The sequence below is a fragment of the Oryctolagus cuniculus genome, chromosome 21 (genome assembly GCF_964237555.1).
Source record: "Oryctolagus cuniculus chromosome 21, mOryCun1.1, whole genome shotgun sequence".
Classification (NCBI taxonomy): Eukaryota; Metazoa; Chordata; class Mammalia; order Lagomorpha; family Leporidae; genus Oryctolagus; species Oryctolagus cuniculus.
The window spans coordinates 3695975-3767525 of record NC_091452.1 but is presented as its reverse complement, the minus strand read 5'-3'; positions in this window follow the sequence as shown (position 1 = coordinate 3767525).

Here is a 71551-nt window from a genome sequence, read left to right as displayed (position 1 = left end):
CCAATGATAAAACAAAGGAGACAGCACCTGTCCTGTTGGATCCTGATGGTCAGAGCAAACGAGGTGAGCAGTGAGCACCTGTTGGAGCGAGTCGGCATCTCCAACGTGGACACAGCCTCCCCTTGGGCTGTGGTCCCTGCGGTTCTGAGGTCCACCGTGAATCCCGTGCCTTGTCTCAGCCCTGCTGCAGCCTCCCTGGCACAGGGACACCTGCCAGCAGGACGGGACAGAGAAGAAAGTGCTCACAATGATTTCACAACTGCGATGGTGTCCACAGCGCAGTGTCCTCCCCAGTCTTCCAATTCTGCACGAGTCTGAGATGTAGAACGTGCAGCATCTTCCTGAGCTCTCCCAGAACTCTCTGGCCTAGCTGCTTTCGTCCAGACCTTATCTCGGGTGTGTGTTTTTCCGTGAGCAACCTGGCAGGCTGAGGTAAGAAAGCAGCCTTGCTCTCCTTAAAAGTGACAGATCCCTGGGGCCAGCGCTGTGGCACACTAGGTTAATCCTCTGCCTGGGCGCTGGCACCCTATAAGGGTGCTGGTTCTAGTCCCGGCTGCCCCTCTTCCCATCCAGCTCTCTGCTATGGCCTGGGAAAGCAGTGGAAGATGGCCCAAGTGCGTGGGCCCCTGCACCCATGGAGGAGACCCGGAAGAAGCCTTCTAGCTTTGGATCTGCGGAGCTCCAGCCATTATGGCCATTTGGGGAGTGAACCAACGGAAGGAAGACCTTTGTCTCTCCCTCTCACTGTCTGTAACTTGACCTCTCAAATCAATAAAATCTTTAAAAAAATGATAGGTCCCTCAAGTTCCACAGGAACCTCACGTGTGACACAGACCGCAGCATGTGCACCACCCACCTGGGAGTCTAATTCTGTTACACCTGTTGGACTTGGGGTCACTGGGAGCCAACATGAACCAACACGAAGCCCGTGCTGTGGCTGAACGTCAGTAACAAGGTTCTTCATTTCTGACCCTGGAGTCTTGTGTCTTCTCTCGGAATCCATGAAGCAAGAGCTGCCTGCCTGCTTTATGAGCTCACAAGTGGGTAAAATGCCAGACCCTTCATGGTTCTTGGCAGTTAGCATGTAATGAAAACACAACTTGACTCTGGCTCCCTGTAGTCCCGACACGTCATTAGCTGTTGGTGATTTGTCCACAGCCTTGGATAAGAGCGCCAGCAGATCCTGGACTTTTTCCTGCTCATGACGTGGTCATTTGGGACCAGGAACTCGGTCTCTCAGCAGCACCATGACATGCAGCCTGGGATTCTGCACCTCTGCACTCGATTTAGCTGCGGCCCTTAGGGCTGCTTCAGGCTTCCCTGTGCCCCTCAAATGCACTGGACCCATCCCCCCTCAGCACCCGGGCCCTTCGCTGGACCCCTCTGTTGGGAGACCACCCAAGAGGATCTCTAGACCGAAGCCCCATCTCCCTCAATTGCACTCTCCCTGGAGTCCTGTTTCAGTTTACTCCTAGCAGCATTGGCATTTTAAGTCCTATTATGCACAATGTTCACGACCTCTCTCTCCTCCCATAGGCTCTAGGTCATAGGGACAGGATGGATGCTTCTCTGTTTACCTGTTTTTCCCTGTTGCCTAAAACAGTCCCTGGCTCAAAGCAGGTGCTCAATAAAAAAAAAAAAAAAACCGTTAGATGAATAAAGGCCTTGACGTAAAAGCTTCCCACACCAAACTCCATCTTTTCCAAATACAAATCACTGATGGGTCCCTTGGAGAGAGCGAGAGAACACTGTAGCTGCAGCGACCTATGTATGCACAACATACAAGCACACAACACTGTGTCAAATGAGAGGGAACTCGATGGTGGCTCGTCTGTTGCCATGCCCAGGAACATTGTGCAGGTCTAGTTCAGAGTTCTGTGACCCGCATCCACGGGTCAGCCTTCGAGGTGACGGAGAGCGAAGCAGAACCAACAGGAAGTTCCATGAAAAGTTCAGGAGCCTCACGCGTTCCCTTACAGGTGCAAAGCCTTGCGGCAGCTCTCAAACAAAAACTGTCCTTCAGTAATGTATTCGATGTCCTAATATCACCGTCTACCCCAGTCCACGTCAGCGGCAACTGCACGGCCAAGATAACAGCCCGTCCCCCCAAAGAGTGAACACGGCTTGTGCAAACTCACAGGTGTGAAGACCTGTTGGGGTGGAGCACTCCTCCATGAGGACGGAGCAAGGAGGGGGAGGTTGAGAGGAGGGGAATATCATCATGTTCTCAGAATTGCGTCTGCAAACTATGTTGATTCTGTTAAAATTTAAAGTGGAGAAAAAGACGTCAGAACTGCCCACCTGGAGCCGACACTCAGATGAGCAGCACACCCGGGAGCCAGCATGTGCTGGGTCAGGTAGTGGAGCCCACCTGGGCAATGGAAAGTTAGGGAAACACTGGGCATTCTCCGTGGAAGAGTGGAAATCCAGATCCTGTGGCCAGAGCAGGACTCACAGAGGCTGTCACGCACGACCACAGCAAGGCAGAGCGAGGGCAGGGTGTGAGCCCACAGACTTCTGGGAAAAGACACTGGGCAGGAGGAGGAGCTCATCAAACTCCCTGGAGGGGTTGCTGTAGGGCAAGTGCAAGGAAGAGTCACGAAAACCGCGTCCCACCCCGTCCTGCGCCGCCTGTCTTTCCTTCTCCCATCCCACCTTCCCCAGTCCTTAGCAATCCCAGTTCCGCTCCCCCTCTGTGAGGGTGACTTTTAGTCTCCGCAGAGGAGAACAACGCTGTTTGTCCTTGATTTCACTTAATGAGCTCCAGTTCCATTCATGAATGTTGATGACAATCACAGGGCCCCATTCTTGTTCTGGATGAATAATATTCCATCGTGGTCACTTAACACATCCCCTTCATCCATGCATTTGTTGAGGGCTGTTCAGCCTAACAGAGTAACTCATCTACAACAACGATGCGTTTCACAATAACCAGGAAAGTGCAGTTTGAAGACTCCTAACACATACAAATGATTAATGTTTGAGATGAAAATGCTGATTCCTCCCGTTGATCAGCACAACCTATCACACCACACCCCCGTGATAATAGTGTGTGGTCATAAAAATAAAAGCATCGCTGGGGAGCCAACAGTGGAGAGACAGAGAGGAGGGAAGAAGCAGGCGGGAAACGGAGAGCCGACGGTGGAGAGACAGAGAGGAGGGAAGAAGCAGGCGGGAAATGGAGAGCCGACGGTGGAGAGGCTTTGCTCATTATTCCGAAGGAGGTGAAAATGAAACACAGAGCTTTGAAGAAAGCGATCTTGTCTAAGTTGTGATCTGAAACCATCAGTCCAGCACCTCAGGCAGGAGGGGGGCAACGATGCCAGCTGGGAAGCTGAGCCGATGAACTCGGAGAGACGACGGGGGCCCGAGTCGGGGCAGTGGCAGTGTCCAGCCAAGAGTGGGCGGTGTAGACGGGGTCACAGCACGGCCTCCCACGTTGCTCTACGTGTTGGAACAGGGGAGCCAGCGAGCCCAGCAAGGATGACCTCAGATCAGGTCACGAAGGAGGAGAAAGCTGCCTGTGGACCAGACCTGAGCGGTGGGGGACTGGGAACCCTAACTACAAGAAGAGGAGGCCAAGCGTGGGACAACTGAAAGGCGCCCGCGTGGGATGTGTCTGGAGCCCAGGATGGAGGACCCGGCTGGGTGTGCATGTGCAGGAGTCACGGAAGGTTACAAGATGCACATTCATGGAACTCAGAAGACACCGAAAGCGAATGTGAGAGGAAAAGGGAACCCTGTGGACTGAGCCTGGGAACAGCGGGCGCATCACCCACAGCCTGAAGGGGAAAGAGCGTCAAGGAGGCAGCTGTCCAGAGATGAGGAGGCTGTGGAAGCCAAGTTGTGCGAGCGTTTAAAGGGCACAGGGGGTTCCATCACGTGAAACACACCCTCCACCAGGAAGCCAACCTTAGGGCTAGGATGACTTCACACACACGGCTGGCGGCAAGACATCAGCACCCGCACACCAGAGCTCAGACAGCGACGGCAACTGCCTGGGCTCACGCAGCAAGTGAGCTGCACAGCTGAGCCCCTGCTGCGTGGTTTCCTCCCTCCACAGGAAAAGAGGTCACCATTAAGATTCCTAGAGGAGAGCCGGCACCGCAGTTCAATAGGCTAATCCTCCACCTGCGGCCCGGCACACGGGGTTCTAGTCCCGGTCAGGGCGCCGGATTCTGTCCCGGTTGCCCCTCTTCCAGGCCAGCTCTCTGCTGTGGCCCGGGAGTGCAGTGGAGGATGGCCCAAGTGCTTGGGCCCTGCACCCCGTGGGAGACCAGGAGGAAGCACCTGGCTCCTGGCTTCAGATCAGCGCGATGCACTGGCTGTGGCGGCCATTGGAGGGTGAACCAATGGCAAAAGGAAGACCTTTCTCTCTCTCTCTCTCTCTCTCTCTCTCTCTCTCTCTCCCTCTCACTGTCTACTCTGCCTGTCAAAAAAAAAAAAAAAAGATTCCTAGAGGATAAAGCAAAGCACACGTTCAAGCTGGAGTTGGCGCAGAGACTTGCTGAAATAAACGATCATGACTCCGTTTCTGGCAGGATTGGAAGCCATGCCAGTTGGGGAAAAATACTGAAATTACCATTGTGTTTATCATGAAATGTCTCATTACGGAAAAATGCTCCCAAATGTCGTGGCGATATTAGTAGCGCAGCACACAGCATTCAGTTCCATGAGCTACAACTGGGTGGGTGAAACAAGAATTGAGTAATTGGCCGCGAGTTTTTATCATGGCCAGACTGCATTTTCAAGGGCATTGGGGAGAATGGCCCCAACCCAGATGTCAGATGCGCACGTTCCCTTCTTAGCAACATGCTGGTCACATTAGTCACCAAGTGCGATTTGTCTGACACATGGCAGGAAATTGCACTCGGCAGCAGGGAGTGCTACCATCACCATCATCACCATCATTATCACCACCAACACGGATGTGCAGTGTCCATGGCTCATTAAGGTTCTCCTGGGAACCCTAAGTTGCAGTCCCTTGGCCAAGGTCGCAGCTGGACTCGTCATCTCACCCCTCCCCTCCCGCTGCCTCCTGGGCAAGGGGAAGCCTGGAAGAGGGGGGAGATGCATAGGGTGTCCGTTCTTGAGAGAGCCCCTGCTGTTCTGAACAGACAGGACAAAGATGCGTGCAGAGGAACCGTGCTCTTCCTGGGAGGTGAGAAACCATGAAAGTGAGCCCCAGGGGCAGCGTGCTACAGAGGAGGAATTCAGCCGACGGTGTGACGGACACCGCCGTGTCCACATCTGTGGGCAGCACCTGGAGCTGAGCCCGTCAGGGACTGCCTCACCACAGCCCTGCCTGTCGCCTGTCACCTGTCTGGAAGAAGCCTGCTTGCGCAGAAAACGGCATGCACTCATAGGTTGCGCTGCTCCAGAAGAACTCATGGTCAGATTTCTATATTCAGGAAGGAGCCTCCATTTGGGAAGAAACATCTAAAAGGAGCGTCTCCCACTGGCAGAGGTGGCACTCAGAGCCAGCACACCCAGGGAGTGCAGTTCACAAACACACAGGTCAGAGGATGTCTTGTCCAAGAAGGAGCAAGCAGAGGGAGTGGATAAGGAAGTGCACAGCCCAACGCATTTTAAGTAGCTTGCGGAGGGCGTTCGGCATTATGCACGCCTGTGTGTGATGAGGGCGTGCACGTCTTTCTCAGAAGCCGACAACCACACGGGTGTTTATTCTGCAAATGAGCAAAACACCAATCTGGGCGGCATCCTGGATGCATCTCACAACACAGGCTGGGCGGCAGAAACCCAGACAAGACTGCGCTCCATGGCTGCATGCGTGTGAAGTTCTAAAACAGCCAGAACGATTCCATGCTCTCGGACGCCCCGTTAGCAGTGACGTGTGGAGGGAGTCAGTGTTGTGGGGGCCACGAGGGAGGCTGTGGTCTCTGTTTCCTGACTTTGGTGCTAAGGGGTTGGAAGTTCCCCTTGTTGGAAATTCACCGTGTCCTGCATGTGCACTTTTCTGTATTTCTATTATTCTTCAATAAAAGAATAAGAAGGAAAAGGAAAGGTAGGGAGCTCCTTCTGCTCCAGGAGCAGCCGTCCTCCCGGGAGTGTGCTCCGTGAAGCACTCACAGCTCGGTTCCCCAGTGTGGCTTGGATGTTCCAGGAGCAGCTTGGGCACTGGGAAGATGGCACCATGTCTAGGAAACAGACAATCTCTAGAGAAACAGCACCCGCCCAGGGAGAAATCGACAGCACAGGTGTTCTCAGAAGAAATCCACACCCACCGCGCCGTGCTGTGAGTTACAAGAAGTCAAAGTTTTAAGCCACCAGGTTTCGAGCAGGGTTTTAGCTGATGCTAAGTGAAGCTCTCTTGACCAAACGGATGGATTGTTGAAATGACAGTGTGTGGAGCGCTAATGACAGCTGTCATGCTGCTTGGAGAAGTGGCCGTTGGACCTAGGTCCTGAGAAAAGTGCAGACAGTCAACCGTGCTGGCCGCGGTGACACCCGCTTCCCCCGTCACGATGGTTTCCCCCGCCGCCGAGTCCCCTCGCTCACATCCCTGGGTTCCTGCGGCCCGATCTGTCTCCCTACAGCATTGCGGTGCCAGAACCTCTTCATTTGAACCACCCAGAGTGACCCCTGCTCCAGCTGGGATTTGGCTGCTCCAGGATAAATGTCTTTCTCGTCCTGCCCACAGAACGTGAATGTCCGCAGAGTCATGGCTTCCCCGGGAACTGGCGCACACGATGTCCCGTGTCACTGTAGCCCAGCATCTCCAGGGAACCAGAGACTGCCGCTGATGGCTGCAAGGGCGGCGTTCCCCTAGACGGCGCTGGCTTCTCTCTTCCCCGCCAGTTAACACATCAGTGAACAATGAGCACAATGTGAATAACTGTCCCACGCTGGGAACATCGGCTGTGACCCTGTCATCCCATCATCTCCGAGCTCCAAATCCACCCCCAGGAAGAAGGGAGGCACCTGCCAGTTAGAGCCCACACAAGGGGCACCCACACAAGGGGTGCTGCGAAGGTGAATGGGGCGGGATTAGGGACCTGATTAATCCCAAGGTCTGAGCCAGGGCTCCGCAGGTTCAATGCCCCGTGCCACCGGGGCACAGTCAGCAGGAGCTGTGTGTGTCATGCAGGTGCTGAATCGGCCTCCTTGCCTGCACACGGCCCCTCCCAGACCTGACCACAGAGTTTCCCGACTGGGCACAGAGACACAGAGTGGAAGACTGCGTGGGCCGGCCCCCGGGGACCTCAGCTCCCTCTCCTTGCTCTGCACGGTGAGCATCAACTGGAACAGCTCACAGAAGGCAGTTGCCGGGATATCTTCCCAGGACTCCTTGCGAGAGGAAGCGTGCATGCTGGAGTGATGCCCATGGATCGTGGCTCTTAGAAGGCCCAGTGCTGGTGTGGCCGTTTCCACAGGGAACCTGACAGACGTGGGCTCAGCCCTCGGGGCGTGGCAGCCTGCAGGGTGGAGAGACGTCAACAGGCATCATCACGCTAAGGAAAGGAGACAGGAAGCACAAGACAGGTTCCTCTCGACCCTGCTGGTTCTGCGTGCAGGCTCGCCCCTGCCGACAGGCGTGCTGCCTCCAGGCGTCTCCTTGCCTACCTGTGGCTCTGTTTTTGCTGCGAAATGAGATGTGTGATGCTGTCTACTTTAAGGAGTTGGCAAAGAAACCAAGCACACCAATTTCTAGGAACTTGCACGAGGCAGCGGCAGCAATGGTTTACCGGTCAGGGAATCTACACGCCGCCGCACACAAGCCCAAGCTGACAATGGCAAACACGTTCACCTCTGAGTCCGCTGTGACCACTCCCAGGCTTCTTCCTGATTCCCGACGGCCGTTCTGGTCACCAGCGGGTGGTGTGGGGTGTGGGCAGAGGCGAGGAGCACGGAGAGGGGCAGGGGCTCCCTGAGGGAGGGGCGGAAGGCCCAGCTCTGGAAATGGCCCACAGCCCTCACACCACACCCTACTGGCCAGCATGAGTCACATGACCACTTCTAACTGCAGAGGAGGCTGGGAAATGAAGTCCACCTTTGTGGGCAGCAGAAGGAAATGAATGGGTCTGTAGCCACTTACTGTCTGTGCTACAGTGTCCACAGAGCCAGCTGTTCATGCTTTCTATCCATTGCACACCTGTGCTGGTGCCGTGGCTGTCCCTGTTCTGTGTGATGTCTCGTACATCCACAGCTGATCCCCGACTTACTGTTTGACTTTTAGACAACACGGTGGTGGGAGCCTGAAACATGAATCTCTATCTCTGGGCTAGCGCCCTGCCATGAGCCCTCTCACAAGACGTCTGGCAGCGGCCACGAGCACATTCCCAGATGGCCCCATGAGGAAGCGGCAGGTGCTCCCAGGGAGCTGCTGGCTAAGCTACCAGCTCAGGATGTCAGCTGTGCCGAGTGCATCTTTGATTCAAGCTGGTCTCTGGGACTTACCGTCTGCATCCCGCCTGTGTCCCGCCCGGCCCAGCTGTGAGCAGCAGGAAGGTTCTCCAGCACAGACAGCCTTGTCCAGGGTGAGACACAAATGATGAAAAGCGCTAGCCAATGGCCGGCGCCGCGGCTCACTAGGCTAATCCTCCACCTTGCGGCGCCAGCACACCGGGTTCTAGTCCCGGTTGGGGCCCCGGATTCTGTCCCGGTTGCCCCTCTTACAGGCCAGCTCTCTGCTGTGGCCCGGGAGTGCAGTGGAGGATGGCCCAAGTGCTTGGGCCCTGCACCCCATGGGAGACCAGGAGAAGCACCTGGCTCCTGCCATCGGATCAGCACGGTGCGCTGGCCGTGGCGGCCATGGGAGGGTGAACCAATGGCAAAGGAAGACCTTTCTCTCTGTCTCTCTGTCTCTCTCACTGTCCACTCTGCCTGTAAAAAAAATAAAAAAAAGAAAAGCGCGAGCCAGGGGTGGGCATGGGGACAGGGTGTGGTCCTGTGAAAGGATGCTGGCCAGGACACCTGAGCGGGAGGTCAGGTGAGAGGACAGCCAGGGAGCGAGTTAGAGTCTCTGGGGACCATCCCAAGGGAGTTTCACTATAACTCCTGAGGGGGGGGGGGGCAGCCAGAAGGCCCATCTGGCTCTGGGTGGGGGTGGTGCGACAGAGGACAGCCAGGAATCGGGGCTCCAGAGAGCAGGCTGCCCACGGAGACGCTGGTCTGAGCACACAGGAGTGGCAGACGTGAGATACGGAGTCTGAGGGGGCTGAGTGGGCAGGGAGTGAGGAAGTGCAGGTGTGGACAAGAAGGCCATAGTGTCTCTGCCTCCGATGGCAGGACAGGCAGGGGAAGAGAGAGGCGCCAGGTGCTGGCCCTGGGGCCTTGGCTGCAGCTTGGGGCGTGTGGGATGGGTTGGCGACTGTGGGGTGGAAGCCTGGGAGCCCATGGTGGCTTCCTCAGCGGAGGCCGCTCCAGGCTCTGCTGTAGGGAACTTCTCGAATTCACTGGCTGGCTCCATGGCCAGCGCTATACAGCTCTGTGACCAGCGCTATACAGCTCCGTGACCATGTCCAGACACGGCCAGTGCCAGACGGCACCGTGACCACGTCCTAACATGGCCAGCACTATACAGCACCATGACCATGTCCAGACACGGCCAGCGCCAGATGACACCGTGACCATGTCCTGACACGGCCAGCGCTATACAGCACTGTGACCATGTCCTGACATGGCCAGCACCAGACGGCACCGTGACCACGTCCTGACACAGTCAGCACCAGATGGCACCATGACCACGTCCTGACATGGCCAGTGCCAGATGGCACCGTGACCACGTCCTGACATGGCCAGTGCCAGGCGGCACCATGGAGGAGTGATGCAGAACTCTGGCTGAGTGTCACGCCCTGGGTGGCACAGGGGGAGAGTGTGGGAGAAGAGGGACCCCCACGGGAGCCCCAGGGAACCCAGTGGCCTGTGTCCTATGAGAAGGTGGGGATGAGACCACTGGGGAGTGCAGGGAGCCACAGCAAGGGAGGCTGCCCGGGGTGGTGGCCGTGTGCACTGTTACTGAGGGGGGTCCAGGTGAGACGCGTGTAGGATCCGGGCACACCAAGGCCTCTGCGGGCTGGGAGATCCCAGAGAAGGCAGCGGGGCGAGGACGCGGCCGGGCAGTTGCAAAGGCTGTCACGGGAGGCTGGGCCACCCTGGCGTCTACCACTCCTGGTCAGGCTGGACCTGCTGCAGATGCGACCCAGCAGAGGCTGGCACTGCCCAGGCCAGGGGCCCTGACCTTCTCCATGACCACCAGCAAGGAAAGGTGGGTGGAGCCAGCAGGGCCGGGAGGAGGAGCCGAGACTGCAGCGTGGTGCTTGCCGCATGCGGCGCGAAGCCAAGGGGCCGCCTCTGTCCCGGCTGAGGATACGGGTCCTGACAAACCCAGCCGAGCACGGTGGAAACCGAGCAAGCACCCTCCGTCCCTGCTGCTCCCCGGACTCCTGAGGAGCCCCCGATCCTCGTGCCTGACAGACTGAGAGGGAGTGCGAAGGAAGGGAATAGGGAATCGGCCCAGAGCAACGGGCCGGGTCGCAGCAGCCGCACAGGGAAGCAGCTGGCTCACTCCTCCCCTGCCCCTCCACGTCCACGTTAGCGCATAATTTATGGTGAAGCCGGTCTAGCAAGGCTAGGCACACGGAGCTATGTTCAGCAGCAGGTCTTTCCAGTGGCGATTAGGTTAGAAGAAGAGCAACACAGGAAAACGCCCGGTCCTCAGGACTGTGCCCAGGAAAGCCCGCAGCAGGCTCAGGGAGATGCGCTCAGTGGCTGGGCTGTGGCCTCCCTGTGACCTGCACTGTAGCTGGTGCCCGAGACACTGGCATCTCGGAGGGCACTGTTCTGGGGGAGGCAGCCGTATTTTCAGACCACTGTAGTAGCCAGCAGGTTCCTCCAGCCAGAAGGAACCTGTCCCTGGGCTGCCTCTCAGATGCTTGGACACTGCATTCCTATTCCCCGGGGTTACCCCTGGGTGAGAGGTGGGGTCAGGGCACCCACCACCGCCTTGCATCGGGCTACTGTGCACCCATCTGTGCCTCCCGGTCCCTTGACACCTCCACCAAAGGCTGCGGCGAGTTACAGGGCAGCGCACCCGGCCCAGGGCAGTTGGCTGCCATGAGCATGTGACCCTGGACCTGGCCACGCCTCTCCCCTGATTGCTGGGCTCAGGCCTCACATGCAGGGAAGGCCTTGGCAAACCCTTCAGCTGTTGTCTGCATGGGGGACAGACCCAGCTTCAGCCACACAGAGATAACAGCTGGGAGACCCTCCCTCCCACCACTTACTCCCTGGCCCGCCCACAACCTGAGGCCCCATGAAACCCACATTCCCAACGCATGTCCTTGGGGCGACATCCACTGTAAAGGCAGACACACGGTCACTGTGAAGGGTTCAAACACGGCGCCTACTTGGAAACTGGATTTTGAAAATTCTTCACTTATTTACTGCAGCGGGACCCAGAATACAAAATACAAAGCCAAGCAGCCCACGACTCTGCAGATGCCTGTCCCAGGGGCTTGGCCTGGGCGAGGGTCTGCGGGGAGGAGGGGCGCGGGAATCCAGAAACCCCCGGGCTCCTTTCTACAAGGTTAGGAGCAGCCTCCCGGGGAGCGCCGCGGGGGTTTAGTTAAGGAATCGCGGTGGAGAGAAGGAAAGGGAACAGGAAAAATGAGGAGGGAATGGGCGCGAACACAGATGGCAAAGGCCAGTGCAACTGCAACGGCTTTGGAGGAATGGGGCTGTAGTCGCATCACCGACGCTGTACCCTTACGTGTGCCACCTGCACCTGCAGCCGCGAGAGGGCGCCACTAACGCGCGGTGCTGGTCTCCATCCTCCGAGGGTGGCTGGCAGGGCACGCTCCATACAGGGATGACCCAGCAGATGGCGTAGGGAGGCACCTGGTGGGTGTGGAGACCTGGGCGGGGGTCTTCCCTGCTCGGGTGGAAGAGACGGCACCAGGTCATCTCCCAGCGCGGGTAAAGATTCCCCTCTGAGCTCGCTCTCGGGGAGGTTGACGGCCTCTCTGGGTGCCTCAGAATTTGAATCTCAGCTCTGCCCTTGAGCGCGTGACCTTGGTTGAGGGAACTCACCTCGCTGCTGCTCATTCCTTCCACCTTAGAATGGGGGCAATGAGTCACGGGGGCTGGGTGGCCCTCAGGGCAGTGCGGCCGGCCCCTGGGGTCCTCTCACGCCTCGGCGACAGTGGTTGCACGGTTACTATGAGTGACTGCGCCACACTGAAGCTGACGCGCGGAGCTGCCAGCTGCCCGTTCTGCAGGCCTCTCCTACGCGGAGGGCCTGGGGCGCCTGCACGCGCTTCGACACCACCCGGGAGCCCAAAGTGCCCGTTACTGTGGGGTTCACTCCCCTCGCCATTAAATTCAACCCCTGCAAACCCATCGAGCTGAGAACATGCAGAAAAAATAAGATTCCTGGCTGCTTCTGTTTCCTACACAGAAGACAAGCCAACCTCCTCATAGGATACCCTCAAAAGGTCAAGCTGGGGTCCCCATGGCCCTGCACTGGGAGTCGGAGGTCCTGCATCGTCAAGCTGCTGTGTGACCTTAACCAAGCTGTTGCGTCTCTGCTCCGCTTGGCAGGTGCACCTTGGGAGAACCAGCGCCACCTGCCGGCTGCTGGGGTGATCCAGGTGCCGGGCCCTCCGGGTCCCTTAGGAACCTGGCACCTACGCTGCCTGTGCCTGCTTGCTTGCGGGGCTGGAGGGGAGACCTGACGGTGAGCTTCGTCACATGGGGTGGTCGGTGCTTCCACAGGTGCAGGAGCTGAGGCCCAGAGAGGTTAGCCCACCCACCTGGAGACACACAGGACGGAAGTGGGAGGCCAGGTCCCACACCCCAACCCCAACCCGAGGACCTGAAAGCCCACGCTGCGCCCCTGGAGAGGTCCTGGCCCTTGGTCCCGGCAGGAAATGCCTGCGGGCCGCTGGCAGCCTGCTGACCCTGACACAGGGCCGGGATGCAGATGGCACTCAAGACTAGCTCTTGGATCACATAGCCACGTTGTGCGTTTTCCTGACTTGCTTATTATCTCAAAGGTGGAGAGAGAGAGAGAGAGAGAGCGAGCGAGGACAAGAGAGCGAGGGGTTTGAACCCTGACACGGATGGCGGCTCCCGAGCGTCCTCACCGCTGCGCCGGGCGATTTCCAGCCGTGAGGCGCTTGCTCGGTTTGCCGACTGTCATTTCAGACTCTCAGCAGTTGGCCCACTTGGTGTTTTCAGAAGCTCTCCCTGCCCCTCCCAACGCCTTCCTGGGTTTTGAAGTCTGAGCTACGGCCGCCATCGCCTGAGCATCCGGGATCTCAGCGTGCTCCCACGGGGTCGCAGTCACCGGCTGTGTCACCATGGGCTGTGTGTGTGTCACCCTCTGCCAGCTGCCGGCTGCCCCGGGCTTCTCCCAGTTCACCAGGACCCGCCCCCTGGTCCCTGGGGTCAGGAGCTGGCCAGGAAGCACCACAGACTGTCCCGGAGCCGGGCGTCTCCGTCCGTCCCTCCTTTAAGGAACTCCGTCTCTTGCCCGTGCGACTGTGGGACAGGACTCCGCTCCTTTCCGACCCTGGCCAGGGGCACACCCCGAGTGCAGGTCGCGGGGTTCTCTGCCCGGCTGTTTTGGAGTCGGTCTGTTTTACTTTTCCTCGAGGAAAGCAACAGAAGCATGGTTTATTGTTTGTGCCACACTTGGCGTCCCCGCCTCGTTCAGAGGAGCTGCAGTGACCCCAGGCCTCTGTGGACCTCTGCAACCTCCACAGCACTGGGTCACCTCCACGCCCCTGCGTCACCTCCAAGCCCCTGCGTCACCTCCATGCCCCTGCATCACCTCCATGCCCCTGCGTCACCTCCACGGCCCTGCGTCTCCTCCACTCCCCTGCGTCACCTCCATGCCCCTGCATCTCCTCCACACCCCTCATCACCTCCATGCCCCTGGGTCACCTCCACGGCACTGCGTCTCCTCCACGCGCCTGCGTCACCTCCTTACAGCTAGGTCTCCTGCGTGCCCATGGGTCACCTCCACGCCCCTGGGTCACCTCCATGCCCCTCTGTCTCCTCCACTCCCCTGCGTCACCTCCATTCCTGCATCACCTCCACAGCCCTGCATCTCCTCCACTCCCCTGTGTCACCTCCACGCCCCTGTGTCTCCTGCGTGCCCATGGGTCACCTCCACGCCCCTGGGTCACCTCCACACCCCTGAGTCACCTCCACGCCCCTGGGTCACCTCCACGCCCCTGGGTCTCACCCAGTAGAAGATGAGCCCTTGGGCCCTGCTGAGTTAAGCCAGATGAGGCCAGGGTGGGCGTACGGGGCAGGGCCCGTGTCCCTGCGGAGGCAGGGTGCGAGGCTGGCTCCACTTCCCATTCCAGCTCCCTGCTAACGAGAACCTGAAGCCATGGCTCAAGTGCTCGGGTCCCTGCCTCCCACGTGGGAGACACAGATGGGGCCCCCGGCCCAGCCTCAGTGGCGTGAACAGTGGACGGAGGAGTCGTAGCTTGTGAGTCTATAAGCCCTGCAAGAACAGCATATTCCTTGCCTGCTTTCAAGGAGTCTAGAAAACACGCCTTGGCCATTTTCACAGGACATGACACGTGTTAATCCCAACACGCGATTCTGAGCACTCCAAGGTGTCACTGTCATGTGTTCTCTGCCACGTGCCCCTGGCCTGGGGCTCTGGGTCTGAGTGTGGCAGGTCTAACACGGTGCTCAGGCCAGGCCGGGGCAGCCGAGCACACGGCACCAGGATGCTGGGCTCTGGGCCTCTCCTGCAGTGCACTGGCCGCACGTTGTCCCATGACTTCTGCCTGCGCGTCTGGTCTGAGCCATTGTTGCTCTCTGTGCCCCCCGTATCTGCACTGCAGAAAGCATTCCTAACACAGTGGGCGGGGGCTGCTGGACCCCAGGGCTGTCACCGAGGACGAGGTCATCCGGTTCTGACCCGTATGTGTTGTGATGGATTTGGGGAGAGAGGACGGAGGGACTTACACGGGAAGATGAACGTGCCTGTGGCCAGAGACCTGAGGTCACAGGAGACGCCCCAAGTCAGCTGGATTCCCCCTCCCTGGGGAGCTCGACCCTGACCCTTCGCAGACCCTGTGCTTTTACTGGAACTGGTCCTACCCTCAGCATCTGGGGATCCCGGCTGATGACCAATCAGCATCTGGCATTCCCCTGGCCCCAGTGATTGGCTCAAGGTCTGGCAGGTGACCCTAGCTGGTCCAGTCAGATCAGGCTTTCTGCATTCAGACCCAGAGCCCCTACACACAGGGCCTCTGCCCTAGGACCCTCTCCCTCGGTTTGTGGTTAAGAAGCTGAGCTAACAGCATGGCTGCAATTCGAAAACAGGGCTGTGAACGACGAGTCATTTCCAAGGGCTGCTCCCACAGGCGCCCACACCTTCCTGTCTCTTATCTAATATGCAGACCTCCAGGACGGGGCCAAGCCCAGCCACCGCCCAGCTTAGAGCGGAGCCGTCACTGAGGGCGCCACTCTCAGAGGCAAAACCACCATTTCCATGCAGACCCAGCCCGGGAGCCACCACGTCTGCTCCCATCACTAAACCCGGCAGCTCATCCCCAGTCTACACCTGCCACTGTCACCAGCACGGCTCCTCCCCGTGCCACTCACGCCAGCTGCACGTCGAGGCACAGGTCCCAGGAGGGACACCCTCCAGCCAGCCTTTCCCGCTGTGTGGAGGACAGGGCTGCGGCTCAGGAAGGCACCCGGCTGCTGTGGGCTCACCAAGCCTTCCCAAGGCAAGCCCCACGTCGTCTGTCCTCTGGGTAAGATTTCTTCCGGTGGATTCTTACGTCTCTCCTTATCTCCAGACACCGCGGTACTGTGGCAAGGGGGTGGACTGAGAGGTCATGGTTGGCACAGGACTCTGGAGTGTCCACCGGCCACGTGATCCTGGGCAAGACACCGTGTGACCATTGGAGACCAGTCTCATTCCGCTCACAGTCCAGCAGTGCTGTGCAAGTTAGGTGCCGATATCCGTGTGCGTCCCTCGCTCACACCGTCCTGCCCCTCCTCTGAGCCGTCTGCCTGCCTGGCGCTCTCCCCCCAGACCTCGGCACACCTGACCCCTCTCGGGGCCCCTCCACCACCACGCCCAGCCCTCTCTCCCTCCATGGACCCGCTGGTCTTCGCTCCGTGACATCCGTCCCCGCTCCAACTCACCACGTGGGTTTCCCTCCCCGATCACCTGTCTTCCCCACTGGAGCTCAGGGCCAGGCCCACTTTGCCTCTCATCGCATTCCTGAGCATAGCAGGTGCACAGACCAGTGGAAGAGGATGGATTTGGGAAGTCACGTGGGCCAGCCCAATTCCTGCCCAGACTTGGTGTTGCACAGGGTGGACACTTGTGGCTATAAGTAATGTTACTTACCGTCCCATCCCCACGGGCCCCACCACAGTGAACCAGTTCTTTTTTGTTGTTGTTGTTTTATTTTGTTTTTGACAAAGACAGAGTGAGTGAAAGAGAGAGAGAGACAGAGAGAAAGATCTTCCTTCCATTGGTTCACCCCTCAAATGGCCGCCACAGCCGGTGCACCGCGCTGATCCGAAGCCAGGAGCCAGGTGCTTCCTCCTGGTCTCCCATGGGGTGCAGGGCTCAAGCACTTGGGCCATCCTCCACTGCCTTCCCGGGCCACAGCAGAGAGCTGGACTGGAAGAGGAGCAACCGGGACAGAATCCAGCACCCCGACCGGGACTAGAACCCGGGGTGCTGGCCCAGCAGGTGGAGGATTAGCCTAGTGAGCCATGGCACCAGCCCAGTGAACCGGTTCTTATTTGCTATTGAACACAAGTTGCAGGAAGCGATGGGTGTGGACCTCACTCCCCTACCAGCCTCCACAGACCCAACCAATAGCGACTGTAGTGGAGCTTTAGTTAATCACAGGAGGCCTGGTAGCCACTTCAACAATTAAGCCGCATCTAATGAAGTGTGTCTGTACCGCACTTCCTTTCCCTACAGCTGCTGCCAGACCAGCGTTCATGGCTGGAGTTTTCTGAACCAGCTCTGGCCTGGAGGGCTGCCCGATTCACCAGTCGCCTTGTTTTGTTTTGCTTTACTTTTCTGCTTTGTTTCTAATCGCCCCAGTGGGCTCTGTGGAGCTCCGTTAGCCAGGGCTTCTCCTATTTGACGTCACCCACCCACCACGTCCCTGTGGCATGGGGAACGCTGGCCCGTGTGCAAGGAGCCAGCTGGACTCTGAGCCGACCTCCGGCTCACGTGCGACCCTCACTCCCTGAGACTCAGCTTTGGAGGGGGGCAGCCTTGGCTGTCCACAGCTGGACCCTCAGGCCACAGAGAGTCTCGAGGTCCTCAGGGGTCCCTGGTCTTGCAGGTGCCGTTCCTCCCACACCACAGCTCCGCCTGGAGCCCGGATCCAGGGCAGCCGCCGGCGTGGGAAGGCCTGGGCAGGTGCTCCGGGCTCCTCACCGACATGGAAGTGAAGTCGAGGGCTTCCCTCTGCGAGCCGCGACCCCCGATGCCGTGCTCAGGGCCGGGGATTTCAGGGCCAGCACCAATGCAGGCTGCTTTATCACAGGACTCTTCCAGGCCCCGAGCCATTTCTGGTCCCAAGAAGCCACACAGCAGTGACAAGTCCATGTCCTCTGCTCAGACAGGACTGCACTGTTGGGATTTGGACACAGCAAGTGTGTGGGACAATTGGCTGGAAGGGTTCGGCACAGTTCCCTAATGCCGGCTGGAGCACAAACAGCTGCCCTCCCCTCCCGCCCCATGGCAGGGCCAGCCAGAGGGAAAGCAAGGCTGCTTGTTTGCATGGTGCTGGCCGGTGGTTTACACCGTGTGTGCCTGGGAGTGCAGGGAACAGCGCCGTAGCCACCCAGAGCCACTGTCACCCACCTGCTCACTCAGGACACCAGGAGCCTGCCTGGTCTCCCGCAAGCCCTGTTCCACAAGAGTGGCTTGTTTCTTCTTGTTCTCTGTGGGTGCTACCACTAGCATCACTGGACTCCAGGCAGGGGAGAGCTGTCTCTGTGTGTGTCTCTCTCTCTCCTCCCAGAAGCCAACTGTTTCTTTCTTAAAATGAGAGACTAAACAATGTTATTAAATACATCAAGAACCCACCTGAGACTCCATTCTTGACCTAATCAGGGACGTTGACGGAGAATTTAAAGGAAACACTTTTCTCTAAACTTGATCCAGTTTCATTTCCCACAGGCACCACGTACTCTGCAAACCCATGGTAGCCCCAGGTGCACCTCCCCAGCTGGGCTTCCCCACCTTGCTCCTGCAGACCCCACCCCACCGGGCATCTCCAACGTCCACCACACCTTGGTCCTGGGCAGCCTTGCTCTCAGAACCTCGGCCTCGCTGGGCAGGCACCTGCTGCAGCTGTGACGGCACAGTCACCTGCGCCCCTGGCTGCTCCCGTCGCCCCCTCATCAGCGCCGGCTCCGTGCTCTCTGCCTTGGCTCCTCGTGGCCGCCTGCAGCCCTTGGCCCGAGCCTGGCTCCGGCAGGTGCTCGCTCAGTCGCTGTGGAGCACCGTCGGCGAATTCCGGCTCTGGCACCCTGGGGGCAGCGAGGGCAGAAAGCACTCCTGAGTCGGCAAAGACCCCAGTGCAAGTCAGAGCATGCGGCTCTCCCGTCCCTTGGGACATGGCCAGGATGCACTGGCCACCTGCTGTGCCCTGTCCCGCCATGTTCCCGCATCCACAGTGCAGACAAGGCCACGGACGACCTTCCTCAACAGCGCCGAGTGTGCTCAGACAAGCGAGGCTGGGCAGCCAGCCGGTGCCAACAGAGCCTGATCCCACCTCGCCAGCCTGGACCACCCAGGCCAACCTCCTGACCACTCACACGGGCCCTGCCCAGCCTCATCCACGGATGCCCACAACCTCAGAGAGGGACTTCTGTAAAGTCGGGCAGTGGGGCCACGGAGGGAGCAGCTCACCCACATCACCAGGCTCAACCGCGCTTCCAAACAGACACGAGAACCCCAGAGGGACAAAATGGCGGCGTTCCGGGGACGGCGAGCTGAGCAAGGGGGCAGCCCCTCTGCCGGGCAGGGGGGATGGGGAGGGCTGGGGAGGCAACAAGGCGGGGTCTGGAGGGGGACTCTCCCTCCTCCCATGGGGCTGTGTCCTGCAGCTGCTCCAGGGCCAGCGGCAGCTCCACCATGTCCTCTCCAGCCTCAGACCACAGCCCCCCTCTCTCACGTCCAGTCACCCTCAGGACCGTGGCCTTCAGGCCCCAGGGGCCCGTGTGCGTTCCTTGGTTGGGTTTGGAGTCGCCCTCCTGCAGTTAGCGTCTAAGCTGCACAGAGCCAGGGCTGTAGGTTGTGCCTTTTCCTTTGCCACATCCCCAGGCTTAGACTAGAGTCTCTGGATACGTGCTGGATGAGTGAGTGAATGGAATGAGAATAAAAATGGCATGTCGTGTTTTAGCTATCAAGTCGATGACGAATTAGCAAGTTTATCTATTTTTATTTATTGGAGAGGGAGAGAGACAGATGGAGAGCTCCCATCTGCTGCTTCGCTTCTCAAATGCCCACAGCACCCAAGGCTGGGTCGGGATGAAGACAGGAGCCAGGAGCTCAGCCCAGGTCTCCCCCACGGTAGCAGGATCCAGGCGCTTGAGCCGTCGTCACTGCTTTCCAGGATCAACGTTAGCAAGGTACTGGAGTCGGGGCCGGGCCGGGAATCAGAAGCAGGCACTAAGAGGGGGCACGGGCATCCCAAGCAGCACCGCACCTGCCAGACCGTGCGCCAGCCCAGGACGCCTGTGGGGAGAGACGCGCCTGTCGGTGAGGCAGCAGAGAAATGTGTGTTCCCCACTGCGGCTTCAAAGCCTGCTCCGAGTCCTCTACGGAAGACTGTCAGCGTGTATCACACGACACTGTCTACGCAGAGTGACTCAGTAACTCACTTTAATAATCACCCCGAGGAAATCGCGAGGGACAGTTACAGAAGCATGGAAAACAATACCCACGAGGCATCGTTAGCAATGGGGAAAGGAAATCTCTCTCCTCCTCTCTCTCATGCTCTTCCTCTCTCTCTCTCTCTCTCTCTCTCACTCACACACACACACACACACACACACATGCATATTTAAATATTTATTTGGAAGTCAGAGTTAGAGGGAGGGACACACAGAGAGAGCTCCTCCATCCACTGGTTCACTCCTCAAACGGCTGCAATGGCCAGGGGTGGGCCAGATCAAAGCCAGGGCTTCACCTGGGTCTCCCACGCGGGTGCAGGGGCCCACGTGGGCCATCCTCCCCTGCTTTTCCAGGCCATAGCAGAGATCTGGATCCAAAGTGGAGCAGCTGGGATGCCGGCCCTGCAGGCTGCAGCTTAACCTGCTACATCACAATGCAGACCCCTCAAATAAACCTAAGTTTAATAAGCACCCTAAGAATGCGAGCAGAGAAGGATTCACCAGACAACGCGCGTCTGGGGAGAACGGGGCGCGGCACGCCATGAGGATCTCGTTGCGAAGGGCCTCGGCAGCCCCAGGAAACTCGCGCTGTGGGTCGTAGTGGACAGACTCCCACCCAGGTCCGCCACGCCTGCTCGCACCGTGGGGCTGAGAGGTATTTCCTGCTGCTCAGCCACGAGGTTTGCTTGGCCTGTGGCAGGTGCCCAGAACACACAGCGGCATGCCCGGCTGAGCCTGGACCACCGCCCTTATGTATGTTTGCTCTCCTGGACCCCCGCCATCACCCTGAGAGGACCCCTAGGGTGAGCCACTGTCCCCCACGGAGCAGGAGGGACACGTGGCACAGTGGTGCCCACCTGAGCCTACCCGGATCACCTGCCCGCGTCCAGGAGCCATGGTGTGGGTGACAAGCAGTGGGGATCACCTGCCCGCGTCCAGGAGCCATGGTGTGGGTGACAAGCAGTGGGGATCACCTGCCCGCGTCCAGGAGCCATGGTGTGGGTGACAAGCAGTGGGGATCACCTGCCCGCGTCCAGGAGCCATGGTGTGGGTGACAAGCAGTGGGGATCACCTGCCCGCGTCCAGGAGCCATGGTGTGGGTGACAAGCAGTGGGGATCACCTGCCCGCGTCCAGGAGCCATGGTGTGGGTGACAAGCAGTGGCTACTGTTGTGAACCGTGGGAGTGAAAGGTGCTTCGTTACACAGCAGGAACACCAGCGTCGGCGACCACACACTTTATCAGGGTTGCAGATGGTGACCGCGGTATCCTGTGCGTGGAGAAGACAGGTGCAGAGGAGGAACCAGAAGTGAGTTTGCCGAAGGCTAATTGTGAGGATCTCCGGGCAGCGGGAAGAGAGATGGCTTTCATTTCACTCTGCGGAATTTTCCATGCTTAACAAAACACTTGTTTTCACAAAGAGAGAGAGAGAGGAGAGAGAGAGAGAGGACAAAGGAAATGAGGAGAAGGGTAGGGATGGGGGGAAGGGAGGGGTGGGGAGGGGCGGGCAGGGGAGAATACTGGAATTGTTTCCCTGAGAGTGCCTAGCTTTCATCTACGTAGGGCAGACAGGAGCGCGTTCTCACCGTGTGCCTGCGAGGTTTGGTGTTTAGAGGAAAATAAATGTTCCTGGTGGCTTCCTGCCTGCACCCCCGCTTGCCCACGCCACACCCTCCTGAGTCCCCGAGTGGTGAACTGAGGGTCAGGTGCCTGAGGGTCAGCTGCAGGGGCTGAGTGGAGAAACAAACATCTATGCAGGCTCCAGGCATGGAAACCAAGACGTATAGAGTTGATCTTCTGTGTATTAAGATGATTAAAAATGAAGAATGCGATGGGAGAGGGAGTAGGAGATGGGATGGTTTGGGGGGTGGGAGGGCAGGTATGGGGGAGAAGAACTGCTATAACCTAAAAGTTGTACCTATGAAATTTATATTTATTAAGTAAAAGCTTTCTATAAAAATTTTAAAACATTTATGCAAGAGGTGCAGTAACTGTGTATCTCAGCATAAGGCCGGCGCACACCACGTCAGCATCACTTGAGATACTATTGAAACTGCTGGCTTCTGGTCCACCCCAGTCCCCCTGAATCAGTCTGGGAGGGGAGAGTTTGAGCCCCACCAAGGTACAAAGCCCCCCAGGCTGAAGCACTGCCTATTGATAAGAGGAATGGGGTTTATCCTGCTTGAGGCTGGCTTAAAGATCATTGTTTAGTTCTTTGAAAATAAAACTTACAAAAGTCCGGGGAAATGCGTTTAAATACAGCAGATAGTGAGACATAATAATGGGATCTTGTACTTATTAGGGGTTTTGGTTAATTTGTGATCAAAAGAAACAGGAGACAGAAACTGCACCACAGCTCTGAGCAGTAAGCACACAGACTAAAAAGTAACTAAGAAAGGGGTAAGAAGACCCTTAGAGAATGCAGGAGTAGTGGATGGAAGGGGCACTGTCCCCTCCCCAGACTGAGACTTGGCTCCCAGGGGAGGGAGCAGCCGCGGCCACTGCACCGTGAGGGTGCTGGGCGTTGTGGGCCGGGGTAGGGGTCACCTGCTGGCTGGGGGGCATCCCTGGACAGTGCAGACCACAGGGTCCCTGCCTGTGCTGGGAGCTGTGCCCCATGAATAGAACAAACTGAAATCAGGAGGAGAAGCCCCTCCCCTCCCCAGCCTTGCACTGCCCCCACCCCAGCAGTCCCCACTGGAAAAGCCCAACCCTGCCCCCGCTGACGGAGGAGCAGTGTCTACAGGGACCAGCTCCAGGACACAGAGCAGGGGAGGGTGGGCGGGGCTCTGCAGTGACTGACACGTGGCAGGCTCCACGCTGAGGCTCCAGGACAGAGCAGGGGAGGATGGGCGGGGCTCTGCAGTGACTGACACGTGGCAGGCTCCATGCTGAGGCTCCAGGACACAGAGCAGGGGAGGGTGGGCGGGGCTGATGCAGTGACTGACAGCTGACACAGTGCTTGCTCTGGAAGGTCCTGGAGCATCTGTAACTCAGAATTTCCCATCATGCCCTGCAACACCACCCACCAAGTTCTTTTCTCCTCTCTCTTCTGGCTGCTCAGAGTCTATTACCTGGGAGCTGTTGTTTGAGAAATCGTGGTTGGTTTCAACTGTTCACTTAGACTGCGAGCTTTGAGGGAGCCTGTGCGTGAGAGCTGTGTGCTTAGCATCACGCAGCAAGTAGCTGTCAAGTGCAAAACCATGTTTTATCTCCCAAGGAAATGCTTAGACTTCCACATCTGTGTTTCCCATGGGTCTTCACACCAAGATGCAGAGCGATACGACTCCCAGGGACTAGGACAGCTTTCCAGCAGCCGCTGCGGGCTTCCCCACCCTCGCCACAGTAAAGCCGGCACAGCACAGTCACTTGCTTCGACTCATCAACCAATCAGAAAATGTGCGAAAAGCTCCTCAATGCGCATGACAAGTTCGGAAAGGACACATGGCTTCTGTGGCTTTCTCAGGCGTCAGAGACGTGGGCTCACGAGCAGCCGCGTTCCCGATACGGCAGAGATGAGGCTTACAGACGCTTGGCAGCTGCCCCAGCACACTTAGTGTCATTGCAACAAGCGTGCTTTGGCAACGGCAAACAGCACGTCACAACAGCTGTCGCGTCTGTGTGAGGAGCTGACACTCAGGCTTCCTTCTCGGACACGTCCCTGGGGCTACATATCCTTATTGCCTAAAGGAATCTTAAAGGGGACCTTGAGTGGCAGTTCCCTTACCACTCATCCAAGCTTGACTTCTAGCTCCTAACACGTTCCAGAGAACAGAAGGCATGGTGCGTCAGAGACCAGAAACCGGAACGTACGGAGAAGCTAGAAATCCGGGGGAACCCAGAGAAAAGGAGGCGGGCACAGCACAGGTGAGCATCCACTGCACAGTCTGCCCCAGCCTGCGGGAAACTGACCTCACAGGCACAGGGAACCCCCAGCAGCCAGGCGGACACCGGGAGCGCCCCAAGGCATACGCAGTCATGTGTCGAGGCAGGTTATCCGCCAGCTACAACTCATGAGTCCAGGCAGGTTACCCGCCAGCTACAATACGGGCGTCCATGCAGGTTACTTGTCAACCACAACATGGAGTCCAGGCAGGTTACCTGTCAACTACAACACGGGTGACCAAGCAGGTTACCTGTCAACTACAACACGGAGTCCAGGCAGGTTACCTGTCAACTACAACACAGAGTCCAGGCAGGTTACCTGTCAACTACAACACGGAGTTCAGGCAGGTTACCTGTCAACTACAACACAGGTGACCAGGCAGGTTACCTGTCAACTACAACACGGAGTCCAGGCAGGTTACCTGTCAACTACAACACGGAGTCCAGGCAGGTTACCTGTCAACTACAACACAGGCGACCAGGCAGGCTACCTGTCAACTACAACACGGAGTCCAGGCAGGTTAGCCTCCAACTACAACACAAGTTCAAAAAGGAATCAGTGAAGTTGAGACTGAACGCTTTCCAGAGCCCACACACTTTTTCCCACAAAGTTCACGTCTCAATAAATGCAGGCGACATATGAAGAAAGAGGGAAGTGTTAGCCCTAATCCAGGAGAGGGGGTGGAATAAGAAAGACGGGATGATCCCGATGGCAGATCCACAGCCTGGATCCACAGAGCTGTCACAAATCATACCAAGATCTCAGCTAAAGGCATGTTTCAAGAAATGAAGGAATATTACACACACACACATCTATACACACACCTACATTCAGAAATCATTCACAAAGAAATGGAGACTACAAAAGTGGAAATTCTAGAGTTAAAAATTGAAGTCACTAACATGAAAATTTTGCTAATTGACTCACTAGCATATTGAGATGACAGAAGATTGTGTTAATGAACTTGATGTACATAAAAAGATCTACTCTGAAGAGTGACATTAAAGAAAATCAGTGGAACTTTTTAACCTATGGCACAATATTAAATGGTCTAACAGATTCATCCGAGACAGAATAAAGATGATAGAGAAATGAGGATAGGAAAAATAGATGTAGAAATAATGGTCGAAATTCACGTTTGGAGAAAAATATTTAGGCAATAAATGTCAAGAAATTCAAGGAATTTAAGCACAGGCAAATCACATCAGAGCACAGCCGCGTGCAGTGCAGGAAGCTAACGGCAAGGAGGACATCCTCAGTGCCAGAGGAGGCGTGCACGTTGCAGCCAAGGACACAGGGCGATTGACATTCCTTCTTAACAAACAACAAAACCAGGGCGGCAGAAAGAGAACAGTGCACTCACGGAAACACGTGGGCAGGCTTTTCTCCAAAAACCCTGCACACACAACTGCATGGGGTGTGGCAAAGCCACGACCCTTGGCTCTGCCTCCTGACAAGTAGAAGTGAACTCAAAGTGGGTATTTCACCTTAATTAAGAGTGAAAGCAGGCCGGCGCCGCAGCTCACTAGGCTAATCCTCTGCCTTGCGGCGCCGGCACACTGGGTTCTAGTCCCAGTCGGGGCGCCGGCTTCTGTCCCGGTTGCCTCTCTTCCAGGCCAGCTCTCTGCTGTGGCCAGGGAGTGCAGTGGAGGATGGCCCAAGTGCTTGGGCCCTGCACCCCATGGGAGACCAGGAGAAGCACCTGGCTCCTGCCATCAGATCAGCGCAGTGCTCTGGCTGCAGCGCTCCAGCCGCGGCGGCCATTGGAGGGTGAACCAACGGCAAAAGGAAGACCTTTCTCTCTGTCTCTCTCTCACTGTCCACTCTGCCTGTCAAAAAAAAAAAAAAAAAAAAAAAAAGAGTGAAAGCCATATCCTTCCGGACAAAAATGAAAGAGTCCATTTGTGACACTGGTTCTGCAGAAACATGGGTGAGGCACAGAGCCTGAAACCCCACACGATAAATCTCATAAAAATAAAAATTGTAATCAATGAGAATTTACAGTTGAAATTTTTGGAAGATACCATGAAAAAATTTAAAGTCAAGCCACCACCTGGGACTAAATCTTAGCTAACTACACACAACAGAAGTGTGTATGGAACATTAAAGAATGGAAACAAATCATACAAAGTATTCAACCCAATTAGTCAAGGCTGCAGTATTTGAATGGACGCTCCCTCCAAGCTAATACGAGTGATTAATAAGCCCACGAAAAGATGCTCCCTGCCGTGACTCACGAGAGACTTGCAACCTGAAGTCATGGCTGGACACCCTGCACACTGCGTATGCAACACCACAGGACGCGTGCACACTGCCGGTGGGAGCACAGACTGCAACTTGGGAAGCAGCTTGGCCCCTTCTTATAAAATGCAGCCTACGCTCTGCGCAGCCCAAGCATGTCAGTACATCGCAGAGAGCTCTGACGGCATCCGTGGCATCTTTACTCTTAAAAGCAAAAATTGGAAGTCAACCAGTTGTCCAACTGACGGCGAGCAGACAAAATATAATTTCATGATGCAGCACGACTCGACCACAAACATGGGAAGTCACTGACACAACACGACTGGGTTTCAGAAACATCCAGCGAAGGAGTTCACACACCGAGGAGAACACACACGCAGACCGCAATGGTGGCAGAGTTTTGAAAACTGTCAGGAGGCAGACTGCGTTTGCCTGTGTCTAGAGGTGACACTTTACTTCCGAAGATTGTTGGGGACGTCTGGGGCCTCGGGGGAAATGGGCCACCTCTGAGCTGTGGGGGCGCTTGGAAGACCTAGCAGTGCACGCTGAAGAACGGCGAGGTTTATTGTAGAATTATACCCCAGGAAACTCTTTAAATACCTCACTTCCAATCTCCCACGGCCTCTAGAACGCAGGATTTCTCCCCAACACAAGAGAAGAAAATGTACTCATCGTCTGAGTGCGAACACGGTCATCTGTAAGCTCTGAAGGCAAACATTCTCGTCTGGATCCCAGGACCAAGAGGATCCACCAGAACCTGTCCTGTGTCCCTCGCCTCTGTGTCCCCTGCGAGGGCTCACATCGGACCTGAAGCCTGGGCAGCACCACAGCACGACCCGAGGTGAAGGTGGTGGAGCTGTGACCTTGGGGACAGGAAGCCACCATGAGCAAGACCTCGCGGTGGACGTGTGTTTGGAGTATTGGCCGACTGCCTGGGAGGTCGTGTGAGCAGGGCGGGGTGGAGGCACTGGACACGGTGACGTGTGTAGGCGGAAGGAACGGATCACGCAGGACCGACACGACGGGGCGGTGCTGCAGGCCTTTCGTGGGGAGAATTTGGTGACGCAGTAGGCGCTGGATTCCGAGCGTTGCCCTGGTCTTTCAGAGATCAGAAGGTACACCCAGGGCGCCCTGTGGGCAGAGTCAGGTTTGCATTCATGGACGTCATCAGGAGGATGGCTGCGTGGCTCAGAGACGGCACAGGTCGGCTTGGCTGGTGAGAGCCTGAGAGCAAACCTCCCTCAGGGCCGCAGGGCGCCCTAGAGGAAGTACAGGAGCTCAGTGCAGGCTGCTGCCTCAGCTGCCTGGGAGGAATCAGCACACAGCGGGACTGGGGACTACGTGCATGGTGCCGGCCCCTCACCCCGGCCAGGAGCTCGCACCTGCGCTTCTGCCGGCAGAAAGTTCGGAAGAGTCTGTTGGGCCCCTGACCCATGTGGGAGACCCGAAGAAACTCCTGGTTCCTTGCTTTGGATCTGCCCAATTTCAGCCGTTGCAACCACTGGGGGAGTGAACCAGCAGATGGAAGACTTCTCTGTCTCTCCCTCTCTCTGTCTGTAACTCTGCTTCTCAAATAAATGAAGACTTTTTTTTTTTTTTTTAGAAAAAGAGAATCCAGCAGCTTCTCTAGTGGCATCCAGACACAGGCACACACCGTTCCTCCGCCCACACATATTTGAGCTCAACCTTCAGTCCCTGGGTAGAAACTTCCCTCCTTCGTTAAAGACACTTCACACAAGGCAGGGGAATTCTGTGATCAGACAGCAGCCTTTGGGGGCATCCCCAGAGAGTGCCCGGCCTCCCTCAGCCAACGCCAGCCACCAGCCCAGGGCCGTGCCCAGACCCTCTGTCAAGCAGGTGGAAGAAAGGGTGGACAAACAGCGCTGAACTCTCCACAGCTTCTCGCAGCTGCAAACAAGTGTGGGCACCACTAACCCCGGCTTCACCTCGCCTCTTCCCCGGTCTCATGAGAGTGAGAACAGGGGATGGAAGCAGCTGTGGTCCCACAAGGACAAGAAGGAGCGGCCAGGAGGCACCAGGACAGTTATCTCTGCGGATGCTTCATCAGGGGACAGATGCTCTTAGCGTGGCACCCGGGCCAGTTAGGCAGGGTCAGGGGTCAGGCCCACAGCAGGTGCCCGGCTCACCAACTCACAGGGCTGACTCACACCTCGGGGGAGGGGGCCGAGGAGGTCCCGAGGCTCCAGCTCTGCTGCTTCCAGCAGGGTCGGGCTCCCCGCAGAGCCTGTGTCCTGGAAGGGGTGGAGGCGGCCATGGCGGCTGCGGGGTCGCCAGGGAGCACGGCTGTTCCACACTCTGATGTTTCCTTTCGGTCGCGTTTTCTTTCCTGACCTCAATAAACCTCTCGCTTTCAACAACGTGCTTTCTTTTAACTTCATTGAGGTAAAACTGACTGTACAAGTTGTCTGGTTTCAAGGCATACAACACGATATTTTGATTTACGAGCATTGTGAAATAAATTCAATAATCAAGATAATTCACTTTTCTTATGGGAACCTTTAGATCTAGTCCCTTGGCCAGTTCCCAGCATGCATCACGTCCGAGTCAGCTGTCGTCCACACCTGCGAGTGCCTGCCCGCTGACCAACCTCTCGCTGTGTCCTCACCCCGGGACCCGTGGTGACCACCCCCTTCAACTTTCCTCTGTGAGTTGTATTTTTAGATTCCACATCTATGGAGGGATCTTTAAAAAGCTCATGGAAAATGTGCATCATGAAAAGACCATGCACGGATTTCACAAACTCCTGCAACAGAAGAAACCCCTTTTATTTCCCTTTTCCACGAATGTTTCCAGATCCCTGTGGGGTCACACAGAATCTGCCTTCTGTGACTCATCTCACACGCTCCCACGGACTCGTGTGTGGAGGTCCAAACAGCAGGCTCTTGTGTCAGTGTGAAGAAGGGACACTGGTACAGCCATGACGGGAACCGCACTCCTCTGGAAGTTAGAAACAGGGGCTCGGCCGCCCGCGCTGCCCGCGCCCTCCTGCAGCACCTGGCTGAGCCCGGCTCCTCCGCTCCTGAGCCAGCTCCCTGCCCATGCGCCTGGGAAGCAGGTGCTGGGCTCCCGTCACCCACGGAGGAGACCGGGTGGAGTTCCTGGCTGCTGGCTTTGGTCTGGCCCTGCCCTGGCTTTGGCAGGAATTGGGGGGTGATTCAGCAGAAGGAAAAGCTCGCTCACTCACTCGCTCTCAAATGAATGAATGTTTAACAAATGATAGGCTACACACAGAACTTGTGTGGGGTCCAGCAATCCTACTCTGGGCACACATCCAGAGGAAGTGAAGTCAGCGTGTCGGAGACGCACCTGTTCTCCTCTGTCCACTGCGGCATCGCTCACGGTAGCCACGCCATGGAATCAACCCGTGTCTGTTGGCAGATGACTAGGTCAAGGAATCACGGGCCATACATAGAGTGGAACCTTGTGGGCTTTCTAAAACCTAGTGACCTTACTTTGGTTTCTCCATCCTCTGTAACTGTGGACAAAAAGGTATTTAAGACCTCCACAAGTAGAACGTATCTTTTAGAGCAGGACTTCCTTATATAACACAGCATGTCCACCTGCCGCCTGTTAGCCCAGCTGGCCATCTCAGACAGGTGTGGGCATGGATGAGCTGTGTGAGGCGACCGTCTCTGATGCACCCGGTGACATCAGGGGCGCTGGGACTCGGCTGTCTCCCGACTTGTCTGACAGCATCAGCAGAGCATGCACTGCTTTAAACAGACGCCGGAGGCCTTCCAGGAACCACCTGCTGGCATCCCTCAGGCCCCTGCACAGGCCCCGTGGTGGCTTGTGGGAGGCGACACCTGTGGAGGCTGCCGGGGACAGGTGTCAGGTGCTGCGCTGAGCACCAGGTGGGGCTGCCAGAAGGAGCCTTCATTTCCTCAGGGACCTGGGACTCCTGGAACTCAGAGGTCACGAGGAGGCAGCCAATGGGGTGCAGAGAAGAAGGTGCCAACAAGGGGCAGGGGTTCAGGGGCCTTGGAGGGAGAGGGGGCAGGAGGGGCCCCTGCAACCTGGTCTGTCAGCGCCATCTGGTGGAGTCCTTGGACACTGCATCCATGATTCCTCGGAAAAGAGCTTGGAGACCAATCACAAATGGCACCTTGACCATTTGTAAAGTCTGAGCTGGGTGCTGGGCTCCGCCATAAGCTAGGTGAAATGAAGTGTTCTAGAACATTCCCTGGCTGGTGTGAAGCAGGGCTGCAGCACAGCTGTTGCTGTAGGAGCCTGGTGTGATCTGGCCCAGCAGCCCCTGTGGTTGAAGGGTCTCCATCTGCCCTCTTCCCCGGCGTCTCCTGCTGAGCCTGCTCAGGCGAGCTGCAGCGAGCAGAGCAGTCCGACACCGCCAGGGCCTCCGTGAGAGCTGCGTGGAGGCGGGCACCCGGAGCTCAGTGCACGACGGAGCGCGGTGGGGGTTCCTCCGGTGCAGGAGAACGCCGAGGTCCCTGCCACCGGGCGTGTTCAGAACGAGGTCCCTGCCCACCGGGCGTGTTCAGAACGAGGTCCCTGCCACCGGGCGTGTTCAGAACGAGGTCCCTGCCACCAGCGTGTTCAGAACGAGGTCCCTGCCACCAGCGTCTTCAGAACGAGGTCCCTGCCCACCGGCGTCTTCCACGGGAGCCGTGATTGTATCCTGGAAAACCTCGCGTGGCTTTCAGAGTTTTTTCACCAAAATATCTTTTCATTCCATTTTCCACAGATGTTTTGAATTCTCACCATCATTTCCTCGTTTAAACCTCTTAAAAGTTGCCTGATGGGGCCTGGCATTGTGGCGGAGCCGATTAAGTGACCACCTATGACACCGGCGTCCCATATGAGGCTTGGTTCAAGCCCTGGCTGCTCGGCTGGCAGTCCAGCTCCCTGCTGATGCACTGGAGAACAGCGATCATGGCCCAGGTGCTTGAGCCCTGCACCCACGCGGGAGACTGGGACGCAGCTGCAGGCTCCTGGTTTCGGTAAGGCCCAGATCTGGCCATGGTGGCCCCTTGGGGAGTGAACCAGCGGATGGAGATCTCTCTCTGTCTCTCCCTCTCTCTCTGTAACTCTGCTGTTCAAATAAATAAATAAATTTTCTTTAAAGAAGCAGCCTGATGAGTTGTTCTCATAGAAATTATGTGACCCCCCTCCATCCCAGGAGAGGGTCCAGAGACTAAGCAGAGCCTGGGACCCTCAGCTCAAGAACTGGCAGGTGAGGAACTCAGCCAAGGGGTCTGCACCGCGCTTACCCACGGCCATTTCCACGTCCTCCAGCTGCAGGGAAGAGACTGTCGCTTCCTTCACCTGCAGGCGAGGGTTCGGGCTTGGCGTTTCCAACGCGGCCCCAGAGTTCACGCAGACCGGGGTGGGACTCTGGGGCAGTGAGAGGTCTTTGAGGCTCTCGGATGCACTGCATATTTATGGCTCTGCGTTGTGATAAATAACCTCGTTCACCTGTCAAAGGCAAGGTGGGTTCTTAAAGAAAACGATTGTTTGAGAAAACGAATCGTGGTGCTCCCGCCCTCCCTGCAGCAGCCAGCCAGGAGCACGGAATCGTGCACACAGCAGTTCTGAATGTTGTCGCTCAGGGCTCACGGCTCAGCCCCGAGAGCCGTTCCGGGGCGGAAGCCTCTGCTGGCTGTGCCTCCCCACGGCTGTCGCTGGGAGAGGGTCATAAATATTCATGGTGTTGACAGAGCCTTGAAAACACAGCCTGTCACCTTCCTGACACGGAGGCGCCCTGAATTCGCTGCTGATTGACAACCGTCCGTTTCTCCCCTGAACTTGCCGAGCCAGACCTCGTTCTCCTTCGCCTTCAGAAATTATGCACTGGCAAAGGTTTTCCCAAATGGGCGCGGGTCAAGCAAGCCACACATCTTAATGGGCTTTCTCCTTTCTGCTTAGCTGACCTCCGCCCGGGTTCCGGGATCAGTCCTTGGGTGCGCGTGTGGTTTGTCAAGCGCAGGAGGAAGTGGCCGGACAGCTAAGCCCCGCTGTGTGGACACAGTAGTACCAGCTGCACTGAACGTGCCCACGGGGCTCATGCGCCGTGTACCCTCTGTGAGCAGCGGAACTGCCCGGGCACTGCGCAGGACAGCGTTGCAAAGTGTGCGGCTCTAACACCAAACCCACAGAGTCAGTCATGGCCAGGACTTCAGCAGAGAGCAAGGGAGGGGGCTTCAGGGTGGCCTGGAGTCGGCTTCTGGGTTCTCCTAACAAGGTTATCTTCAAGAAAGAGTTTTCCATTTTGACAAAGTCCCGCTGAATGTTTTTATGGATTCTGCTCTTGGTATCATGTCTAAGAGACCTTCACTCAGTGTAATTCTTGAAGAAATTTTCTTCCAACAGTTGTGTAGTTTTACATTTAAATGCATCTCTGCCTTTCATCCCCACCAAATGCTCAAGGGGACAGTGTCCATCACTGTGATCCAAGAGGACCCTGCAAGCTCAAGGCCCTCCACTCACTCATTCATTCAACAAACACGAACTGCACAAGGCCTGGGCCAAGGCCCTGAGAACCCAGATGTGGAGTCCGGTCTCCTTGATTTCACCCTGCAGTGAAGAATACAGATGATGAGTGCCGACCACCAGGCAGAGCTCGGGTGCACGGAAGGTGCAAGGCGAACAGGAAGGAGAGTGAGGCTGGGGAGGCACAGAGGTCTTGTTCCACCCAAGGTGGTCAGGGAAGACCCCTGTGATGGTTCATCTGGACCCCGAATGACAAGACAGAAACACCTCGGAAAGACCTAGGGAAAGTGAGCTGGAGACAAAGAGCCACGCAGACATGGCAGGTGCGGAATCTGTCGCAGGCAAGATCGTTTGCAGGAAGTGACTTCAGGGCCTGATCTGAGGAGGGGGTGATAACTCCCACCCACGTCCCAGGACCCCGGGCTGCAGTCCCGGCACACAGCACACCTGGAGACGGCCAGGTGTGGCCAAAGGAACCGAGGCTCTGGAGTGTGGAGCACACACTAGCCAAGGCAAGGCTGAGAATTCAGAAAGGATGTGCTCAGAGAAGCAGGGAACGGAGAGCAGCTGAAGGTGCCAGCTCTCCACGGCGCGTCTCACCCGACGGAGAGGAAGCATCTGGTGACTGTGGGGCGGGGCATGGGCTTCCCCACGGTGGAACAGCTGTGTCTGGGTTACAGGCGGCTCATGCTCTGTGCTGTATGTGGTGGAGGAAGACAGGGAGCTCACCCCCCCTCCTCCCCCAGAAGCTGGGACGTGATGAGACGCTGCCCTGTCATGGCCGCTCTGGGATGGCTTCAGATGGCCTCGTGTCCAGGTGGACAGGACTCAGGTGAGCCACAGTTCAAGTCTCCGCCTGGATGGCCTGTGTGGATTGGTCACTGGGCTGCCAGGGTGGGTCCTTTCCGCTCAGGCATGCCTATGTGCTTATCGTCCCCAGACCTCCACCCACCCCCAAGTAGTATCACCCCTTTTGTGCTTGGGAACCTTGTTCCTGACCTTGGCCTCAGAGTGGCCCCTGAACCCAGCAGTCACAAACAGAGCTTAGCCCAGCTCCAGGGAAGAAATTCAACCACCACCCGGCCAATGGAGAAGCAGCCTGGCCGTTTCATGGACCCTGGGGCCCCACTGGGTGCAGCTGCTTGGGTCCCTACGAGGGCTCTTCAGTCCATCATTTAAAGTGCATTTCACTGGCACCGTGGCTCAATAGGCTAATCCTCCACCTAGCGGCGCCGGCACACAGGGTTCTAGTCCCGGTCGGGGTGCTGGATTCTGTCCCGGTTGCCCCTCTTCCAGGCCAGCTCTCTGCTGTGGCCTGGGAGTGCAGTGGAGGATGGCCCAAGTGCTTGGGCCCTGCACCCCATGGGAGACCAGGATAAGTACCTGGCTCCTGCCTTTGGATCAGCACAGTGCGCCAGCCACAGCAGCCATTGGAGGGTGAACCAACGGCAAAAGGAAAACCTTTCTCTCTGTCTCTCTCTCACACTGCCCACTCTGCCTGTGAAAAAAAAATAAAAAAATAAAGTGCATTTCAAGGTTTGCCCATCCCACGTGCCCTGGGCACTCTCGGGCAAAGCCTTCCACAAGGGGCTGGTCCCTGGCTGATGGACTCGCTCTTCCCACCACGTGACTCTGATTCACTTCCGTGAAGCCATCTTCACTCAGCACAGCCCCTGCCCCAACAGAGGCAGAGACAGAGACGAGAGAGAGCAAGGGCTCCCCGGAAACCCTTCAGCAACCTGCACAAATGAAGACGAGCAGCAGGGCAGACCCCGAGTAGTTCCCAAGCAGCTGTTATGGAAAGAGGTGTATAAGATGTCATTGAGCTGCGTTTTCCCTGTTTAAACAACTTCACGACTTCATCAGGTGCTTGGGGAGTGGTAGGGTACACAACATTCCATGCTCCTCTGGATATCAAACACACGCCAGGAAGACCCTTTGGGACACCTTTCTCACCATGGCAACGGGGCGGTGCCCACAAATGCTGTCTGGCGGACAAAGGCCTCGGAGACGACCAGCACACTCATGGCATCCCCGACTGGGTACTCCACCTGCCAGGCAACTTGCTGGACCCCAGCCAGGCCCTGCCATTGTGGACCCCAAGGTCTACTTGCAAGATCTCACAGAAAGAGCAATTTTCTCTTTGAAACAAGCACATATTGAAGCTAAATTTAAAGCCCAGAACTCAGCAGAATGTCAAGAACACAACAAATTGCTACATTCCTCTTTGCCAATCAAAGGACTGATGGCCAAGTACAACAAAGCACGTGGCAGGGGTGACAGGAGTGTGGGGTGCCTTGCCACGTCCCACACCTCAGAATGGGCTGAGATCCATCTTCAGGGCTCTGTGGAGAAGAGACTGTTCTTCACTAAGTGAGTAACTCAGGCTCCACTTCATCCCTGGACACACTGCATACAGCTCACTCCCCTTCCCACCCCACTGGGCAGGTGGCACCATCCGAGCACCATGTGCCATAAATGTCCTAAAGTCACTTCTTCGGCCTCACCGTTTCTCTGATCACAAGTCACACCCCGAGTTCTGGCTCTTCTTATGTCATCTACCTATCTGTGTCTGTGGCTTAGTGATGCAACCTCTCTAAGCTTTAGAATCTGGAGGAGACAGAGGTGAGAGTATCATGAGACCCAGAGGAGAGAAGGGCTTCATAAGCTATGAGGTTTTCCCCACGAGCAGTGAGGGACAGAGTCAGGCGTTACCTTTGACTTTTCATTTTCACCTGAAAGGAGGTTAGATATAAGAAGAACACAGCTTTCTTACCTCGTGGAGAGACAAAGTTGCATGTTTTGGGGAAGGGTTGCATACAAGTGAAAAATACAAGTGCCGGTCTTACAGGAAGGCTCTTGTAAGCCGTAGACCGACTGTTGCGTTGACGAGGAAGTCACTGTAGAGAGAGTACAACAAGCACCCATCCAGCACAGGGCTGTGAAGACCTCCTGTTCTGTAGTCTGCTTCCTTCTCTGCCCATCAAGCTTTACCCAGATCCAAGAAAAGGGACAGGAGAGCCACTGACCCACCAGCTCCCCAAGGCCTGAGTCACACAAGCCAGCTGTCCACTCTCTGCCAAATGGGCCTAGAAGCCTCTGTCTGGGATTGGGCTGGTCCCCCAGCTCTCAGCCTGCAAGGAAAAGTTCTGAGATCACACCTGCTGCTGGGGGCATGTCGAATAGCATCCCCTACCATGGATAACTCCCCACGACTACAGGCTGCCTGTCCATGAGCCACCCTACCATGGACAGCTCCCCACCACTGCTGGGTGCCTGTCCATGAGCCACCCTACCATGGACAGCTCCCCACCACTGCTGGGTGCCTGGCCAACACCCCTACCATGGACAGCTCCCCGCCACTGCTGGGTGCCTGGCCAACACCCCTACCATGGACAGCTCCCCGCCACTGCTGGGTGCCTGGCCAACAGCCCCTACCACGGACAGCTCCCTACCACTGCTGGGTGCCTGGCCAACAGCCCTACCATGGACAGCTCCCCACTGCTGCTTGCTGCCTTTTCAACACCCCCAAACACGGACAGCTCCCCACCACAGCTTGCTGCCTTTCCAACACCCTCTACCATGGACAGCTCCTGCTGTGGACCGCTCCCTTCACTGAACACTAAGAGACTGGTGTGGGAACCACAGCTCTGTTTTCTTATAGGCCAACAGGTGACACTGACAAAACTAAATGGCCCCGACCAACCTTGGTCTTACATTTTGTGTAAAACTGAACCACATTGGACTCCATATGGAATTGGTCATCCCCACTTTTTTCCATTTAGCCAGGTTTTAAAGAACTTTGAGATGGTGTTGTCTCCAATTCTGTGTGTTTCAGTCAGCAGCGACTGTTGCAGATGAAATGGAAATGTATTAAAATAACACAGACTAAGCTGGTGTGAGTGTGTGGGTGTGTGAGAGCTACGAATCCTCGGGAACTTATTTGCACAAGTTGTCTTGCACAGGGGGAAAAACTCTGCTGAGTACAATTTGCTGGCTTCAGTTACAGACAGGGGGCCCCTCCTCCAGGAGACCACTGTTTGCTGGGGCAATTTGCTGTGAAAAGGCAAAGGAAGGAGGGAGTAAGGACTGTGGTTTGAACTGCAGGGCGGAACCAGCAATGTGGGAGTTCAGCTGCTCCACTCTGTTTCAGCCACCAACCCCAGCCTTGTTCCAGGAATCCCACACACTTCTGTCAGCTAAGTCTTCTCCTCTGATGGATGCTGTGTCCTGTCAGATCGGAGATTCAACCCCCTTTTGGGCTGCACTGTGCTCTGTAACCAGAACTTGGGAGCTGCTCCTCACATCCCAGGCCCTTGGCATTGGGTGGGTCTCAGGGAAGCAACGCCCAGAGAGTGAGAGCCTAGGGAGAAGGAAACAGAGCCCGGCTCGCTCCATTTCCAACCCTGCAGCTGGGGTCAACACAGAGGAGGGGCCAGGCTTGGGCTAAAGGGGGCTTCTGCATGAGCCCCTGGGCCCCTGGCCCATCCTGCCCCCCGGGACACCCCAGCCCAGGAGCTCCACAGGTACAGGGCTCTGCATGGAAAATATGAAGCTGGGGTCACTTTCCTGAGGAAGACTTTTTACAAAGATTTGTATCTTGAGCTGGCATTGTGGCATAGCGGGTTAAGCTGCTGCCTGAGACACTGGCACCCACGTGGGCCCCAGTTCTGTGCTGGCTGCTCCACTTCAGATCCAGCCTCCTGCTAACACACCTGGCAAAGCAACAGAATATGGCCCACGTACTTGGGCCCAGATGAAGCCCCTGTCTTTGCTCGCTCTCTCTCTCTCTCTCTCTCTCTCTCTCTCGTATACACACATAATCTGTCTCTCCCTCTGAAACTCTGCCTTTCAGGGAATACATACTTTTTTTTAGATTCGTTCCTCTCAAGCCAGAGGAATGAAGCCGTTTCCTTCAGGCTGCCGCACGCTTGCTAATAAGTCCGTTCCGGGGAAACGGGCTCACAGCTATTACTTCTGCTCTTGACCCCCTCTTGATGAGCCTTTCAGATTGAGAAAAGCGCTTCACGGTTCTCTCAGTGCAGTAATCACAGCTGCCTTTGAGGGATCAGGATCTGTGCTGCAGATGAGACGTGCACTGGGCAATCTTTCCTGGGCAGGAGAAGTGTGCGCACATGTGTGTTTCTGTGTGTGCACATGTGTGTGAACGTATGTATGTATGTATGTGTGTATGTATATGTGCATGTGTGAGTAGGTATATGTTTCTGTGCACGTATGTGTGCAAATGTATGAGTGTTTATGTACATGCATGTATTACTGTGTATATGCGTTTCTGTGTATACATGTGTGTGAATGGATATGAGTATGCATGTATATTGCATGGAGTATGCATGTACATGTGTGATTCTGCGCACACATATGTATGTATGAGTGCTTCTATGCATGCACGTGTGTGTATGTGTATGATTGTGTATGTGTTTCTGTGTATGCATGTGTGTGAATGTGTGAGTGTTGTGAATATATAGAGTGCATGTGTGTATGTGTTTCTATGCACACATGTATATATGCATCTGTGTGCTTCTGTGCATGTATGTGCATATGTATATGTGTTTCTGTTCATGCATGTGAATGTATGAGTGCATATGCATGCGCATATGAGTGTGTATGAATGTGTTTTGTGCATGCATGTGTGTGAATGTATGAGTGCATGTGAGTATGTATGTGTATGTACATGTGTGTATGTGTGTATATTTGTGTTTCTGTTCATGTGTGTGTGAATGTTTGAGTGTGTATGTGTGTATATTTGTGTTTCTGTTCATGTGTGTGTGAATGTTTGAGTGTGTATGTGTGTATATGTGTTTCTGTGCACATATGTATGTGCATGCATGAGTATGTATGTGTTCTTCTGTGCAGGCAAGTGTGGATGTATAATGAATGTGTATGTTTCTGTGCACACATGTGTGCATGTGTGTGAGTGTGTCCATGCATGTGTGTGAAAGTATATCGATGTGTATGTTCATGTGTGTGTGTGTTTTGTGCATGCAGGTGTGTATGTGTGTTTCTGTGTGTGCACATGTGTGCATGTATGAGTATGCATGTACATGTGTGTGAGTGTATGTTTCTGTGCATGTGTGTTTGAAAGTATCAGTGTGTATGTACGTATGTGAGTAGGTTTTGTGCACACACGTGTGTGTGCCTTTTGCACGTGTGTGCATGTTGGGAGGAATCATGCAGGAAGTGGCCTCACTTCTCGCTGTTTTCCCCCAAGCTACAGCCACAGGTTTCCCCGAAGGCCCTGCCTTCCAGAATCCCTGCCTCCGATTTGTTCAGAGAAGATCGTTTGCACTGCACCTTCAGCACCCGCACTGCCCCTGCCCGCTGCAGCCCTAAGCTCCTCGCAGGCACGGGGTCCCCCACAGCCCCATCCACTGGGTCTCCTTAACCCCAGCAGGCCCAAGGCTGCTCTCTTTAGAATGGCCACTTGCAAGCCTGGTGCTTGGCTGCTGCTGGGAGCTTGGATTTGGGAGGCCCCCGGCAGCCCCTAACTGATAAGAGCCGCTCATTCACCCATGCTGTTTGGACAGCTGGGCGCCTACTTTCCCTGTAGGATGCTGGGATTCCAGAATATGCCGGGCAGAGCACGCCCAGGTGATCAGCTCCCAGTCTCCGGAGTGTCCACCTAAGCTAATGTTTCACACACAGCGTCATGTCTCAGCCCTGAGGGATGCAAGGACATCACACGTGACTCCACTGGAAGAGAACTGCATGCATGATTCCACCGGGAGAGAACTCGGAACCGTGTCCCTGACCCCCGATCTCCTTCCACACATCCTCCCCTTTCTGACCATCCTCTGTGTCCTTTCACTCTAACCAATCATAACAGCAGCACGTGTGACTTAGCCTGAGGCCTGTGGCTCCTTCCAGCGCAATACTGAGCCAGGAGGGTTCACAGACAACCAGCACACCACAGGGACCTCACCCTCCACAGAGCCACCCCTCCCCAGGGACCTGTGACCTCTGAAGGGGTGGGGGCTTCCTGGTGCAACCTCTGGCTGCCCAGCTCGGCTGTAGCTCTGACACATCAGCAAGAAGGGAATGGAGAACAGAGGCAGGAGAGAGGGGTGGAGGGCGCGTGTCAGTGCAGGTCTGTGTGGGGGAGAGGGGTGGAGGGCGTGTGTCAGTGCAGGTCTGTGTGGGGGAGAGGGGTGGAGGGCGTGTGTCAGTGCAGGTCTGTGTGGGGGAGAGGGGTGGAGGGTGTGTGTCAGTGCAGGTCTGTGTGGGGGAGAGGGGTGGAGGGCGTGTGTCAGTGCAGGTCTTGCCATCACTCTACTGTGGTAACGCCAACAGATCAGAGGCGTGCCAGGGGAAGGAGGGTGGTGCAGACTCCCAGGTGCCGGGGGAGGGAGCAAGCATGAGGCCAGGGGCGCAGAGAAGCGCTGTGGTCTCTTAGCACAGCAGGTCGTGGGAATCTCTGCCAGGGGTTTTCCTCTGGCTTGCACAGGAGGGCACAGGACGGGCGGGGCGGCTGGCTCAGGTCCATGAACACACTCTGGCCACAGAGCCGTCACTCTCTGGTCCCTGGCTTTGGGGTGGTGAAAGGCAGGTGGGCAGTGACCATGGCGGGCAGGGTGAGTGTGTGGACTCTGGGTGGGCTGACCTCTGGGAACTGTTGAACTCTGAGAGGGGCCAGCAGTACTGCAGGTGTCCAAGCACCAAATGCAGACAACTTAAAAGGTGGACAACTGCTTGACGTCAAGGTGAACACACAGCCCTCTCTCGGTCTCCTTCACAGTGACCGTAAAGGCTGTTCTATGAAGGAAGAGAGGGAGTGGGAGAAGACGAGAGAGGGAGAGCGAGAGGGAGCCTGCTCTCCAGGGACTGTGTCACTCACAGACGGATGTGACGGCTCTCAGGGTGGCTGAAGCCGAGACCAGACACTTCCCCTGTGGAGACCTCTGGGCAATGGGACGAAAGGTTGCTTCGGGGTCTGGGTCTTTCTGTTTTTTTTTTTTTTTTTTTTGAAAGATTTTATTTATTTATTTGAGAGGTAGAGTTACAGACAGTGAGAGGGAGAGAGACAGAGAGAAAGAGAGAAAGGTCTTCCATCCACTGGTTCACTCCCCAAATGGCTGCAACAGCCGGAGCTGGGCCAATCCGAAGCCAGGAGATTCTTCCAGGTCTCCCACGTGGGTGCAGGGGCCCAAGGACCTGGGCCATCTTCTACTGCTTTCCCAGGCCACAGCAGAGAGCTGGACTGGAAGAGGGGCAACCGGGACTAGAACCGGCACTCACATGGGATGCCAGCACTGCAGGCAGAGGATTAACTTGCTTCACCATGGCACCGGCCTCCCTTTCTGGTTTTTTTTGTTGTTGTTGTTCTTGTGAGCCATCTATTCCCTGAGCGTTAACTCAAAAGCTGACCACACGCTGAGGGAACTACTGAACAGTGACAATGAAATAAAAGTCCCAAAAGGGAAATTGTTTACTTCTCACTGAACACGGAACACAGATCTGAACACCGCAGTGGGTGGGTGAGGGAGGGAAGAACACCTGATGGAGTTCTGGGGGCCCGGCCTGCAGCTCTGGCTCTGTCGTTAACCTGCTTTCGACTCTATGTCAGCGGACCTCGGGGGACCCAAGGCCCTCATCGCCCTCGTCAGAACAAGGGGCTAAATTGGAGCCGTGGCTTTAACACTACTTTAAACAGCAGGGCCCTCTCTTGATAGGGTTTATAAAAATGTGCGCTGAATGGTCATTTGGAATCTTTGCACTTTTCCAGAGAATCGGATCCTGCAGTCAGCCAGACTCCGAGGCTGGGAGGGAGGTGAGGTTGGAGGAGAGAGGAGCAGGAGAGGAATGAAGGAGAGCAGGTGGAAGGAGGGCGCCGAAGGCAGCGAGGGGTCAGGGAAGGCGGCCGGTCTCCGGGACACGGGAGTGGCCTGCGTCCACTGCCTGGGCTGGGGTGAGGGCTCCTCAGGTGAGCCCCTCTCTACACGGAGTGTGACCCCAGAACAGCGCGGTGCCCCCTCTCTACACAGAGTGTGACCCAAGAACAGTGCGGTGCCCCCCTCTCTACACGGAGTGTGACCCCCAGAACAGCGCAGTGCCCCCTCTACATGGAGTGTGACCCCCAGGAGAACAGCTTGGTGCCCCCTCTCTACACGGAGTGTGACCCCCAGAACAGTGCGGTGCCCCCTCTCTACACAGAGTGTGACCCCAGGAGAACAGCATGGTGCCCCCCTCTCTACACGGAGTGTGATCCTCACGGGAGCAACGCGGTGCCCACAGCTAAGCCAGCTCCTTCACGTGTGTTCAGCCCAGGCCACAGTCTAGCCCTGGAGGGTGGGCTGGCCGTGCGGAGCATGTGAGGGGCTGCGGCGTCTGTCACTCCCCTCCTTCTGGAGTGGGTTTCCACGGACACGGGGCTGTGGACTGGCGTCTGGGCTGTTGTCAACCTTAGGAGCAAATCACCCAATAAAAATGCCCCAGTGCGTGAATCTGCCTCCACAGATGGGAAAGTTGAAACACACGGGCAGATCTCGTTAGGGAAATGGAAATTAAACAGTGAGCTATAAATTGACATTCCAAATCCTGGCAAGCAATTTGAAGATCTGACCATGCCAAGCATCTTGGAGCAGATGCAGAAAAGCACAAACTCTCTTGCCGTGACAGGAGAATGCAAATGAGCCCACGTGCTCCGGAGCCAGCATCGTGGAGCTGCAGGTGGACTAGCTCCCAAGCATGCAAACGCGTTCACTCAGTGTGAGTGTGCGTGTGTCTGTGCAAGGTCCATGTGCGAGAGTACAAGGTGAGTCAGGCCAGCACAATGTGTAAGAGACAAATGCAGGCACATCTGAATGTGCGTCAGAGAGTGAATTACTAAGACGCAGTATAGGCATACAAAATAAACACCAGGTCGCAGTTAAGACCACCAGCTCCGGCTACAGGTTATTCTTAAACAACAGAACAAGGGGCAGATGACACACGTGGTAGAACTGCTTACAAATGCATTAAAAACAGGTGGGACTGGGCGGAGCTGGCTAGCATCTGGGACACGTGTTAGACACCTGCATCTCACACCAGAGCACCTGGGCTCCTGACGGCAGCTTCCTGCTAAGCCAGACCCTGAGAAGCACCAGGTGATGATAGCACAGTACCCAGGTGATAGCACAGTACCCTGGTCCCTGCCACCCATGGGACACCTGGACTGAGTTTCACACTTCAACCTCCCCCAGCCCTGGTGGTTGTGGACATTTGGGGAGTAAGGCAGAAGACGGGAGTTCTTCCTCTCTGTCTCTCTCATATAAGTAAGAAAATTTCAAATGTGTGCAACATTTCTATCGATGGTTTGTAGCTTCATAATTACATAAAACACTATAAAAACTTCCATGGGAATAACAATAGGTACAAACCAGGTACTTTGAAATGATCCCGGAAAATGGAATTAAAATATTATTTTGGTGCAACTGTTTTTGAAATCCATGCATGCTTTTTCTTTTACATTGCTCTTTATTTTATTTGAAAGACAGAGCAGGATGTGCAGTCCTTCCAGAGCCAGAAGCCAGGGACTCAGCGGAAACCTCCCACAGGGTGGCAGCGATCCAAGTACCGGAGAGATCACCTGCGCATCCCAGGTGGGCACTGGCAGGAGGCGGAACCAGAGTGGAGTCAGGATCAGAACCCAGGCACTCGGCAACAGGGTGCAGGCGTCCCGAGCGTCGTCTCAGCCACCAGGCAAGTGTCAGTGATGAGTCACCGCTCTCAGACAACAGAGAGGTAAAGAGATCAGGCACCCCACGGGCTTCCACTGACAGCTGTGATGTTGCCCCCAACACCAAAGTGGGCATCTTAAGTGTTGCGAGCTGACAGGCTTGAGCGTTGAGTGTCACCTGGGCATTTGCTTATTGCTGTCTGCGTGTTCTGCCACCCGGTCTGCCTTCTTTATGGAAAGCCTGCTGGCACACACCTCTTGTTTGGTCGGTTCTACTGTTGTTACTTTACCCTCAAATATACTTAATATAAACCAAATATATTTTGCTAGATAAATGCTCTAAGAAATTTCCCTGTCAACCTCTCATGGTAAGCTAGTCCATTGCCCTACTTCCAAATCATTCTCCTGTCTCTTTGCCTTTACATTTTATTATTTTTAAAGCAAAAATCTACCTTGCAGCCTGGCTTAAATGACCTTACTTTTGCTTGGCCAACACTTTCCCAGAGCTGGAAACAATAAATCTTGGTAATGAGCAAACACTGGGCACCTCCACTTTCTCAGCTGCCAGACCCGCGGCCATTTCTCAAGTTAACAACGCACACTCAGTCCCAGCTTAGTTGATTTTATCAGCATCCCCGTGACACACCTGGAGACAGCTGGCACAACTGGTGTAATTGCTTTTCCCACCGCCTCTATCTTTGTGACAACATCCCCAAACCATTCCAGGAATGGATGGCCCAGAATCAACTTCAGCCAACGCCCAAAATGAAACTTTTAAAGAGCCGTGCCTCTTCGTTTCTCCCTGGTAGCAGGCTTGATTAAAACACTTATTATGCAAAATGACTTCCTGGATTCATTTCTACCCACATCTCCTTAAGTGAGAAGGACCAGGAGTCACGTGACACGCTGGCCACAGGCACAGCACGAGGGCTGCTGCATCTGCGACCTCTTCCTAGGCCCTGGGGTGAGTATTCTCGGTCTGCGTGTTTGTCAGCTGGGCAGTTTATATCTTGGTTGGTAAAACATAATGTCATTTTAAAAGTAAATAAAACATTTCCAGGATTAAAAAATAAGATGCATAGAAGACTGAAAAGGAATGGTCCTTCTCCTGGTGTCTCCCAAACCCTGAGTCTAGCAAAGTCACCCTTGGCTTCTTTGTTGTCATTCCTCCAGGGATGGTCCACACATCCAGGCACACGAGCCACAACCCTCCCCAGATGGTGCACATCGCGCACTGGGTTCAGCACCTGGAACATCCCAGGAGCACGCTGGCCGCTCCCCTCCCCCACAGTGGATGTGAATGACCACAGAAGTCAAGAGCCCCATCGTGGAGGCCAGCGGGGGTGATTCTCCTGCACGCCCGGGAGCAAGGTTTGACCGGTGCTCATGGCCAGGGCACAGGAAGCCCGCAGAGGCAGGGGCCGCAGTGAGGAGGTGGAGCATCCGGGGTCCCCCAGGAGCCGATGGCTGTCCAAGCTGGGGGACACTGAATGTAGCGCTCACTCTGTGCAGCTGGCCATTTTAGCCACATGATGATTTCAGTTTTCATCAGCTGGGGAGGGGGGCTACAATCTGTGTTCAATAAAATTCACACATGTAGAGGTTGTGTTTCAACGACAGCCAATGAACGCATGCAGCCGTGTGCTGTCCATCAGCCCCGTGTTCCCCAATGCCCCATGGGAGGCAGACCCCCAGAACCCCACCCCCAACAGTCACGGGCACGCTTTCTCCACAGTTCTGAATTTAAACTGGTATACGGACGGCATCATGGAGACCCATGTGGCCATGGGTCTGTATTTGTATTTAGGATAATTCATTTAAGATCCAACCACGACCTTCAACTATTGCACCGTGTGCATAAGTCACAATTTGTGCATTTGTCAGTTCAGGGACGTTATGTTTCTAGTTTGGAACAATCGCAAGTAAAGCCAAGATAATATGTGTGCCCAGTCTTTGTATAAAGTCACTGTAAATTTTTGGTAAACTCCTCTGAGTGTTGGGTCCTGTGATAAGTGCATGTTCAGCTGTGTCAAAGCTGCTGAATTGCATTCCAAGGCGGCTAAGTTTTCATTCCCTCCAGAAGTATGAGGGTTCAGTTGCTCCCAGCTGGTCTTGTCCTTCTTTTTATGTTTGGCCGCCACAATGGGTGCGTGGTGGTCAGTTCACGCTCCTCCGTGGACGAGCTGTGTTGACAGGGGTCATGCACTTCTGAACTTTCTGCACCTACTTTGTTGTGGCACCTATTTTAATATAAGAACTCTCCAAAGAGTTCATGGGAATGCATATGAAGAAATAGCAACACATGGACTGAAGAACGAACTTTTTGAGGTGCCCTCATGTTTTATCAGGTTTTATTTGCTTATCATACATTATAGCACTTTTTTAATTTTAAAGTTTATTCCAGGAATAAAGAAAACTTCAATAGTAATAAACCTATTGATATATGTGTGCATACATGGATGTATAGGTTCAAACTTTTGCATGAGGACAAAATTTTTTTAGTCTCATTTCCACAAACTTTCTGATGTATCCATCTATGCTTCATCATCATCTCCATAGACACTGAGAAAGTATACTTTAAATACCAACCCATTTATAACACAGGCCCGCAGTGAAACAGGGTTCCAGTCATTCTAACTGAACATGGTAAAATGCAAGTGTTTTAGTTCAAAAACTAGCATCACTGTGGTGTACCAGGTAAAGCCGCCACCTGCAGTGCCAGCATCCCATATAGGTGCAAGTTCAAGTCCCAGCTGCTCCACTTCAGATCCAGCTGCCTGTTCATCTCCAGGAAAGTCGTGGAGGATAGCCCAAGTCTCTGACCCCTACACCCACATGGGAGATCTGGAAGAAGCCGCTGGCTCCTGGCTTTGTACTAAACCAGCTCTGGCCATTGTGGCCATCTGGGGAGTGAATCAATGAATGGAAGATCTCTCTCTCTCTCTCTCTCTCTCTCTCTCTCTCTCCTCTCCCCTTCTCTCTGTAAAAGTCTGCCATTAACATAAATAAGTAAATCTTTAAAAAAATAACAGCATCACTATTAAGGAGAAACACTGGGATATACAGACGTCCCACCACTTTGATTGTTTAGGATTTTATGAGATCTTAGTGACTTCAGATGAAAAGAGAAAAACAAATTAAAATGATGATGATTTGCATAAAATCTGTACCTACAAAACCATCTCCTGAAACCTATTCTAAATAGGATAAATCAATAAATTAATCAACTAAGAAAATATTATTTAAAAGTTATCATATATGTGAGAACATCCACACAAAAGCAATAACAACCAAAAAGTAAAATACATATGTGCTCATTAATTGGTTAATACATTAACCAAAAAAGTACACGACTGTACATGCATAATAGGACAAGGGGAGAACTGAATGTAAGAGGGGATGAAGTGACTAAAAAGACAAACCATGTTCATGGACAAGAACATTCTTTATGACAGAGATGCCAATTTTCCCAAACTCAGTAAATTGATTTCATGTCAACCTAATGGAAACAACACATTCCTAGATCTAGACAAGCTAATTTAGAAGCTAATGTGGAAAATTAAAGCACCAAGAATGGAGAACACCCAGGTTGCACTTCCAGTTGACCAAATCAGTGCCCCCAATATTAGCTAACTGTGGCCACCATGACAAATGTCACACAATGGGTCACTCAGAGAACAGGGTCCTTGACTCTCACAATTCTACAACCTGAGAGGTCTCGGACAAAGGTGCCAGCTGACCCGGTTCCTGGCGAGGTCTCTTCCCGGCTTACAGAGGGGAGCCTTCTTGATCTGTCCTTATGTGGTGATGATACCCCCCCCACCCCTGCCACCTCTTTTAGTTCTGGCTAAAGGGCTGAATCTGCTGCTGGCCCACTGCTGGCAGAGTCTCGGGATTCCTTCATTTTCTTTGGTCTTGGAAACACACAGAGTCTCCAGGATTATATGACTTCCCGGGTTCTGGGGTGTCCATCACCCTCCCTCCAGCCCCTGGGGTGAAGGGTCACCAGGTGACAGATCTGAGCCCCTGGGACTCCTCTCAGCAGTGACCCACATCTGGGAGCTTTTCACCCGTGGGCCGGTGCTCTGCCTACACATCGTTCATCCGACTCGGGATTTTCAAACACTTTGGCTCCCGAAAACAGCGGATGCTGGATGTGCGCGTGCATTTCCAGACTCTCGACCTCCGCACTGATCTGTCTGTAGCTCCTCTGCCCACGCCACACTGCCTGATCACTGCGTTCCCCGGGAAGCTCTGGAATCCGGCTGCACAACTCTCCCTTTTTCTCAGATAGTACTCTTTATTGTGATAAACCATACATAAAATACACACGTCTTGTCACTTTTATTTATTTGTTTTAAACATTTGCTTATTTGAAAGGCAGAGGATCACAGAGAGAGAGGAAGAGACAGGAAAAGGCATCTTCCATTCCCTGGTGGGCTCCCCATGCGGTACAACACCAGGGCCGGATCGGGCCAGGAGTCAAGAACTCCAGTGTGGTCTCCCACGTGGTGTCAGTGGGCCCTCCCCCGGGGCATTAGTGGGGAGCTGGACTGGAGGCAGAGCAGCCAAGACTCAAGCCAGCCCTCCAGTGTGGAATGCTGGGGTCAGGAGCAGCAGTTCATCTCACTGCAACACAACTCTGGCCACTATGTATGTTTAAACAGTCTATTTATGTAAAAAGGAGAGAGAGAGAGAGTATTTCATTTATCTTTCAAATGCCCTCAACAGCCAGGGCTGGGCCAGGCCAAAGCCAGGAACTTCATGTTGCCTACATGGGTGTCGGGGTCCAAGCATTGAGCCATCACCTGCTGCCTCCCAAAGTGTGCATTATGAGGAAGGGGAGCAGCCAGGACTTGAACTGGGCTCTCTCACATGGGAATGCAGTGTCCCAAGTGGGCTTCACCCACTGCAACACAATACTCACCCCGTGTTGTTTTTTCATTTATTTTTGTCAAATTTTGCTTTGTTTACTCTGTGTCTTTTGCAAGTCCAAGTGTTGATGGCAGTCGTATTCACACTGTTCTGCCTTCAGTGAGAGGTCTCGTGTGTGTGTGTGTGTGTGTGTGTGTGTGGGAGAGAGAGAGAGAGAGAGAGACAGTTCCTGTTTGTAGAAGCACTGTGAGCACTGATCTGGAAGGAGCCACTCGGCCGTCGGTGGATGCAGTCCCCAGTGCAGAAGTCCTGAGGGCAGGGACCTGAGCAAGCCAAGACAACGCTTCCACAAGATTCCCGATGTCAGAGTCACTGTGCCTCTCTCAGGAGGTCAAGCGTCCATGCTCACTCGTCCTTGCCAGAGCTCCCGGACCCACAAGGGTGTCATTACGTCAATGCCACAAGAGCCAAAAAGAGACAGAGAAGCCACAACAGCCGGCCAAGAGCAGCTCCTTGCACGCCCCTTGAGTGCCTGCGTGCTGCTTCCAGACGCCCAAACGGGCCCCATCCCCAAGTCCAGGAGAAGAGTGGCGAGAAGCCCAGGAGTGTGCTGCCAGCTGTGTGAGTTTCCAGCAAAAAGCAGATCCTGTTGCAACCTGCAGCCTATCTGGCAGTTTTTCAATACCTCACAGGCGGGCAGAACCTCAGAGGAAAACGTTCGCAGGCTCCTAAAACCCGACAGGAACGCATCTGCCCAGTGCGGTTCTCATCTTCCGGGAGTGTGCCTCCCCCTGAATCCAACCAATTAAAACCCAGTGACCCCGCATCTCCTGCCCGACCCGCTGTGTTAATTAGGACAGACTCCCAGGCTTCCTCACTGGCCAATTACTCTGCAATAATTAGGTCCTAAGTCAACCGCAGTTAAGAAGACTGTGTACGTGCGACGCCTCGAACTTCTTGGCTAATTATATTTACTCAAGCACTTCCGGAACGCTTTTCACTGGAACGTGCCCCTATCCACAGTGCGCGGATCACGCGCTGATTGTGTCTGGCTAAGCAGGGCCGTGAGCCCGACTCCTGCAGGAAGGAAAGGTAGAGGACTTGAGGAAAGCAACCGTTTCTCTCTCGTGTTGCCAAATCTGCTCGAGACGGCTCTGGGTAGGAAGTGGTCACTCCCCTGTTGCCAAAGCAGGCCCCAGGAAAGCGCTGATGGGCTCACACAGGGCGTGGGCACCGGTGCTGCTCAGCTTGCGGCTCCTGCACTGGAAACCTCCCTTTAATTAACGGGGCCACGAGTGCATTATGCAGGAGATGCAAATGAAGCCGAGGTGATGATGGAACCCGGGTGGGAGTGAGCACACACAGGTCAGCCCCTAGGACAAAGTCCCCTGACTGGCCTAACGCAGCCCCACGAGAAGGGACTTTTGAGCCAGCTCGACCCCACACCGTGCACAGGATCTGATGACGTCATCTCCACACCCCTACCTGCTGCCACCCATGCCAGAGAGGGTCATAGGTGTGCTGACAACAAGGCGTTGGGCATTGGTCAGTCTGTGGTGCGGCCTGACTTCTCACCCCGATGAGTGTTAGGCGTGTGAAAACCCCGAATCTGTGGTCTGCTGGGGTGTGCTCCAGGCATTCAAAGTCGGGAACCCCATAGCATGCCGTTTATGCCCCAGCAGGGGTGCAAGGATGGCCGGAGATGCACGGCGACCTGCAGGGGTCTTTGGTTCCCCAGACTGCTGTAGACCCGTGCCCCTCCCCAGTCCGCGCACTAAGCTGTTACAATGGCCAGGCTCTGTTTCCAGCAGTGCTCAGTAAATCAGGTAAGATTCCTGCTCTCCTGGAGTCTGCTTCCCGCTGCGAGGAGACACCAAACACACAGAAAATAAACAAGGCGATTATTAAACAGTGACTGTGGTGGCCGCCGGTACCTTCCCCTGCACAGTCCCAGGTTCCCGACTTCCAACAGGATGCTGGCTCTCCTGGCACAGGTGTGGTTGGGTGGAGCCAGACGGCTGGCTCTGGCCAACACAGCATGAACCGAAATCGTGCCCCGCCTCTCCGGGTGAGAGCATTCTGCTACCTGAATGGAACTTTCCGGCCTCTCCCCCTCTGCCAGGGCTCCCGCCAGGCTCCTGCAGGCCCCCCTCCCCCAACCTCACCACACTCAGGTGAACAAGAGACAAAACCTGACGCTTGAAAGCCACTGGGGCATCTGCCCTCACAGGATAACCCGGCCCTCCTGGCTGCTACAGAGATGCAGGGGAAACACGGGAGAGCCGGTGGGGGTGGGGGTGGGGGCGGAGAGGAGGGATTTAGATAGAGCAATGAAAGGGGGTCTCCGAGGAGCTGACGGTCGAGGGCTCAGCACAGGAGCTGACAACACGCACAGCTGTCTCGAAACCCACATTTGCCGCGAGCCTTCGGCAGACCCCTCGCATGCACCCTCACGCTTTCTGGGGCCCAGGAAGTAAACTCGTCTTTTGACTGCATTATCCCACACAGCTTTTGAAGTTCCTCCTCACCTAACCTCCGTCATTTCTCTCTTGGAAAGTCACGTATTGCATTTCTAATGCGAGTTGATTAACACGCGTTCGCAACATGATTAAAAGTCTTCGGTCCAAAATGACCTGAAGCTGAACACACTTATTAGCAAGCAAAGGGAGCTGCGAGCTGCACCCGGGTTAATTGGCTGCCTTTAAAGCCCATCAGCCCATTTACCGTTCGGGTTTTTCCACATGGAACAGTTTCTAAACAACACTGCTTCTCAGAGAAACCCTAAACCTTCAACTCTTAATATCCTCATCTAAATTAAATCATCTCCTAATTATTCTCATTGTTACTGTTCTCCTAATTATCTTAATATTTGCTCTAACTGCTCTCCAGCCTTCCCACTGGGACAGCTCCCCCCACGCAGGAGGAACACGGCTCCCTGGGAAGCCATCAGCTGCAACCACACTGGATCTGGGAGCCAAAGTCACGGGCAGGGAAGGAGGAAAGCGAATTCCACTACAGCCCTGGTGCTGCGCCTTCGGTCTTCCAAATAAAGCACCTCCCCGCGGGAAACAACCTGGGGTGGCCGAGAGCTCTCTTGCACTGTATTTACGGTAATAAATAATGCCAATGAATAGTAATAATAATGCGGCTTCAAGTGGCCGGTGTAACTGACCTTCCTCTCGGCCAGACATTGGTCCAGATCCTCTCCTGTAATCTGCCCGGCCAGGAGCCCCCAGCCCTGCACGGACAGATCTCTCACACGGCCCCAGCCCCTTGTGTGTGCCCGGCCTGGCGCCAGGTGAGAGTGGCGACGGTCAGCTCACTAGTGAACTGCTGGACCCACGTGAGCCCGGCCAGAGGCCGCACTCTGCCCGCTCTGCTGTGGGTTCTGTGGCAAACAAACCAAGGGCAACGTCCATGTTTGTGGAACTCGCGGGAGAATCAGGGAGAGAGAAAGGACACGCAGCACGAGCAGCGGAAACACACCCGTGGGAATATTGGGGAACTGACCGGGGACAGGCCAGCAGCCCCAGAGCCGGGCTCTCCCTGCGGCCAGAAGCTGACTCCTTATGGGGGAGGGGAGCCCTCTTCCTGCCAAGGGCCACTTGCGTGTTTATGACACACGCGGGCCACACAACATTATCGACTTAAAACTGAGCCTGCTGTGGACACACTGAACCATGAGCCACGCCCGCGGCTGCCCTGGCAGGACTGGACCAGCGGATCTCGCAGGGATCATACATTCTGCACCCCTGCGTGGCGCTGAAAACCGGCAAACTTGCAAACACCGCGCACACTCTCCACAGAGCAGGCTCTGCATCCACGGGGGCCGATCCGAGTCAGCTGACCCCTAAGAGGCCATGGCTGACCCCTAAGAGACCATGGCTGACCCCTAAGAGACCATGGCTCCAGGGAAACCAGTGCAGAGGGCCCAGCGCAGCCTCCCGCCCATCGTCTTCCCTGCACCACGCCTTCCACCTGCCGCTGCCGTGGCTATGTGTCGTGGCTGTGTGGGCATGGAACGCAAGCCACGGGTCTCCTCCAATCATCAGACAACTCTCCTGTCCTCGGTGCACGGCTTCAATGTCATTGTCGTTGGAATCAGTGTCCCACTTCTCCTCCTTTTTTTTAACTTTTATTTAATAAATATAAATTTCCAAAGTATTGCGGTGGCTTTTTCTCCCATAACCTCCCTCCCACCCGCACCCCTCCCATCTCCCACTCCCTCTCCCATCCCATTCACATCAAGATTCATTTTCAATTATCTTTATATACAAAAGATCAATTTAGTATATATAAGTAAAGATTTCAACAGTTTGCACCCACACACAACAAAGTGTAAAATACTGTTTGAGTACTAGTCTTAGCATTAATTCACATTGTACAACAGATTAGGGACAGAGATCCTACATGGGAAGTAAGTGCACAGTGATTCCTGTTGTTGACTTAACAATTGACACTCTTATTTATGACATCAGTAATCACCCTAGGCTCTTGTCATGAGCTGCCAAGGCTATGGAAGCCTTTTGAGTTCACCAACTCTGATCTTATTCAGACAAGGTCATAGTCCAAGTGGAAGTTCTCTCCTCCTTTCAGAGAAAGGTACCTCCTTCTTTGATGGCCCGTTCTTTCCACTGGGATCTCACTCGCAGAGATCTTTCATTTTGGTCATTTTTTTTTTCCACAATGTCTTGGCTTTCCATGCCTGAAATACTCTCATGGGCTTTTTAACCAGATCGGAATGCCTTAAGGGCTGATTCTGAGGCCAGAGTGCTGTTTAGGACATCTGCCATTCTGAGTCTGCTGTGTATCCCGCTTCCCATGTTGGATTGTTCTCTCCTTTTTAATTTTTTTTGACAGGCAGAGTGGACAGTGAGAGAGAGAGACAGAGAGAAAGGTCTTCCTTTTCCGTTGGTTCACCCCCCAAATGGCTGCTATGGCTGGTGCACTGTGCCAATCCGAAGCCAGGAGCCAGGTGCTTCTCCTGGTCTCCCATGCGGGTGCAGGGCCCAAGCACTTGGGCCATCCTCCACTGCACTCCCTGGCCACAGCAGAGAGCTGGACTGGAAGAGGGGCAACCGGGACAGAATCCGGCACCCCGACCGGGACTAGAACCCAGGGTGCCGGCGCTGCAGGTAGAGGATTAGCCAAGTGAGCCACAGCGCCGGCCTCCTTTTTAATTCTATTAGTTAGTGTCAGCAGACACCAGTCTTGTTTATGTGATCCCTTTGACTCTTAATCCTATCATTATGATCAACTGTGAACTGAATCTGATCACTTGGACCCATGAGATGCCATTGCATTGGAATCCCCTGGCACGTTTCTAAATCTACCATTTGGGGCAAGTCCGACTGAGCGAGTGCTGAACTGTACATTTCCTCCCTCTCTTATTCCCACTCTTATATTTAACAGGGGCCATTTTTCAGTTAAATTTAAACACCTAAGGATAATTGTGTATTCAAGAGTCTGTTGGAATCAGTGTCCCACTTCTCCTCATTCTTACAAAGCCTCGCAGCCCTGCATGAGCAGAATCCTGTGTGTGGGACGGAGACCACAGTGTGCATAGGACACACCACAGCTTCAGGGGAGCCCTGCGTGGGAGCTGCCATCAGACAGTGCACTCTGGGGTCAGAACAAGAAACGATGACCCCTGCTTCACCTTGTGACCTGGACAAGTGGCCAGACCTCCCAAGTCTCTGTGCCCCGCCAGGGACCAGGCGGTCATCATCACGCCAGTCTCAGGCAGCACAGGTGAGCATTCAGGGAAGCCACATGGACCAAAGCTTCGGTACAGGACAAGACACACGGAGAGAGATCTGGAGAAGTTAACTCCCAGGGTCACCATCCGTGATTCACTCAACAAAACGTGAGGGTGCTTCGAAAGTGTGCGGAAGATGGAGTCACAGATAACTTTGATGCAAATTTTTTCAAATTTACGCCGAAATGTTTCTTAATACACATTGTCTATGACGTTTTGGAAGCATCCTCTTTGCAAATATTTGAAAAATTTTTGTGCCAAACTAAACTCGTCTTTTAGCTCCCTTGTCTGGGAAGTCCCCTCCTCTCAGACTCACTGCTTCGTCCTGTGCCAGGGCTGTCAGCACGGAGTCCACAGAACCGGTACCGGGCAAGCCTGGCTCAGGCAGGACTCCCAGCAAGGCTCACCTCTGCTGTCCACCGGGGACAGGACCTGACCCGTGGCCACCGTGGGAGCCGGAAGTGCACAGGCAGCCCCTCGCCCGTGCACCCGGCCTGAGTCATCTCCAGACGTATTCTGGAAATTGCCCAGGGTGCACCCACGGCTAGGGCCTGAGCTGGTTACTGCGGTCTCCCGGCTTGGCGGCATCTTTGCCACAGCTGCTGCCATCGCCTCTGTGAAGAGCTGTGGGCTGCACTCTTATGTCACAAGTCCCTGACACAGGGTGGGGTGCACACACAGAAGCTCAGGGTGGCCCGTTGTCCCTGGTGAAGGTCACACACAGGCTGGGGTGACCAAGCCAGTGACCCCGCTGCCCAGCAAGGAGGGCCCGTCAGCCCCATTGACCCAAAAGGCCTCTGTGGGCGCCATCGACACCCAGGCCTAGGCATGTGTCTCCCTGCCCCTGGACTGGCTGCTGTGAGGTTGGGCCCCCGGGGACGTGCAGAGGAAGCGGAGTTAGGAAGAGGGGACAGGGACTCCCAGAGACCTGAGTAAATGGGCCGGAGCCAAGGACCCGGCTCCTTTCCTTAGGAGAACCCCAAGGGGAGCCGGCTCCCCAGGGCTGCCCCCTGCGTCTGCATCTGCTCCCCACCTGGGTTTCCAGTGCGACGCTGACCTGAGACCTTCCTTACGATCCGCCTTTGCCATTTCGCTGCCCAGGCTTGTTCATAAAGGAACTCACCTGGTGGCCGTGGAGCAGGACGCCCGAGTGGCTGCACGGCCGAGTGGGGCTGCTCCCCTCCTGCCCAGGAGGCAGACAAGGCGCCCGGGCCATGTGCAGGGCCCGGCCCCAGCGGGCAGAACGCAGCATGGGGCTGGTGTCCCGGGTGGGTCAGTAGTGGAATTCTGAGCAAGACTAGACAGAGACAGACGTGGGGGAGGGGAGGGGGAGAGCAAGACGCCAACTATTCAGACACTTATGCAAATTCAGAAATAATCAAATCAGGCACTTCTGAAACAAAGAAAGCTAATTCTGACTTTTAATTACTTTGAAGGATAAGGTTCTTTTAACTTGTTTATGCCATAATATTGGAGGAGAAAAAAAAGTTAATAGTCTCCTAATTATGCTTTTCATGACAAAACTCTGGTTCACACTTGCACGTCGTCTGCCCAGCGAGCGTCTCAGTCACTTAATGCTCTCCTTAATTTACATCAGACAGACAAATTCGTGCAAATGGAGGAGACCGGATTCTCTTCAGTTGTCACCTAAGAAAATACTGCCTCTTCTGCGTTGAAGTAATTAAATTCATTTATTTTTATGGAAGTTTTAATGAGCTTGTTTCCCAGAAGTGAGGCTTCGTGAAGCTGAGGCAGACACGCTGCACCCCAGCCCGCGGTCGCACCCCAGCCCGCGGTCGGCAGAGCAGGAAGGAACGGGGTGACCTCGCAGGAAGTGGCGGGTCCTCTCCTCGTCCCGACCTCAGCCCCCGCGTTCCACAGTGAACGCCCTCCCTGTGCCCCTGGCTCCCCAGGAACCCCAGAAGACACGTTCTCACTGGAGACGGCGTCCCAGGGTCTGGGGACTCGGACCCTGCCTCCCCGTCCCTTCCCCCAGCCGGGATCCCCTGCCAAGCTCAGCCTGCAGAGACCCCAGGGCCACGAGAGGGCCCCTCCTGCTTGGGAGGCCGAGGTGTTTTGCAGCTGATGAAAATCTTCAGGAAAGCCGACGCCGCAGCTCACTAGGCTAATCCTCCGCCTTGCGGCGCTGGCACACCGGGTTCTAGTCCCGGTCGGGGCACCAGATTCTGTCCTGGTTGCCCCTCTTCCAGGCCAGCTCTCTGCTGTGGCCAGGGAGCACAGTGGAGGATGGCCCAAGTGCTTGGACCCTGCACACGCATGGGAGACCAGGAGAAGCACCTGGCTCCTGGCTTTGGATCAGCGCGGTGCGCTGGCTGCAGCAGCCATTGTGGGGTGAACCAATGGCAAAAAGGAAGACCTTTCTCTCTGACTCTCTCTCTCACTGTCCACTCTGCCTGTTAAAAAAAAAGAAAAGAAAAGAAAAGAAAAGGAAATCTTCAGGAAGACCAAAGAGAAGCTGGTAACACAGGGACAGGATGACAAGTTTCAGACGCCTAACCAGTGTCGCCACACGGTTATGAGCCGCCTGGGACACCTCGGCACACTCTCCTTCCCCCCGTCTCTCTGCAGTCCGCTCGCCCCGCAGGACAGCTGACACATTCTCCACCCTCTTGTCTGTTCTTCAGAGAACAGAGGCGAATTCTGCTTCTCCTCCATCGGGGTGACTGGAACGCACCCGACTTTACTCCTGACACCCGTCCTCAGCAACACTGGGCAAACACTTGCCTTGCTGCTCGACCAGGACAAACCTTAGGTGCATCTCATATACAGGATGCAAGCATTCAAAGAGTTTTCCATAGACAAATCTCTGGATCTGCGCACCTAATATCTGGCTTTCAGACCAAAATGCATGTAGCTGCATACACATGCATGTGCCCACACACATACATACACGCATGCGCGTGCACACACTTCCTTTCTCCCTGAACCAGGCCCCGTAAGCTCTGTACACATCAGGACACAGCACCAGCCCTGCACCCAAGGACAGCAGGGTGGCCGTCTGGCTGCCCACAGAGACGGAGTCAGGGACCTGTCCTCTCCTAACCCTGCCTCCGCTTCCCCGCCCCCCTCACTCACCGGGAGACAAAGCACTCAAGGGGCAGGTGTTTGGATGATGAACAGAGCCAGCTACATTTGGGATGCAGAATGTATTCCCGTTTAACCAGGGGAGTAACGCTGTTCTCTGTGCAGGCCCCTCCCTGCACCTTGGAGGAGGCCTGGGCGGACGGAGGCAGGAGGAGGGGACGGAAGCCCGAGGTTCCTGGTCTCTGGCTGCAGAGTCCTGGGTGTGTCCTTGGCTCCGACAGCAGCCTGGGGGCAGCGGGGACGCAGCCTCACAACCACACTCCCTGCCACTGCTCTTCCCTTCCGCTCACACCTGCCTTCAGTCCCACCTTGAAGTCCTGGACTCTCTCCAGCCCCACCTCCCAAGGCCTGGCTGCTCACTGACGGCCCTGCACGTGGACTGTCCCCATGTCCATTCTCCACACGCCCCAGCCCTTCCTGCCTCTCCACTCTCAGGCCTGCTGCTTCCCAGACACATGAACCTCCCTGCACCTGTCACCCTGGCCTCCTCATCCCTGTCCCCGTGCAGAACGGGCCTCTCCGCCCGTGGCCTCGTCTGCCTCCTAAGACATCACCTTATGTGTACTGTTCACAGGAAGCATCCCTTCCCGACAGCATCTGCCCCTCCCACCCCGACACAAGGTCTGCCTCCAGGACCCCCACCGTACCTTGGGCACACGGAGACAGACTACCCAGCCGCTGGCCAGATTGCTCTTCAATCAACCTTCGCCACCCCTCCCCTGGGACAGACTTCACCCCCAACTCACGCTGAGTCGATTGCACATTGGCAAGCGTCAAAGCAAGGTGTGCACGGGATATAGTTACTGTCGCTCCCCCTCTTCGTGGAGGAGCGACACTGAACCCTGCCTAGGCTTCATATCCGAGTCACGGCACCATTATGTCACTCCCCCTCTTCGTGGAGGAACGACACAGGACCCTGCGCTGTTCTTTCGTCTGCTCGGCCCTCCCCGGGTTTGCTGCTGGTTCTTCCCGGGTTGGCTACCGTCCCTTCCACCTCCGTGGAAGGGCGGTTCCCCCTGGCCACTTTCCCCACTTCCGCAGGGGAGCGGCACACCGCCGGCCGGCTCTCTCGGGGGCTGCACAGGTATTCCTTCAGATAGATGTTCCCCTTAGATGTTCCTCGTGCATGTTGTCTCTCTCCTCCTTTATAGTCCTCTTCCACCAATCCCAACTCTGCTACCCACACGCCAAGTACGCTGCTCTCCTCCAATCAGGAGCAGGATCAGCTCCTGCAGGTTACTGGTCGAACTGGAGGCAGCTGTGTAAAAGCTGTTTACTCCTCTCCCAGCGCCATATTGTGGGAGAGCAGATGCATAGAATAAGTCTTAATTCCAGTAACTTAGTCTAGTCCGAGTTGCTCCCAGTTGCTCCCCACAGTTACACATGCAAGGATGGGGCCGGCTTTGTGGCACAGTGGGCAAAGCCACCAGCTGCAATGCAGGCATCCCACGTGGACACCAGTTCAAGTCTTGGCCATTCCACTTCCGATCCAGCTCCCTGCGCTAATGCTCCTGGGAAAGCAGCAGAAGGTGGCCCAAGCCTTTGGGGCTCTGCCACCATATGGGAGACCCAGAAGAAGCTCCTGGCTACTGGCTTCAGTGTGGTCCAGCTCTGACTGCTGCAGCCATTCGGGGAGTGAACTAGCAGATGGAAGGTCAATCAATCTTTCCTCCCGTACTCCCCACAAACCCCACACTCTGCCTTTCAAATAAACAAATCTAAAAAGAAGAAGGCAAGGATACTGTGACAGGAAGAAGACGTCAACACTCCCTCGGACCTGAGCTCAGTATAGAGACACTGAGACAGTATAGAGATTCCTCGGAAATCTGAATACAGATCTACCATATGACCCAGCCATCCACTCTGGGAGTTTACCCAAGAGAAATGAAATCAGCAAATAAAAGAGCTGTCTGCACCCCCATGTTTACTGCAGCTCAAGTCACAGCAGCTAAGACCTGGACTCGACCCAAATGCCCGTCAACTGAGGACTGGATAAAGAAATTATGGGATATGTACACCAGGGAATACTACACAGCAGTAAGAAAGAATAGAAATCTGGTCATTTGCAACAAAATGGATGAATCCGGAAAACATACTTAGTGAAATAAGTCAGTCTCAAAGAGACAAATACCTTATGTTCTCCCTGACCTGTGGTAACTAATAGAACACTGTTGCTTGCTCCGCAGGCTCGCAGAGGAGCGGCAATGGATTTGCTGTTGTCTCTTTCCCCAGTCCTCCCCGGATTAGCTGCCGGCTCCCCGCTGCCTCCGCGGAGGGGCGGCACCCCCGCCACTTCCCCCGCTTCCGCGGAGGAGCGGCACACCACCAGCCAGCTCTCTCAGGGGTTCCTCAGATGTTCCTCCTGCATGTTGTCTCTCTCCTCCTTTATAGTCCTCTTCCACCAATCCCAACTCTGCTGGCGTTCTCGCCCCACACGCTGAGCACACTGCTCTCCTCCAATCAGGGGCAGGATCAGCTCCTGCAGCTTGTTAGTTGAATTGGTGAGGCAGCTGTGTGGAAGTTGTTTACTCCCTCTCAGAGCCATATGGTGGGAGATCAGATGCATAGAGTTAGTCTTAGTAGTTCCAGTAGTTTAGTCTAGTCTTGGTAATCTCAGTATTTGTCCTCAGTATTTATTTGTCCACTGTCTTAGTACTTATTTGTCTCCTGGGCAATGGGCCCTGCCATGTTACGGGAGACGGGCCCTGCTCCCCACAGAACACTTAAGAGGAAATCTGTAGAAGTGAAATTGACACTTTGAGAAGGGATGACTTGAGCTGTCTTTGTCTTGACTGTCCAGGAACAGTTTTGTTTTATTGTTGTTGTTTTTCATACTATTTGTTGAACTCTTAACATAGAGTTAATCATATGTGTATAAAGTCAATTGAAAATAGATCTCAGTAAAAAATAAGAGTGGGAATAAGAGAGGGAGGAAGAAGTTTGTAACTGCAAAGCTGCATAGTTCCGTGTACATCCCTGTGGACTTACTTCTAAGGGTACAGCTTAAGAACTTGTCATGGACTCCAAATCCCATTAAGCTTGGTGGTAAAAATGACATCTTAATGGTGAAAGTAATAAGATTATGTGTTAAAGTGAACATATAGATAGGATTAAGTGTTAAAGTGATCATATAAATAGGATCAAGTGTCTGGTAATAATAATAGATAGAATTCCAACATGGGAAGCAGTCCACAGAGCAGACTCATGGAATGACCATCACTTTAAGTAACATTCTGACTTCAGAATCAGCCTTTAAGTCTTCCTGGTCTGGCTAAAAAGCTCAGGAGAGCATTTCAGGCATGGAAAGCCAAGACACTGTGGAAAAAAATGACCTACATGAGGGATCTCGGGGAGTGAGACTCCAGTGGAAAGAAGGGGCCATCAAAGAAGGAGGTACTTTTCTCTGAAGGGAGGAGAGAACTTCCACTTTGATTATGGCCCTGTCCAAATACTGATGGAGTTCGTGGACTCAGAAGGCTTCCATAGCCTTGGCAGCTCATGTCAAGAGCCTTGGGTGGTCACTGACATCATACATAAGAGTGTTAATTGTTAAATTAACAATAGGAGTCACTGTGCACTAACTCCCCATGCAGGACCTCTGTCCTCAATGGGTTGTATTATGAGAGTTAACTGTAAAACCAGTTCTCAACAGTGTGTGTGTGTGTGTGTGTGTGTACGGGCGCACAAATTGTTGAAATCTTTACTTAGTATAAAGTTGGTCTTCTGTGTATAAAGTTAATTGAAAATTCATCTTAATGGAGAATAGGACTGGGAAGGGAAGAGGGAGGAAGAGGAGGGGTGGGAGTACGGGTATGGTGGAAAGAATAACTGTATTCCTAAAGTTGTACCTAAGAAATTAAGAAAATTTTACTTTATAGCTCAAGAACACAAAGCCGTTTGCACATGGAGGAGGAATCCACTGCCTCGAGGAGCCTTTAGCGAGGAGACGGTGGGTGCTGGAGTGCACGGTGCACTACGGACACGTCCCGTGCCACCCACACATCCCATGCACCCACACATCCTGTGCCCCCTACTCCTGTGCTGGGAACGAACCACAGAGCAGCTCCAACACCGAGAGACCCAGCCTGCTCTCCCAGGAGGGTTGGTGGATGGGGGGCGGTGGACACCACCCTGCCATGAGTGAGAACCTGTTTGCCTCCCAAGTAGGACTGGAGCACAGCAATCAAGTGGAAGCTTTGTTTAGCTCAGGAGAAGTAGCTCAGTTGCTTTCAGCGTACTCAACAATTGGAGATAAATTCTTCTCACACAACCTTTTTTTTTAAAGATTTATTTTATTTGTTTGGCCAGTGCCGCAGCTCAATAGGCTAATCCTCCGCCTGCGGCACCGGCACACCGGGTTCTAGTCCTGGTCGGGGTGCCGGATTCTGTCCTGGTTGCTCCTCTTCTAGTCCAGCTCTCTGCTGTGGCCCGGGAGTGCAGTGGAGGATGGCCCAAGTGCTTGGGCCCTGCACCCCATGGGAGACCAGGAGAAGCACCTGGCTCCTGGCTTCGGATCAGTGCTGTGCGCTGGCCGCAGCGTGCCAGCCGCGGTGGCCATTGGAGGGTGAACCATCGGCAAAGGAAGACCTTTCTCTCGTCTCTGTCTCTGTCTCTCACTGTCCACTCTGCCTGTCAAAAAAAAAAAAAAAGATTTACTTTATTGTTTGAAAGACAGAGTTACAGAGAGAGGTAGAGACAGAGAGAAGGTCTTCCATCCACTGGTTCACTCCCCAGATGGCTGCATCTGCCAGAGCTGAGCTGATCTGAAGCCAAGAGCCAGGAGCCTCTTCCAGGTCTCCCATGTGGGTGCAGGGCCCAAGCACTTGGGTCATCTTCTACTGCTTTCCCAGGCCACAGCAGAGAGCTGGATTGGAAGAGGAGCAGCCAGGGCTAGAACCGGCATCCATATGGGATGCCGGCGCTTCAGGCCAGGGTGTTAACCTGCTGTGCCACAGTGCCGGCCCCTCACACAACCTTTAAGATAGTTGGAAGTTTCATTCAGCCAGGGACCAGTCAGCCTGCAGAAGAAAACTCCCTCTGTGGGTCGCAAACTCCATCGCTAAGCTTAGATAGTTTCAAGCATGAGCTTAATTTATGGTTCATCCACAACAAACAAGGACCCTCCCGGAGCTGTACAGAGTTGTTGGGGGTGAATGTGGCTGCTCCCCCAAATGGCCCATGGGTCAAAGCTGTAACCCCTAAAGGGACTGTCCTGGGCCCTGTGCGATATTTGTGAAGGTGGAGCAAGGTCCCTCTGCGTGCAGCCTGGCGTCCCCACAGGAGGAGCAGAGTGCCTTCTCGGAACACACACCCAGGACAGGTCCTGTGGGGACACAGCAAGCGGCGGCCACCTCCAAAGCCAGGCAGGAAGTCTCAGAATGAGGCCGGGCCTCCCAGCCTCCAGGACGTGAAAATGGCATGTCCTCGTGGGAGCCGCCAGGCATGGAGTCGGAGCAGGTGCACAGCCACAGTCCCGGGTGGGTGTGGCTCATCAAGGCTCCTTCCAGAGGAAGAACAGCCACACCGCCGGGGGCCACCCTCACAGCGCAGAAGCTCGCTGGGCCGTGAGGCCAGGCGGCAGGTATAGGGAAGCCCGGGTCTCCCCGTCACCCGACAGCCCCGTCCTCCAGTGCCGTCTGCCTATCATTCAAGCATCCTCAGACCACCTCTTCAAGAAAAACCATTTCTGGTCTCCCAGACATCATCTCTCCTGTTTTTATGTTCCTAAAAGTCCCTGTGTTTTCCTTAAAAATACCCCTTAAACGTACCATTAATTATCTGAGCAACTCCTTAAGGTGCCGTTTCACTGACAAATACATACCTGCATGAGGATGAGAACTGATCTTTTTTTTTTTTTTTTTTGACAGGCAGAGTGGACAGTGAGAGAGAGAGAGAGAGAGAGAGAGAAAGGTCTTCCTTCCATTGTTTCACCCCCCCCAAATGGCCATTATGGCCGGCGCGCTGCGTCCATCCGAAGGCAGGAGCCGGGTGCTTCTCCTGGTCTCCCATGTGGGTGCAGGGCCCAAGCACTTGGGCCATCCTCCACTGCACTCCTGGACCACAGCAGAGAGCTGGACTGGAAGAGGAGCAACTGGGACAGAATCCAGCGCCCCAACCAGGACTAGAACCCGGTGTGCCAGCACCACAGGTGGAGGATTAGCCTAGTGAGCCGCGGCGCTGGCCGAGAACTGATCTTTTCAATACCAGCTAAGAATCCAGCACAGGCCCAGGGCAAAGCAGCTATGTAGGGAATACACGGTGCATACAGACGCAAGCTCACATTTTGGAGAGACCTGGTCAAGAGGTTAGATACAAGGACAGACTTTCCTCACTCGGCTGGTGTAGCCGGCTCAGTGTAGCTCTTCTTGTTTCTGGTATCAGCGTGCTGGCCTGGCGTTGGCAAGTTATCCATCCAGTGCTGCATCTCCTCGGCTCAGGAGCTGGCACCACCCGCAGTGCCACAGGTCATCACGCCAGCCAGCTGGCCAACCAGATATTCCATCCCACGGATGACAGTGACTGGTTCAGGGAAAGGCACACGTCTCAGCTTGGATCACTGAGACCCAAGCAATGGCTTTTGCTGGAGTTGTTAGGAAACAAAGTTCTCATTTGGCGGAGACTGCAAAACGCATAGGCCAGAAGCTCGAGGTGCCGAGGTCTCCTTGTCACCCCAGAGGGCCAAACCCCTGCTGCAAACAGGGAAGCAGCTTCCTGATGACGTCACGATGGCACCAGACCCAGCTGTGCCCTTGTGGGCTTCAATGTACAAAATTATTTTGAATTATTATGAGTTATATTCCATTCTGTGTCCCCAGAGCTCATAAGTGTCCCTGCTCAGCTAAAGGCTCCCACCCAGCTGAGCTGAGGCCAAGGCAGAGATGAGGGGCCCAGAGTGCAGACCCCGCCCCAGCTCTCACCTCCACCCCGTGAGACCCCAAACCAGCAGAACTAAGTTGGGAAACAGGAGTTGGAAAGAAAATCTTGGGGTGGCGCTGTGGTGTACTTGGTTAATCCTCCGTCTGCGGTGCCAGCAGTCCCGGTTGCTCCTCTTCCAGTCCAGCTCTCTGCTGTGGCCTGGGAGGGCAGTGGAGGGTGGGCCAGGTCCTTGGGTTCCTGCACCCGCATGGGAGACCAGGGGGAAGCACCTGGCTCCTGGCTTTGGATTGGCATAGCTCCGGCCATAGCGGCCATTTGGGGAGTGAACCAACGGAGGGAGGACCTTTCTCTCTGTCTGTTTCACTGTCTGTAATTCTACCTGTCAAATAAATAAATAAACATTTAAAAAAAGAAAATCTCAAGCTAAGCGGAATCAGGAGGCAGGAGACCATCTCGCAGGAGAAACGCACGGATCCAGGGGAGAAGGTGGGGCGGAGGGAGGAGCCTGCACACACCTCCTGGCCACGCCTCTGTCGCTTGGCTTCTGCACTCACTGGGCCTGCTGCTTACTGACGGCGTTGCTGTAGCAGGGGAAGTAACCCCCCCCCCCCGAGTCACAAGCTGGGCAGGAGGGCGTGGGGTAAAAAGGCAGAGCTGCCCAGGCCACGCCCGCCTGCCTCTGCCTGGGGGAGGGGCTCGTCCTGACGCAGGTGGCGGCCGTCTCCAGGGACGGCTTCAGAGAGGGGCGTCCAGCCCAAAGAGAGCGAGGTTTTCAATGGAACTTGGAACATTTGTACTTTGCTCCAGAAACCACACATACAGCTTTAGAACCTCAGACCTCAGGTTGGCGGCTCCACAGGTGTTTCTACTGCCCCCTCCGTGTGCCAGCTCTGAGGGCACAAAGCCGGGCCGGGGGAGCCGTGAGCCGGTGAAGTGGGGGCGGGGGTGGGGAGACCCTGGCCTGGCAGGGAGAGCACGGGGATACAAGTGACTTCCAGGGAGGCGTCAACTGGGCAGACTGCAGAGTAAATGAGAATCAGAGGGCTGGCACTGTGGTGCAGCAGACAAAGCCACCCGTTCCAGTTCCAGCTGCTCCACTTCGGGTCCAGGAAAGCAGCGGACAACGGCCCAAGTGTTCGAGACTCTGACCCACGAGAGGGACCTGGATGAAGCTCCTGGCTTCAGATCGGCCCAGCTCCAGCCATTGCGGCCATCTTGGTAGTGAAGGAGTGAACCAGCAGATGGAAGATCCCGAACTCTGGCTTTCTCCTCCCTGCGGGGCTGAAGGCTCCACAATCCTGGGTCGTCAGCTCCCACAGGTAACAGGCACCCTCTGCAGCCTGCACCCACCAGGACCCTGGCTTTGGGCTGTGCACACAAGGGGACATCTCTAGACAGCTCCCTGGGCACCGTGTTGGAAGCATCAGAGAAGTGCATGGTGATGAGCACACAGCCAGTGATGGATAAACACAGAGGTGACTGAGGGGTCTGGGGGCTCTGCTTGGCCGTCTTCCCAGGAGAGCAGCTTCCGTTCTCAACCAGGGCACATCTGGCTCCTCCTCCACTCACACCAGTCAGACCAGGGCATGGGAGGCCCTCGCCGAGGCTGCAGCCCTCACCGTCCATTTCTCCTATGTACGCATGTGTGTGGGCACATGTGTATGTGTGCACACACGTGCACGTGTGGACACGTGTGTATGTGTGTACACATGTGTGTGGGCGTGTGTGGGCACACGTGTATGTGTGTGGGCACATGTGTATGTGTGTACACATGTGTGCATGTGTGTGCATGTGTGTGGGCACATGTGTATGTGTGTACACATGTGTGCACGCATGGGCATGTGTGTGGGCACATGTGTATGTGTGTACACACATGTGGGCATGTGTGTGGGGACATGCGTATGTGTGTACCTATGTGTACATGTGCGGGCATGTGTGTGGGCACGTGTGTGTGCACACATGTGTGCATGTGTGGGCGCACGTGTGTATGTACACATGTGTGCCCGTGTGGGCATGTGTGTGGGCACACGTGTATGTGTGTGCACATGTGTGCATGTGTGGGCACATGTGTATGTGTATGCATATGTGTGCGCATGTGGGCATGTGTGTGGGCACTTTGTGTATGTGTGTACACACGTGTGCACGTGTGGGCATGTGTGTGGGTACATGTGTATGTGTGTACACACGTGTGCGCATGTGGGCATCTCTGTGGGCACGTGTATATGTGTGTACACATGTGTGCACATGTGGACATGTGTGTGGGCACATGTGTATGTGTGTGCACATGTGTGCACGTGTGGACATGTGTGTGGGCACGTGTGTATGTGTGTACACGCGTGTGCGTGTGTGGGCATGGTGGATTCAGCAGGTGTGGGCGGTGTGCTCTCTTCCACATGGCTTTGGAACAACAAATGATGTCTCGTGTGCTGCCTGTCCAGCAGAAATCTTTCTGTGTCTTCGTTCCTAGAACAATCGCTGTGGGGAGGGCTCTAGAGAGATCTGCACTGCTCCGCAAAGGTAACTCAGGGCCTCTCTGCTCGGTCCCTGCCCCAGGTGCCCATCAGAGTGAAGAGGACAAGCTCGGGGGGGCATTTAATCTGTTGACAGACGAGATGGTGGCAGACACCCAGGTCTCCAGGGCCACTGCTCCGTGGGAGGAGAGTGGGGGGGCAGGGCTTATAAAGGGGTTCAAGGAAGGAGAGCTGGTGTGCAAATCTCAGGAGCTGCAGGTCTCCGGTGCTCGTCACTAGGTCAGTGACAATGCACCATGACAGTCCTCGAGACCACAGGTAGGGAGATTAGACTTGCCTGCCCAGGTCCTCCTGCCCTACAAGATCGGGGCACTCTGTGCCTTAGGACGTGGCGTGCAGGAAGCCAGCCTCCAACCCCGAAGATCAGCTTGCAGGCATCACGGTTGAGGAGTAGAAATTGTCTGTGGGGAGCAGCCCGGACTAGACTGTTACTGGAATTAAGACTTATTCTATGCATCTGCTCTCCCACAATATGGCGCTGGGAGAGAAGTAAACAGCTTCCGCACAGCTGCCTCCAGTTCAACCAATTAACTGTAGGACTTGCTCCTGATTGGAGAGCAGCGTACTTGGCGTGTGGGCAGCCGAGTTAGGATTGGCAGAAGAGGACTATAAAGGAGGAGAGACGGCACGCACCGGGAACATCTATGGGGAACATCTAAGGGAACCCGTGCAGCCCCCGAGAAAGCCGGCCGGCGGTATGCCGCTCCCCTGCGGAAGTGGGGAATGTGGCCAGGGGGAACTGCCCTTCCACGGAGGTGGAAGGGATAGTAGCCAACCCGGGAAGAACCAGCAGCAAACCCGGGGAGGGCCGAGCGGACGAAAGAACAGCGCAGGGTCCTGTGTCGTTCCCCCACGAAGACGGGGAGCGACAATTGTCCACCTATGTTATTTTATACCTGGCTACCACACAGCTCCAGCCAATCACAAGCAAGCAGCAGGTGCAGTCTCACGCTGGGTGAACTGTGCTCCTGGGACTGTGAACCTGTAGGGCACCTTCACTTTCAAAGAGCCCAGCACGTCATGAACACCCAGCATCCTTGCAGAATTACACACACAAGGGCTGGAAGCAGCCACTCCGGAAACCAGGAGCGCTCCAGGGAGAACTGGGACACACATACTTCCTCCCTGAGGACGACCATGGTCCTCCACGTGAAACACACCCTTGCTCTACTTCTACTGTGCCCTGTGCTTGCCTGGGCTGGGCAGAAATCCAGAGGTGACTTATTTTACTAAGTACAAGCTTGTACGCCCCCAAGTATCACCAAAGGACAGACCCAATATTTTTCAGCCTCTTGTTCCTTTGATTCGAGCCTTCACCACCTGTACCTTGTGAGCCTGCACCCTCTACTCTTGTCTTGCCCCACCCACTTTGTCTCCTGCCGCCAGGATAGAGTGGGCTGCCCGATGCGGGGCCGACTCACTGACGCAGGGGAGCAGGTGCACTGGAGAGGCCAGCATCCTGGGGGAACAGCGACCTCTTCAGTCTCAAAGTGCTTTCGCTTTTCTCGATTTTAAAGTTGGCAGGGGGATTTTTAAAGGGAAGGGGCCTTGGGAGAGGCTGTCAGGCAGGTTTCCAGGGTCAGTGCCGGTGCCATGCTGGTGGCATCAGGGGAGGCTTTGTTGATGTGAAGCTTGGCCGTCTTTGCTGAGATCTGCTGCTCCAGCCACTTCCCTGCAGTCAGTTCCAGCAACTTCAGGTCAGACGATTCGCAGGAGGTGCTGTGAGTTAGAACCTGACAAGGAGGGGCCGGCTTCACGAGCCGGTAGCCGCCTGCAGCACCCGAATCTCATATGGGCTCCAGTTCAAGTCCCTGATGGTGCACCTGGGAAAGCAGTGGAAGATGCCCAAGTGCTTGGACCCTGCACCACGTGGGAGGCCTGGATGGAGCTCCTGGCTCCTGGCATCTGCCTGGCCCAGCCCTGGCTATTGTGGCCATTTGGGGAGTGAACCAGTGGACAGAGAATCTCTCTTCCTCCTCTCTCCCTCCCTCCCTCCCTCTCTTCCTCTCTCTCTCTCTCTCTCTCTCTCTCTCCTCTCCATCTCTCCCTCTCTAGAACTCTGCCTTTCAAATAATTTTTTTTAAATAAAAGTAAAAGATTGTTTAAAAAATAAAACAGACTGACAAGCAAAGGAGGATGTACTTTAGAGCTGCAGACTTGTGGCCGGTCACAATGTTAGAATGTGATGAGAAAACGAAGGCAGATTCAGGATGGCGACACTTCCATGTCTCTCTTCTCTGTATTCTCACACATAAAACGCACGATCTGCTCTCCAGCGTCCTCTCACACCCCCCATCACCTGTAATTGGAATTTTCTGCCTGTTTCTTGGGATCATCAATGCATTTTTGTGGTGTTCTGTTGAACTCAAATTGCCACTTTCTTTTTTCTAGATGTAGACTGCATTTCATCCCATTCCATGCTTAGGAGTCTTGAAGGTAAGATCTATCTTAAGTTTCAATGAACCCAATTCAATGTGGACCCAAGTCTTTTAGGAGTTGCAGATGTATAAAGAATCAATGCCCAGTACTTAACGTTTTACTTGCTTGCCTAGAAATACTTGGAAGTTTCTTCCTTGATTGATAGAAGCACTGAATAGGACATCACCTCCAGGAAAGGGGGGAGAGCCCTCGAATGCCAGGAAGCAGAAGGAGAAGCTGACCAGCCCAGGTGTGCAGATGGCCAGTGAACCCATGTGTGCAGATGGCCAGTGAGCCCAGGTGTGCAGATGGCCAGTGAGCCCAGGTGTGCAGATGAGCCCAGGTGTGCAGATGGCCAGTGAGCCCATGTGTGCAGATGACCAGTGAGCCCAGGTGTGCAGATGGTCAGTGAGCCCAGGTGTGCAGATGGCCAGTGAGCCCAGGTGTGCAGATGGGCAGTGAGCCCGGGTGTGCAGATGACCAGCGAGCCCAGGTGTGCAGATGACCAGTGAGCCCAGGTGTGCAGATGGTCAGTGAGCCCAGGTGTGCAGATGGCCAGTGAGCCCAGGTGTGCAGATGGGCAGTGAGCCCAGGTGTGCAGATGACCAGTGAGCCCAGGTGTGCAGATGGGCAGTGAGCCCAGGTGTGCAGATGACCAGCGAGCCCAGGTGTGCAGATGACCAGTGAGCCCAGGTGTGCAGATGGTCAGTGAGCCCAGGTGTGCAGATGGTCAGTGAGCCCAGGTGTGCAGATGACCAGTGAGCCCAGGTGTGCAGATGGGCAGTGAGCCCAGGTGTGCAGATGACCAGTGAGCCCAGGTGTGCAGATGGCCAGTGAGCCCAGGTGTGCAGATGGCCAGTGATCCCAGGTGTGCAGATGGGCAGTGAGCCCAGAGGGAGCCGAAGTGTGGCCGCCTCGCTCTCCACCCTGACGAGTCTCTCTAGGAGCGCAGCCGGCTGCTGGGTGCTGGGGTCGTCACCCGAGCGCTCTGCGTGGTTTGCTAAGCAGTTGATGCACCGTGGCGATGCAGCACCCCCCCCCAACATTCCCAAGGCCTGACTCGTGTCCGGATGCTGCGTACAGCACCCAGGGTCCTTTGGGCATGATGCTGCTCTGTCCCTCAGTGGAGACATTCATTTCGACACCTGGTCCTGGTGGGTGTGGTCCACTTTACCTCCTGGATCCTCAACATTTTCCCTCTAGCAACCGGGGACAGACACGCAGGAGGCAGCCTGAGGCCGTGCAGGTGGGACAACTCCTTGTCCAACTTTTTCTCGAGCTTTACCATGTATTCACGATCATCGCCTGATCCAATCGTGCTGTGATAATTGAAAAATGCTTACTTTCCCAACTCTGACACTTTCTCTGCATTTACGCTATGCCCTTCCTTTATTGCATTTACGTGGGTCTGTAGCCAACACAAGGAACCCCTGGCTGGCCACGGGAGCTCAGCCTCCCAGGGGCCAGGAAGCAGATCCATCCCGCTTCTGCACTCCTCACACCCGATCCATAGAAATCGTGACATAAAATTCTTGCTTTAAGCTGCTAAATATTGGGATATCCTATTCCCTAGACACAGATGACTAATGCACTTATGTGGGCAGCTTTTGATACTTTGCAAATACAAATAAAGCTGGAGTGGGTAGCGGTGTGCATATGTATTGTCTATATCTTATTAAGCTCTTGAGCCAAAGAGAACAGAGTGCAACAGGAAGAAATGCATGAAGACACTTCTAGAAAGCATTTTCAGCTAGTTGGGGATGATAGTATTTACTTTGTTGCATGAAATCCTACAATCATTTGCTAATGGAGACAGGCCACCCATTCTGATGAGGACTATGAGAAAGATGCAGGAGCCAGGCAGGCACTTCCATTAGCGTTTCAGTCTTCAAGCAAGAAGACAACATCAAAGCTACTCCTGACAACTGAGAGCTTTGTCGTCCTTTGCGAGAAGTCTGCCGAGGGCATTCCCAGGTAACGAGTTTCCCACGTCTGTGGAACCAAGGGCCTAAACAGGAGAAGCTATCCACACTGATTCTCCATGCTCCATGGCGTCTAACTTTGCAACAACCCCGCGTGTTGCTGTTGAAGTGGTCGTATTTTGATAGAGCCATGGGTTCACACGCAGTTGTAAGAACAAAAACGCAAAGGGGACACATGACCGACTCTGTGGCGCCCTTGGCATAGCTACAGCACAACTATAGTTCAACGGCTGCGGGAAGCAGACGTCGATAAATCCACGACATCATCCCGTTTTTGCCAGTTTTATTTATCTCTTTCGTGTGTCCTTGAGTGAGTTTTCTTGCAGTTCACACGGTGCAAATCTGTGAAGCCACCAGTCAAGAACTTCAGATGCACAGGGTCTACCTTGTATGGTCAGGTATGGCTTCCTCCAGCCTCCCCTCTCCTGCCCCCACTCAAACCCAAACGCCGGCAGCCGCCAATCCGCTCCGTGTCTAATTTCATCATTTCAAGATTGTATAAAGGGAATCCTGCAGTGTGAACCATGTTGGAACAGACCCCGCCCACTCAGCACGATTCCCCGAGAGGCACCTACACGGCACCTGTCAATCGGCTCCCTTTCCCCGTGACACACAAGAGGCAGAGGCTGTTTCCAGTTCGGGGGTTGCGAGTAAAGCACTATGTGCTACCACACATTGTACGTTTCCATTTCCCTGGAATTCATGGCCAAGAATACAACTGCTGGGCCATATAGTGCCTTGCCTTACTTTTAATATCCCACAAGGAGAACAAAGGAAAAAACCCAAACAAGAAGCATGAATGAAACTGAAATGCTATTTTTTTAAAATTTCAGACCGTTCTGTTCAGTTAGATTTAGAAGAC